General features: G+C 46.5%; 2 protein-coding genes across 6 annotated transcripts; one reads left to right on the top strand and one right to left on the bottom strand.

The window, feature by feature from the left end:
* Positions 1-17,791: 17,791 nt before the first annotated feature.
* LOC142908432 (NACHT, LRR and PYD domains-containing protein 3-like) lies at positions 17,792-50,803 on the bottom strand. Of its 5 annotated transcripts, XM_076059134.1 has the most exons (9): positions 50,716-50,803; positions 49,743-49,838; positions 37,917-38,302; positions 34,405-34,469; positions 32,513-34,187; positions 21,775-21,858; positions 21,121-21,207; positions 19,213-19,296; positions 17,792-18,426 (listed from the first exon to the last, which is right to left on the bottom strand). In XM_076059134.1, exons 5-9 carry the CDS (start codon positions 34,081-34,083, stop codon positions 18,345-18,347), a joined length of 1,908 nt encoding a protein of 635 aa, XP_075915249.1. In that variant the 5' UTR covers positions 34,084-34,187; positions 34,405-34,469; positions 37,917-38,302; positions 49,743-49,838; positions 50,716-50,803; the 3' UTR covers positions 17,792-18,344. The 5 variants fall into 5 exon arrangements, 3 of the variants coding, with proteins under 3 accessions (XP_075915249.1, XP_075915247.1, XP_075915248.1); XM_076059132.1 differs by lacking the exon at positions 34,405-34,469; XR_012931755.1 differs by lacking the exons at positions 32,513-34,187; positions 34,405-34,469; positions 37,917-38,302.
* A 2,857-nt stretch (positions 50,804-53,660) lies between these two features.
* LOC142908431 (uncharacterized) lies at positions 53,661-59,645 on the top strand. Its single transcript, XM_076059131.1, has 2 exons — positions 53,661-53,913; positions 57,098-59,645. The coding sequence occupies exons 1-2, from the start codon at positions 53,727-53,729 to the stop codon at positions 57,751-57,753; spliced, it is 843 nt and encodes a 280-aa protein (XP_075915246.1). The 5' UTR covers positions 53,661-53,726; the 3' UTR covers positions 57,754-59,645.
* The last annotated feature ends 12,444 nt before the right edge of the window (positions 59,646-72,089 follow it).

Here is a 72,089-nt window from a genome sequence, read left to right as displayed (position 1 = left end):
ATATGCAGTACATCCTCGTCTTTTATGTAATGTGTTTCGCTTAGCGCACACCACACCCACTATAACTCGAGTAGCACATGACGGACTGCTCTTATGAGTGGTGTGGGTGTTGGCAGCGTTGTTCTGTATTGCTGGGAGCTGATGCTGTACCGGTGCGCACTGTGTTACGTGGCGTGTCATCCTCTTTCTCAGCCTTTGTTCCAGCATCTGTGTGTAGTGTCATCTCACTCACTCCCTTATAGTTTTCACTCATCATATCTCCATTTCATGTCCTTTGTATGTATATTGATGAATGTAACACATTTTTTTATTATTATTTGGCTGCTATAAATTTCCACGTCATAAGCTACTTCATTCATCTATCATTTGTGGCCAGTTCGCTTCTGAAATAGAAGCTAATAGCTTAGAGGGCTTTACTAGGTAAGATAAAAATAGTTTATTTTTATTTTTTGTGATTTGCTAACCTTTCCTATACTTTTCACTTCGATTGTGTTTTTGCATCGTTTGTTCTTGTAACTTTCTGTATCACCCCAACTGGAAATCTGTGAAAAAGGGCTTTTTAGATTCCTCCAGTATAAATAAAGATTATAAGATAGATCTTCTACATGTACACAACACATTTAAAATAAACATAGAAAACAGTGTACTGTACTCTCAATTAAAAATAATAATAAAAGTTACATTGTGCTAAAACGGAGCCTCCCCCTTTACCGTTTTTCCTTTTAGAAAAGTTTTCTGCTTGACGTAAAATAGCTTTAAGCAGCAATTTTCGACAACGCAACCCCCACGTTAAGCAAGGATATGTTGTACTCACTTACACAGAGAGACATAGACTCAAACTTGATTTGGCACTTTCGTGACTGCAGGAATTACTCTTTGGTCATTTCGGTAAAGTCACGCAGACATAGACTCGCACAGAAAGCCATAAACTCACTCGAACAGAGAGACTTGGAGTCAATCACACAGAGCCATCGACTCATTCAAACACAGATGATGATAACAGATACCCATGAACTCACATTGAGACCCATGGACTCACACAGAGACCAGTAAACTTACCAGAACCGTAGACTCACAGAGACGCATAGACTTACAGAGAGGTATAGACTTACACAGAGACCCATAGACTTACAGAGAGGTAAAAACTTACACAGAGACCCAAAGACTGGTGAGCGAGATTTGAACTCGGATCACCAGATTTGTAGCACAGCACATTCGCCGATACACTACCGTTCACCTTACACACTCACACGCACTCACATGCTCACTCATTCACGCAACCAGACGCTCACTTACACATTCAATAAATCACTCAATCACTCACACACTCGCGTTTTATTGCATGTAGCAATATCTTCAGGAGCTAAATGTCAATTATTGAGGTCTGTTAAGATAAGCGAGTGTGTGTGGATGACATAGCAATAGTGGGTGAGTAGGTGAGTGAAGAGGTGAGCTCAGTAGCATGTTGCAGGTCTTCCCCAGGACAAGGCGGGTCATATTTAGGGTGTGTAACATGTTGATTGACTGGGTTGAGTGTTGTGTGTTTGTGAGCGAGTAGGTGAGCTCACTCGAATGTCGCAGGTCTCGCCCAGCGTTTTCCAATCAAAGATTAAACAGATGAATGAGTGTTGGGATTTTTGTTATTGTTCTCAGGTGAGCAGCACCACCTTAACACAAATATCTGTATTACACCTTCATCCATGTAATAGCTGTGTCCGTCTTACACCTCCATTTTCTTAGAAGCCTCTGGATTTGACATAGGGCATCTTTTTCTGTGTGTGTGTCTGTGTGACCCAGTCCTCGACCTTCCCTCGGTCGACTCACCCTCTAAAGAGTACCTGGTGCAGTGTCTATAATAAACATCAGCAATTGGGAGAGACAAAGGTGGCCGCGTGCATGGTGTTGGCCACATCACATCCCCACAGCAGATTTTGGCGAACCATCGAACAAAGACGGTCGCTGCATCGCACTTTTAGAAGCGCTTCTGCGGCCGTCTCGAACGCTCTTCCTTCTGATATTAGAAGCCACTGGAGCTGTGCACTTTTACATCTAGATTGAAAACTAATTTCTTTAGAACTACTTTTTGTGCTTTCTTTGTTGCCCTTCCCCTGCACCTCCGATTAGCACGGTTGGCTACGTACCGTGCAAAAGAAGTTCAACATACAAAATACATACCACCCCCTCGTGTGTTCCACAGCACAAGGCTCCACAACTTGCCCTAACATGTCTATTGAGGCTACTTTGGTGACCTGTGTGTGTGCATAATTAATTGTCATTATTTTATTAAATGGCCTTCATCAACAAAGGACACGAGTCCATTGAGGGACGGGGACAGCGTGGGACCCTTCGTGGAGCCGATTCTCGCAATGGCGGAGGAAGAGTTGGAGGGATGCAGCAGAGGAGGGGGTGGCACCACACGATGTTCGTGCTGAGAGTGAACGTGGCACTGGGGGAGGCTCCGGAGTTGGGCCTCTTCAGGGCGACTGGCGATAGAGTGGAGAAGTCGAGGTGAGAGTGACTCGGGGAATGGGGGTGAGGTGAGTGGAGGGGTGACTCGGGGAGTGAGATTAGTGGAGGGGTGACTAGGGAAGTGGACGTGCACCTGATTATGCACGAATGTGAGTGGACTGCCCATGCATTCATCATCATTATGGGCATCATCGCCAGTGGTAAATCCACTGTTTGATGAAGGCCTCCCCAAACCAACGTCACTTCTCGTGACGCCTGCGCTGTGACAATCGGCCCCAGCGCCTCCTGTGCATGAGCTTCCCACCTCCTCCCCTCCAAGTTACTCTTGATCATCAGCCATCGTCACTTCCAGAAACGTTTTCATCTGCGTGTTGCTCTTTCCTTCTCATCATGGTCAACATGAGGAGGGATCTTACCTCTGTGTATGTTCTCTCATCTGCGCGTTCCTCTGTCTTGGTGTGATTTCGAGCACGCGTCTCTGCATGCTTCTCTGCGCAGGGTTTGTTCTGTACGTGTTTTTTGAGCTGGTGGCCGCGTCTGAACCGTGTCGTGCCCGTCAGGATGCCACTCAATACAAAACAAATGGAAGGAGTGAAATTATCTTGGGACCACAGCCTTGTCTCAATTCTTCACCCCTGGTGTACAAGTCAGCAGCTGGGACCATCACTGCTATCCATTAATATGTACGGGCTGCTAGGGATTCTCTTCATCTCTGGGTCTCTACGTCTAAATGATGACTGAGTATTGACCGCAGTGCATTTCTCAGCTCTATCGAGTACCCGGTAAGATCGAGAAACTCTCAGCTCACACGGTGGCTTCGGGTGATCAGCCAATGAATACATCAGGATGTGCACCCTCATGAATAACAAACGTGCATTGCGGAAGGTGCCGACTGACTGCCATGCTGCATACTGCTGTATAAATAACCCACCCACACATGCATACGCCTGTGTGGGTATGCGTATTATCCGGTAATTGTATAGTGTTTCGCGTATTGCGCGATGAACTTGGCAACACCAGTACCGATGAACTAAAGTGGTTTTGGGCTAACCCGAGATCGACTCAGCCTCCAATGAGTACCTGGTGCGGTGTGTAAACATCACTACTCGGGAGATAAAGGCGGCCAGGCATGGTGCTGGCCACCTTCCCCATTGTGTACCATGCTAGCTTTCATAGTTGCTCGATAAAAGCACTTGCCTCAAGAGTCCGTTGAGATTATACAGACAACCTTTGTGTTTGTGTTTAATGTTTTAATTAGTGGCGGTGTAATTTTAAATGTAAATTTTTTTCATGGCCGACTTGCACTTTGGCCACTTCCAGACCCAACAAATAAATCTGTTCCTTTTCTTGGTGGCGGTGGTGACGGTGGTGGCGGTGGTGGCTTTGGTGTATATTTATAGAGTGCCTTCTCTCTTGACATAACAAGCACAAGACGGTGACAGAATGGAATGATTTAGATGGCAGGGGTGTACAAAGTTTGAGGAATAAGTGACAGCGATAGACAGTAATGGGATCGGAGAAGAGTAGGGACGAGAAGGAGTGGAGGCTTAAGGGGAGAGAAGAGGTAGAGAATGGGCAATGGAGAAGAGGTGGGGATTTATGGGAGGAATGGAAGAAGGTTAAGTAGATGGACCATAAATGAGGTTTGGCACAAAGAGGAGGGACAGAGACAGAAGATTGGGAACAAAGAGGACGAGAGAGGACATGGAAGGAGATGAAAGAGGCAAAATTATGTAGGGCAAGTCCATGGAGAGGTTTAAAGACCAGCGACAGGTATTTTAAAAGACAGCGGTAGTGAACGAGAAGCCATTGGAGTTGGAGGAGAGGCAAAGTGTGAGAATTAAAGGGGAGATTGAAAATAACTCGTGCAGAATAATTTTTTATTTGGTGGAGGGGAATGAGGGCAGATGCAGGGAAATCAAGAAGAAAATTACATTTGTAATTAGAGGTAGCTCTGTTATATCCACTTCTGTGGGTGACTGTCTAATACATATGTGGTTCATAAAGCAGTGCGCCAACCATAAATAACTCGGTCCGCGTGTGATTTTTTCTCACAATTTAAAGGATTTCAACTGCACGGCAGTGCGTACAGCTGTAGACCCCTAAGTCGTATGCGCTGTGCAACTTTTAGGCCTTGTAAATATTCCCACACACAGATCTTCTTAATGCGATGTTTTTTTCAATTGTAGAGGATTATCATCGTTAAAATGTTTACTCAGGCACGTGTATATGCATAAACACGATTTGATCAAGACTTGTCACACTAGACTTTCGCGACTACAAAGTAGAGAAGTAATGCATGGTGCTGTTTTTGTTTTATTTTAATTACTTAGATTCGCTCGGGGAGGGTACATGCGGAGTGTTTTTGTATCTGAACGTGTAAACGTGACTTTACCGTAAAAAAAACAAGTATACTATTTTCACTGATACAATTGTGAAATCTATTGTTTCCAGCCTGCATAATTTATATTTGTTGTGATTGGTTTTATCATCATTTACAGATTTGATTACTGTTACCTTTAGACAACTGTGTATGGGGTCACCATAGTGTAAAGGTCATCTCCATATATGGGGCTGCCAGAGGCATATGACAAGAGAAATTATCGATTACCGTCCTGCACTAATGAGTCCTAATTAGATGAAACCGGTCCACAGTTGTCTTTGTCTCACTGCTGCCTGTTGCTGGGACGGCCACGTGTTCTCAACGCTTTGAGTCTGTGGTCTAAACCAGGGGTCCCCAACCCCCGGGCCGCGGACCGGTACCGGTCCGTGGCCTGTTAGGAACCGGGCCGCACAGCAGGAGGCGAGCGGTGGGCGAGCGAGCGAAGCTTCATCTGTATTTACAGCCGCTCCCCATCGCTTGCATTACCGTCTGAGATCCGCCTCCTGTCAGATCAGCGGCGGCATTAGATTCTCATAGGAGCGCGAACCCTACTGTCAACTGCGCATGCCAGGGATCTAGGTTGCACGCTCCTTATGAGAAGTCGGAATCCGTAACTTATTATAGTCTGCGCGTGGCCTGCCTATTATTGTATTTACCACTTCCGTCCGCGCCTCTCTCCCGCACTGTGCACTTGTCTCAGTCACAGTTTTGGTGTAAAGCCCACAAGCTAACCCTCGCCAAAATGAGCAAAAAAGAAACGTCGTTGGAGAGCTTCTTTGAAAAGGGGGAAAGGCCCAATGATGACCCCCCCCCCCCCCCCCAGTCCGTGAAAAAAATTTCTTCCACGAAACTGGTCCCTGGTGCCAAAAAGGTTGGGGACCGCCGGTCTAAACGACAACTTGGTCACAAATTCAGTTTTTCTGAGCTGTTGGTCTAGATAAGTTGGAGAGGGTGGGTGCATGCATGCTGCACACCTATGTATGGTTTTTCATCTAAGATGACTCCCTGTCCCTTTAAATGCCGTGAATCCTACACCTGGAGGGTGATGGTGGTAACGATGGTGTGGGTGGTGACGTTGGTGACGGTGGTAACGATGCTGAAAGTGGTGACGGTGGTAACAATGGTGTGGGTGGTGATGATAGTGACGGTGGTGACGATGGTGATGGTGGTGACGGTGGTGACAGCGCTGACACTGGGACGCCTGCATGGCGCGACTGCCTCTCAAGGGCAAAGCTGGGCCACGTGGTTTGCGAGGAATGCAATCCCCTTTGCACTTCTAAAGGGCACCCCCAGTGGCAACTTTTTTTTTTGCACAATAAGAAGGCGACTCAGCATTTCACCTGCAAGCGGCTTTGCTCTGCACGTAGGGGTGCTGATTGCTCGATGTAAAATACAATTGAGTAATGTCCGATTATCACGGTTGGCTAAGCACGGTGCAACAGAAGGTCGACATACATACAAGGATCTTATTGCAGCCTCGTAATTTAATAACACACTGATCCACATTCTCGCATTTAGCCACAAACACGCGCAGTTGAGCACACCCACAGCTAGACGATAACGCGTGCTTCTCTCGAGTTATCTGCTGTCTCTCGTGATCGCCGGCCTTGCCTCGCCACAGCTGCTCGTGATCGCCGGCCTTGCCTCGCCACAGCTGCTGTGGAGTCGCCTTTGTGCAGAATATAAATTACAACGTAGAAACGCATACAGCCCCTGTCTACTGATCTATTTTATCATCTGTAAAACAAGTAATCCTGATTTGTTTACAGATGTTTTACTAACTAAAAGTCTATCCTCCCAAGAGCGGGTGAGTGAGCGGGTGAATGTGTATGGATGGGTGGGTGAGCAGGTGGGTGGTGAGTGGGTGGGTGGTGAGTGGTTGGGTGGGTGTGTGAGTGAGTGGGTGAGCGAATGGGTGGTTGAGCGGGTGGCAGGTGTGTGAGTGGGTGGGTGAGTGAGCAGGTGGGTGGTTGAGCACTTGGGTTGGTAAGCGGGTATGGTTGGTGGGCGGGTGGGCAGGCGGGTGGGTGAGAGTGTGAGTGAGTGGGTGAGCGGGTGGGTAAGCAGATGGTGAGTGTGTGAGTAGGTGGGTGAGTGAGCGAGTGAGCGGGTGGGTGAGCAGGTGGGTGGATAAGCAGATGGCAGGTGTGTGAGAGGGTGGGTGAGTGAGCGGGTGAGTGGGCGAGTGAGCGGGTGGGTGGGTGAGCGGGTGGGTGGGTGAGCAGTTGGGTAGGTGAGCGGATGGGTTGGTGAGTGGGTGGGTGGTGAGTGTGTGACTGAATGAAGGAATGGGTGGATGGTGAGTGGGTGAGTGGTTGAGAGCGTGGGTGAGCGAGTGAATGGGTGGACGAGTGAGTGGTGAGCAAATCGGCGAGCGAGTTGGTGAGCCAGTGGTGAGTGGGTGAGCGGGTAGGTGGATGAGTGGTGGGTGGGTTAGGGGGTGAGCGGTTAGGTAGTGAGTGGCTGGGTGAGCGAGTGGATGAGCGGCTGGGTGAGCGAGTGGGTGAGCGGGCGGTTGAGTGGGTGGGTGGTGAAGGGGTAGGTGAATGGCTGGGTGGTGAATGGGTAACTGGCTGGTGGGTGAGTGTGAGGGTGAGTGGGTGAGCGGGTGGGCGAGTTGTGAGCGAATGGCAGCGCTGCTCGTGAAGCTGAGTCTCTGTGAGTCTCTGTGTAAGCCTCCGTGTGTCTCCGTGTCTCTGTGCGAGTCTGTGAATCATGAGGTGAGTTTATTTGCGAGTCTTTGCGTGCGTCTCTGTGCGAGTCCCCGAGTCTCCGTGTCTCTCTCAGGACCCCCTGGATGCGTTGAGGCAGCTCTGATCGCGTAACTGTGAATCTCTCAAGGCGGAGTTCTCCAGCGGAGAGTCTCGCATCTTGTCCTGGACTCGCACCCAGGAGTCTTTCGCCCAAGAGCTCCTGGATCTGCCCCACTGCCAGGACCACTGCGTGCATCTCCACGGCAACCGCCGTAGCAATCGCGGCAACCAACATCACCGCGATGGTCACCATAGAGACCGCCATGATTATAGCAACTTCCATCGCCATAGCAGCAACCACCATCACCACAGTAATCACCGTAGTTACCACCATCACTGTCAGCAACCATAGCGTAGCAACCACAATCAGTCTAGCAACAACCACCATCACCACAGCCACCAATATGGCAACTACAATACAGCAATCACCATCAACATAGTTGCAATCACAGCATAGAAACCACATTCACTCTAGCAGCAAACCACCATCACCACAGCAATCATCGTAGTAACCACCGTCACCAAAGCAACCCCCATAACTGGAATCCAATAGGAATGAGTCATTATGTTGACGATGATGTTTTTGTTGCTGCAAGTTGCAAATCAACTTTTTTCTAAACTCAAATGAAGAAACACCATCTCTACCCCCCCCCCTTTCCTCGCGCTCGGTTGCCTAGCGACGCCGTGTGTGTTGTAAGTACCAATAATAAGTTCATAGTTCATTTATTTGGTATAGCCCTGTGAGCCATTCGGCTCTTGAATCGGGTGCAACCGCAACAAACAAAAAACATGAACAAGAAAACGTCTTAAAGTGATTATGTGACTGTGCAAACAAAAAATACAGGAAAAAAATATCAAAATATTCCTGAAATAGCACCGTACACCAACGCTGTGCGCAAAAATCCCAGTGGGATGCAAGTCAAAATAACAACAACCACAAGACAACTAAGATTAAGGCCATCAGTCAACTCCGTACTACAATAAACAAAAACATGGCCAAAACAAAAAAAAACCTTTTCGAAATCACCAAAATAAAACCCATAAATCCAATGTAACAGTGATCATAGGGACTGTGACCGAATTTTTTACAATAAACTACATAAATTAATTATAACACCAAAATCTAGAGCCATATTTTAGGCCACTGAATAGCAGTGGCAGCTAGGGTTGTACAACTCCTCTAGAGCAGTTTTGAGTGAAGATCTCATAGGTAGTGATTCAAGTTGCAGTTTATTGGCAATAGCATTCCAGACCCTACGGGCATCAATAGCAAAGGCCCTTCAGTTTTAGTATGGCAATAGGGAATGTGAAGCTGGTAAATAAACACCGAGTTGTCTCCAAAGTCCGTGTCTCCGCGATCTCTCTCCCTGCTATACTAAGGTTTTTAAATTTTTCCCCCCTGATTCTGCTGAAGATTTCCTCTTCATACTTCCTCGTCTCCTTGTTCTCGAGTGCCTCTTCTCATTGCGTTCTGGATGTCCATTTTAGTCGTAGGTTGCATAGTACCAACCACTGAGGCATGGACAGTCCTAAACATGGGATTGGAAACTGCAAAACAGGGAGTGGCTCTTCTTTTGAATAAAACAATGAATGCGGTGTGGGAAGCTGCGAGTCTCAAGTAACGGTGGGCTCACCTCCCATTATCGGGAGTCAGGTAATGGTGGCTTGGTCACAGGAAGATGCGCTTGAGAGTCTTCCACTCTGGTGGTGGGTGTCCATCTCGGACCCCATTAAAACCGACAGTGGCCTGGTTTCAGCCAGCTGATGAAAGTTGTAATAAATAATTTCATCATCGCTTGCAGTTGGGGTTGGCATCGTCCCCCTCTCCTACTTATGCCCATCCATCCTGGGTTTAACCAGGCTGGATTGTGAGCTCACATCACGTGAGCTCTTCCAACGGGCAATACTTGAGTTGACTGGGTCATCTAGCCAACATACCCAGCCTCCACATGCTCAAGTAGCTTATGTTGGGGCAGATAGAGGGTTATAAACGGACATCACACAGGCTGGAAAAGAGATGGATTGATGCAGTAAAGGAGAATGTGGAGCCGAGTGTATTTGCTAAAGACGGCGCTCAAGGGAGAGCTGCATTTTGGGGACATGGGTGTTACGAGATAAGAAATAGGCTGAGCCATTTTCCCAAAGAGCACTTGACTCTAGAGCCTGTATGGCTATTAGGGGTTCTTTGTCTCAGCTTTTTGTGTGGAGGAGAGGGAAAGAGTGCTCTTAGCAGAGAGAGAGAATTTCAAATATGATAACAATGTTGTCCATCTATCTGCGATAACATCACTGGCATCCCAAGACTAATTTTTTTAAGCCTGCCCTGGGACGGCTGACTATTTCCATGAAACAGGTGTTTGGCTTTGTGTGGGAGGGAACCGGAGTACCGGGAGAAACTCCACCTTGCACATGAGAGAATAACACTCACAGTTCTGCAACCAGATGGAATTCACAGACCCACTTGCTGTACTGCTAGATAAAGGCCTTCCTATGTATTATCTGTAGTAATGCTTTTTTTCTAGATTTGAAGCTTTCGTGACTGCAAGGATCCATACTCTTTGGTTCAATTCGGTAAAGTCACGTAGGTAAAAAAGAAAATAACAAAAATCACGACGTTTCGACCACAACACAAGTTGCCTTCAGGTGAAGGGACCGAGCTGTCATTAGGACAGCGTTGGAGTGAAAACAGCCAAGCCCAGGTCGCGTCATTTAAGCTGTGTGGAAGCAAAACGCTTGGCCAAGGAATTAGCATAAAAATGAGCATGATGTACGTAGGAGGTGCATGGGCCATGATGGACCAGCAGCGGGGGGGGGGGGGGGAGTAGAGTGAGTGAGTGGAGTGAGTGAGTGGAGTGGAGTGAGTGAGTGGAGTGAGTGAGTGGAGTGAGTGGATGGAGTGAGTGAGTGGATGGAGTGAGTGAGTGGAGTGAGTGAGTGGAGTGAGTGAGTGGAGTGAGTGAGTGGAGTGAGTGAGTGGAGTGAGTGTTTTAGAACATCTTTCCAATGATTGCTTAATTTGAAACCATCCTCTTGGTTGAAATTGTGTCTGTGTTTGTAAATCTGAATTGCCTCGTGGACAAATCTCTGATAAAAACCCGTGGGTTTGCAGAGAACCTTGGTATCGGAGAAAACTACATCGTGATCACCCACAGCATTGTAACAGTGGTCAGCTACGGCAGAATAATTCGTTCTGCCGTGTTTCAAATCTGATTTGTGCTCGCGAATTCTGTCAGACATGTCGCTTCGTCTCCCCGATATAGCAATCACCACAAGTGCAGCTCAATTTGTAAACCGCGGGGTACTGTAAGTCAGGAACGACATCCTTCACGGATGGGATCAGGTCACGGATTTTGTGCACTGTATTGAACCGGACCAGGATCTTGTGTTTGTTTGGAATTTTGGAGATCTTTTTAGTAACGCCTGCTATATATGGTAGAGTGATGGTTTTGACCGGAGTATCAAGTGGTTGTTTCTGTATGGAGGGAGAAACAGCTTGGCGGATGGTATGGTCAGAGTATCCGTTTCTCTTGAGGGCCAGGTGTACATGTTTTAATTCACTGGTCAGGTGGTGTTGGTCCGAAATGCAATGTGCCCTGTGGTATAACGTTTTGATGAGATAATTATTTTGAGCTGGGTGGTGGTGGGAATCAGGTTTCAAGTAGGAATCTGTGTGGGTGGGTTTCCTGTAGACCGAATGCCCCAGTGAGCCATCAGGTCTCCTCTCAAACAGAACATCCAAGAATGGTAGCTTGCCATCTTTCTCCACTTCCATGGTGAATTTGATGGCGGGATGTCTAGAATTGATGTGGTGTAGGAAAAGGTTCAAAGCTGGGAGGCCATGTGGCCAAATGACGAAAGTGTCATCCACATATCTCTTCCACAGGGAAGGTCTGAGGGTGGAAGTCTGGATGGCGTCTGATTCAAATTTCTCCATGAAAACATTGGCTATCACTGGTGATAATGGAGAACCCATGGGGATACCCTCATTTTGTTTGTAGAAGCTGCCATTCCAAGTAAAGTAGGTAGGTATTGGTGAGGCAGTGTCTAATCAGCGCAGGTGTATCGGGGTCTAGTCCATGTTGGACCAAATTTTCAATTATTTCAATGGTATCAGGTACCGGGACCTTGGTGAACAGGGAGACCACATCGAAGCTTGACAAGGATATCGTCAGGGGACAGTACGTCTTTGACCATAGAGACCAAATGAGCTGAGTTAAGTACTGCTGAGGTCTTGCCAGTGAAAGGTAGCAAGGTATCTGACAGAAAACATGCTAGCTTATAGGTAGGGGAGTTGATCGTGGATACGATGGGTTGTAGTGGAGTGCCTTCTTTATGAATCTTGGGGAGACCATAGAATCTAGGGGGTCTTGCAGCAGAAGGTTTTAAGGAGGGACGTTTAGTTGGTTCGATTAGGGAGGTCGAACTTGTGATGATCTTGTTGGTTTTTATAGTTAGGCTATTAGTAGGGTCATTTTTAATGTTTGAGTAACTTCCATCGTTGAGTAGGTTCTGGATTTTGTTGTTGTACGAATCTTTATCCATAATTACAGTAGCGTTGCCTTTGTCGGCTGAGAGGATGACTATATCACTTCTGGTTTTTAAATTCGCGAGTTCAGAGCGTTCATTTTTGCTTGTGTTGCTAATGGGTTTCTTAGCATTATTCTTAGCTCTTTCGGTAAAGTCACGTTGAAGGGAAACAATAAAGTAATAAAATATATATAAAACAATAAAAAAAATTCTCACGTTTCGACCATAACACAAACGGTCGTCATCAGGGTGTGTCGGTTTGCATAAATTTATTTATTTTTAAACGGTGCATTTATATATTTATAAAAAACGTCAGCGCCACGTGCAGCGATTTGGCAGTTTATTTAGAAGGACTAGTCCATCTATGTTCTGAAAAGAGGAGGGGGGAGACGAAAAATTAATGTATGCTGTCTGAAAGCCACTGTAAGCGTGAACAATCAATTAAGACCTGAAATGGTTTATCAAATCTTTCCAATGATTGCTAAGCCAGAATCCATTTTCTCGGTTGAAATTGTCTCTGTGCTTGTATATGTGGATAGCCTCATGAACGAATCTCTCATGGTAGCCAGATGGCTTACAAAGAACACCGTTTAAAATACACCGTTTAAAAATAAATAAATGTATGCAAACCGACACACCTGATGACGATGGTTTGTGTTATGGTCGAAACGTCGTGAGAATTTTTTTCTTGTTTTATATATATTTTATTATTTTATTGTTTCCCTTCAATGTGACTTTACCGAAAGAGCTAAGAATATGAATTACTGCAGTCACGAAAGCTTTAAATCAACATTTCTTAGCATTCTTAGGAATAGTGGATATTTCAGCTCTCGCAACGTCTGCTTGGATGTGTCCTATGCCTTTAAGGGCCGCATCGACCTGAAAGATGATATCTACAGGAATGTTTCGGGGTGACAGCAAAATTTAGCCCTCTAGCCAGTACTGTTTTCAGATTGTCCGAAATCGGGGTGCTACTCTGATTAATGACGATTTTGTTAACGTCTAGTTTTGTTATATGTGGGACTGGGTTCTTCTTCGATAGGTGGTTGAATTTAGAAATCAAGTTAGCTTTGTATTTGACTGAAAGTGAATCGGCAGAAGAAGCAGTCATGTTGTCTACGTGGTTCCAATCAGCAGGTGACATTTTTGTGTTAGCGTTAAATGAGCTTGTAGGAGAGTCTTGTCTAAAGTATCGAGTCAAAACGGAGTAGTCTTATCCTCTCTGAGATAAAAGATAGGCTGGCCTTAAACAGAATCTGTTTAGAATTCGGTGAGGATACAGCAGCAGATGTTAGTGTGAAAGCGATGGGTATTACCTTGTTGTCGCGGCATCTTTTGAGGAAGGTCAGCGTCTCGATGAGCTTTGACTTATTGTCCCGTTGTCTGTTGAAAGCGCTAACAGATAGGTGAAAGCCCTCCCCGTAGAGGTTATCAATTCTAGATTTGAAGCTTTCGTGACTGCAAGGATCCATACTCTTTGGTTCTATTCGGTAAAGTCACGTAGGTAAAAAAGAAAATAACAAAAATCGCGACGTTTCGGCCACAACACAAGTGGCCTTCATCAGGTGAAGGGACCGTGCTGTCATGAGGACAGCGTTGGAGTGAAAACAGCCAAGCCCAGGTCGTGTCCTTTAAGCTATGTGGGAGGAAGCAAAACGCTTGACAAAGGAATTAGCATAAAAATTAGCATGATGTACGTAGGAGGTGCATGGGCCATGATGGACCAGGAGCGGGTGGGGACCATGACAGACCAGCAGCGGGGGGGGGGGGGGGGGGAGTAGAGTGAGTGAGTGGAGTTAGTGAGTGGAGTGAGTGAGTGAGTGGAGTGAGTGAGTGGAGTGAGTGGAGTGAGTGGAGTGAGTGGAGTGAGTGAGTGGAGTGAGTGGAGTGAGTGAGTGGAGTGAGTGAGTGGAGTGAGTGAGTGGAGTGAGTGAGCGGAGTGAGTGAGTGAGTGGAGTGAGTGTGTGGAGTGAAATATGCAGCTGTGAAAGTTTGGAATACCACTACTTGAAGAAAAAATTACTGTACCATTGAAAATTTGTTTAATGTGTGGTTTGATTTAGAACATCTTTCCAATGATTGCTTAATTTGAAATCATCCTCTCGGTTGAAATTGTGTCTGTTTGTAAATCTGAATTGCCTCGTGGACAAATCTCTGATAAAAACCCGTGGGTTTGCAGAGAACCTTGGTATCGGAGAAAACTATATCGTGATCACCCACAGCGTTGTAACAGTGGTCAGCTACGGCAGAATTCGTTCTGCCGTGTTTCAAATCTGATTTGTGCTCGCGAATTCGGTCGCTGCTGGTCCGTCATGGTCCCCACCCGCTCCTGGTCCATCATGGCCCATGCACCTCCTACGTACATCATGCTCATTTTTATGCGAATTCCTTTGTCAAGCGTTTTGCTTCCTCCCACATAGCTTAAAGGACGCGACCTGGGCTTGGCTGTCTTCACTCCAACGCTGTCCTCATGACAGCACGGTCCCTTCACCTGAAAGGCCACTTGTGTTGTGGCCGAAACGTCGTGATTTTTGTTATTTTCTTTTTTACCTACGTGACTTTACCGAATAGAACCAACGAGTAAATGCTTTTTTTCTATATTTCACCATTATGCCCTGTATGGGTTGGTGAAGCGAGGGGGGGCAGGACTGATTCTTCTTCACTCGACTGCTTTCAGGCCATGGGTTTGTCGTGTGGTGCATCTAAGCACTGCAACTGCTCCACCTGATATTCCTTTGCACCGTTGCACGTAAGATATTCTATCGCAATGGATTTTCCAGATTAAATATTTTCTAAAATAAAAAATGCAATGCAGGAAAAACAGAAAAACTGCCACGACACGGTGGGCAGGTGTGAGATAGAATGGATTAAAATGATCACGACTGAACACCCATCCCGAGCACACCGTAGTGGTGTTCACTTCATCTGGTGGCGAGATGTTAACGAACACCTTGTGAAAGGCCCAAGGCAGATCCCTGGGTTTGATCTTCCAAGAAGCTCATGGTCCACCCTAAACCGCATCCACTGCACAAACCATGGCAGATGCAGATAGCTGATGCACAAATGGAAAATTAAAAACTCTCCAGTGTTCAACTGTGGTCATCCAGAACAGACCAATCAACATACAATGAAGCAATGTCCGATCCACATGACAATGACACACTGCGCTACTCTTGACGTGGTTATCTGGCTTGACCACCTGAATGTGAAATTTTAGTTGTTACTCTGCATCTACATCAGCCATCTGAAAACAGAAGACAAAATGATAGGGGAGGGAGGGGTAGAGAATGGGAAATGGAGAAGCGGTGAGGCTTTAAGAGAGGAACAGAATGAGGTTAAGGAGGGGGACTGCTTAATGTGCTGGGGAAAGTTATTCCAGTGGAGGTGTCCAGAGAGAAGGATTGGGCGTAGGGAGATGGAGGGACAGGGAAGATTGGGAACGGAGACGACGAGAGGGCACATGGAAGGAGATGAGGGGCAAGATGAGGTAGGGCAAGGCCCTAGAAAGATTTGAAGATGAGCATCAGGCATTTTAAAAGGCAGCGGTAGTGAACGGGAAGCCAGTGAAGTTGAAGTAGGAGAGGTAAAATGTAAAAAATAAATGGTAGATTGAAAATAACTTGTGTGGAAGAATTTTGTATTTGTGGAGGAGAGTGAGGGTTGATTCAGGGAGACCAAGACGACGAGAATAACAGTGGTCCAGACGGTTAAAGATCAGAAAATTAACTAGGAGTGGGATAATAGTGGGAGGGATTAGTGGTATAGTGGGCGTGGCAAGCTGTGAAATTGGCAGATCTTAATGGTAGTGGGCTGGGTTAGTGATGAAGTGGGTTGGGCTAAGTGAGGGAGTAGGCGGGCCTCGTTGGGGAGTGTGCGGGTCTCATGATGGAATGGGCATCCCTAGTGGTATAGTGGGCGGTGCTAGTTGGGGGGGGCTCTCTGTATGATTCTCTGGACGTTTTCGTGAGTCTGTAGCTTTGAGTTGATATGAGTCTCTTTGTGAGTGTGTTTGTCGAAGCGAGACTGTGTGCCTTGTGTGAGTCTATGCATCCCTGTAAGTCTCTAGCTCAGTGTGAGTACATTTCTCTGTTTGTCTTTTTGTGTCTATATGAGTCTTTATATCTAAATGTGAGTCTGCGGATATCTCAGTTTATGGGTCTGTCTGAAACCGAGTGTTAGTGGAATGCATTTGACTGGTAGCTCTGTGATATCCACTTTTGTGGGCCGCTATCGAACACAAATGCTTGCACTGCACCGTGAGATATCCAAACATTATGTTATTAGTCTCGTGACACCATTAGTATGGTCGATGATAGCATTGCGCACAATATCAAAACTATTCAATAACATTGAAATATTTAAATGGCAACGCCGCATGAGTAACCAGGAGAGTCCTCTTGTGAGTTACACCGAGTTTGTATTCTCCAGCACGTAGTCCATGCGAGAAGTTAGAATGCTTGACAAGCAAGAGAAGCAAGTGGAGTCAGACAAATGGACATTTCCTAAACCTCCTGCATCAAAAGCTCAACGCGCTGACACTGGGAGCGGAGGAGTGGAGTCGCTGGGAGTCTCTTCTCTGTTCCCGTGTTTCATCATCACCATCTAAACCACTGCTACCCCCACACACAAGTACAACACAGATCCCCCATATACAGTACACACACACACACGAGGAAACATACACAGATTCCCCATGTAGCCTCCACAAGCTGTATGGGAAAGTCCAGTTAGTTAGCAACTATTCAGGCTGACATGGCACACGAGGGTGTGGTGTGGCCAGTGCCACGCTCGGCCACCTTTGTCTCCCCAGTGCTGATGTTTACACACTGCGATGGATACTCAGTTAAGGCTGAGTATATAAATATAAATCTACACTTAATAGCAGAATCTGAACATTTATACTGGAGTAATGCAATGAGTGCAGTAGAGACAGGACAAAAGTTACAACAACCAATACAATACAACACGATAAGAGTGCACAGTAAAGTAAAGGTGAACAAATCACTTAAAATATACAAATGAAACTAAACTCTTTTTTTTATCTTACCAGGAAAGGCCCAGAGCTATTATCTAATTTTTCAGAAGCAAGCCACTAATAATAGCTCGAGGAAGTGGATTATCACGTGAAAATTTATAGCAGCAAATACATGTAAACGGATGTTTCTAAATATGGAGAGAAAAACTGGAGAACCCAGAGGAAAAAAAAAACAAGTGACCACGGAGAGAACATGCAGACTCCAACTATACAGCAGGTGTCAGGGTCGAAATCCAACCCCTGAACTCTTGCATACCAGGCGAGGAAGATGACATCACACCACCATGGCGTTACTTAAACAAATACCTAAAAGTATGCAAGTTCAAATTGCATCAGTTCCCAAGCTTGGGAAAGGCAGTAAAACAACAGCAATAAACATTCCCAGACCACATCCAGACAATGACAGTCTGCCAATAAATGTATACATTAAAATTGAATTATTGATACGTTGTTAAGCATTTCGAGGCTGAAGTGCTGTTATTTGGTATACAGATGTGTATAATCAAAGATAAGAAATATCAAGTGTATTTGTTTAGCCAGGTTTTTAACCTGGATAGTTTCAATTGCAAGTGTGATCCGAGGCACCAAAATCGAAAACTAATCAATTAGAGCAATGAAAGAGAATTCAGAGTAAAACAACTTTATAACAATCGTTAGTACATTTCTTATATCTGAAGTCGGCTTGGAAGATTATTTTTAGACCGATCATAGCGCAACTGAAAGTTAAAATGCATGAATATAAAAAAGATAGAGGGTGAATATTGAAGTCATACATAAATAGACGAGGATATCTGCATGAGTGTGATACACACCCCTATGTACGCACATTCATGACAAACATTCCTACTCAGTGAAACAATGGTGAGCTGCCAGACCATTTAAAAGCCACCGACACCCCTTCCACATGCCACCAACATCGCTTCCCTATACCACATATTCATAAATACACTTACACATTATTACACATTATTGGAATCACCACACTCATCAGCATCTTGGAGTCGCGTTCACCCTTGGCTCCATGTGGAGCTCACAGAGAAAGCTCCCAGCTCATTGTCGTCTCAGAGTCAGGGTCGACGATCGGAGCGGTGGAGGTAAAATGAGCCGGGCTGCTGTTCAAGTCGTGCGTGGACCAGCTCCATCTGCTGCAGGGCCAGCACGGCCTCTCAGCTTATATCTAAATATCCAGGCCTCCTCGGTGAGTCCATCTGCTCCTCAACTCCTGCTTCCCTTCCTCACTGAAGCGAGTGCCATCCACCCTGCAGCAAGAGAGAGGTTCACGCTGACGCGGGTTCACACAAAGACCCACGCAGCCCCCACAACAACCATGCTGGATGAAGGTCTCCCCATGCCATGAGAGCTGTTTCACCATACTTCACCACGCGGGTCAGTGCAGGCCTGTGATGGCAAGGACTGCAGATCTAGGATCGTAGTGAAGTACAACGGTGGATTGTGCTGCACACTGCAGTCTGTTGTCTGCAACTTAGCTCTGCTGCCTATAACTCCTGTGGTTATGTGCGGTGGTCACCCATCTCAGCACTCCAGGCTAAAGCCTGCTTATCTTGCAGATTTAAGATCAGGCGCATTTCCAGTCGTTTGGTCATGTTCATTGGTCTGATAATGAATATTGTCATTATTTCGAGGAGCGGGGTCAACCAGGTGGGGTGTTGGCTGTTGTGCTGTTCGGTTCTGTGTTGTGTTGCATTGTGTTTCTAAGTTTGCCATTTTTTTCATTCTTACCTGATGATGGTTGCTTGTGTTGCAATCGGAACGTCTATTCTATTATTATTATTTGATTTGATTTTCTACGTGACTTTACCGAAAGAACCAAAGAGAATATTAAATGCACTGGAATACACTCCACTACTCACTCCACTTCTGGCAATGGCTCTCTTAGCACACAAACATGGTGTGAAGGTCAATTTCCAAAACGTTGCCTTTTCCATATTTTCTCCTGCTAAGGCCACAGTGTTACTGACGAATCTCAGTTGTTTTGTTTGTAGCAACAATCAGAGCGCGTATGAGACACAAGCTGCATAACTTACCCGAGCTTCCTCAATGCTTTGTTGGTGATCATGATGTCATGGAGAGCTGGGATCGATTTGTCCGTCAGTGAGCACTCTATCAGACTACAGGGAGAGAAGAGGCACTGAGTGGGGTGAAACTGGAAAATAAAAGTGTACACACTCACAAGAAATGGAGAGCAACTCAACACCTTTTAGTACAATAAGGGTGGAAATCTCGTAGAATCAGCTAAACAGAGGGAGTAATCATTTCGGACCCAGGAACGCAATCCTATTTGTCTATTAATTGTTTAATGTGGCTTTGTCCAACACGGCATTTTACAGGAACGTAACCCACCGCATTTGGCGAGGTCTGCAATATTTTGTATTAAAAATCGCGTTTGTCCATGCAAGGCCACTAGATACAGGCAGAGGAGCCAGAATATAAATCTGAATATTTATTTATATTAGAGAATCTGAAAAGCTAAAAAGCTCTTTTTCACAGATGTCCACGTAACCCATCACAAGGCAAAGGCTAGTTTAAACTGTATATTGGGTAAGGATCAAATAATGTTCAAATGTATCGGGTTGGCGAATAAGAGCCATTGGTGATTTATGGCTTTAATAAGAGTCAGGTTGTGGTGTTATTAATGTAAACGTATGGGTGGGCAATTAATGTCAAGATTGCAGCCGTTCATTATATAAAATTCTTAATTGTAATCTATGACATTAAATACAGATGATCATTGATTATATCCAGAGCGTGCCTATCTGGGTTCCAACATCCGATGAAACCGGTAAAACCGCTCCAAAGGCTGAACCAGTCCGGCGATCGGCACAAAGTGCGTGACAAAACAAGCAGCTATGCTTTATTTCAGTGTCAAATAATATATACAGTTCATTACACACTACATACAACAACTTAAACAATGAAAATACTCCACGTATATACATGTTTCATGACTAATAACTAGTCATAGAAACAGAAAATATAAAGTGCGATCTGGCGAAAATTGAGTGGAATTCGGCATTCACCAGAGCACCGGTCTGAAGGCTGCATCAGTCCAACTATTGACAAACACAAGTTGTTGTTGTCAAGCACAAGTTGTTTAACAAGAGCATAGTACACAAATCACCCCATGCAGAGTCTTTGATATTGGAGTGGTGAGTGCGGTTAGTAAATGTTGTGGCCGAAACGTCGTGATAATTTTGTAATGTTTTATTTTTATTATTTTATTATTTCCATCCTACGTGACTTTACCGAAAGAACCAATAAGAGTAAATAGTCACTTTTTACAGCAGAATATTCATTTTGTCTTTGTATATTTACTTTTAGCGATTTTTAGATCGCAAACTATTTAATAACACTAAATATATATACAGAACACCTAAAAATATAATCGTATTTTTAGCTCTTTCGGTAAAGTCACGTTGAAGGGAAACAATAAATGATAAAATATATAAAACAATAAAAAATACATTATATATTTTATTATTTTATTGTTTCCCTTCAACGTGACTTTACTGAAAGAGCTAAAAATATGAATTACTGCAGTCACGAAAGCTTTAAATCAAAATGTAATCGTATTTAAGAATATGCAAAAATAAGATATTTTAAATAATTATGCGATTATCTGGTTGTGTTTGAAAATCTGGCTGCCGGATAATCGATGATCTAATATATTAACATAATATAATTTAAAACAATATCATTGGTTAGAGTTGGTTATGTGACAATTGTAATTGTATTGTTATTTAATAGTGGTTAACAGTGCTGTAATAAGTGTGGCAAATAACTTAATTGATAAGTGCATAAAAATTATGTTAAAATCGACGTTAAAATACAACATTATTATGCTACTGAATATCTTTGTGTTTTGTGTCTGTATATGTGTATATATTTGTTTAGGCGTACTTATATAAGTGTGTGTGCATCAGGACATTACTCACACTAACGTCTCCAACCTCCCTTCTCTCTCCAACATCCCGTCTGCTAAAAGTCGGAGGCCGCTGTCTCCGATCTCGTTGCGACGCAGCCTAAACCCGGGTGGACGGGAGAAGAGACAGCGCTGACTCACTGAGCCCACGGGAACCGCGGAGTGAAACACGCGGTGAGTGAGGGACACTCACAATGGCGGTGCACGTGATCACAGCACACACCGTCATGAGCAAAGCTGCTCATTGTTTAATGCTTCTGTTAGACATTTTATATATAATAGGTGGCATTCACAAATATCAGTTTACTCACGATCATCCATTCAATTATACTGCACTGTACCTTTATAATATGAAGTGTTTGTGTTTATATAAACACAAAGTTACAAGAGAGGATCACACACAAGTGAAGTACATTTTCATCGAGAACACAGGGAGATGTTTTCAATTAATGTATCTGCTAACAATGTTGTGAATATTGCTTTAACCTATGTGTTAAACTAAACAAATGTGTTAAGATTACAGTAAAACATTTTTAAAGTGGACTCGATTAAGCAGGACAGCAAGATTAAATGTGTTCACATTCAAATGTTTACTTGACAACGCGTTGCACCAATAATTAGCAGTTAGTGCACAGAGCACAAGTGAGAAACGAACAGCAGAGCTTACCTGAGAATCTTCAAACCTGTGTTGGCCTTGAGGATGACACTGAGAGAGGAACCCGACTTGTCCGTCAGTGAACAAAGATACAGACTGCAGGAAGAGAAGAGGTGGTTAGTCGGGGCAGAGGGGATGGGTGGAGGGTCTGGGCACAGAGTGGGGGATGGTGAGGGGTGGTGGTGGTTGATGGGACAGTGGTTGAGGGTCGTGTTTGTGGCTACTGTGCACAAATGAACCTCGTGTCAACTTTAATAGGAGCTTGCAAATAGCAACTGCTGTTTAGATTTTTGGGTTGAATGTGATGTGTGTGTGAATGTCTACTATGTGTGCATTTGTGTAAGTCCATCTCTATACGTGTTTGGTACATGTGTATCTTAGTGCATGCATATTTGTGTGCATGCACGTGGGAAGTAGTGGTGCAGTGGTTAGCACAGTGAGCCACAAACCTGGTTCGATTGCCGCTCACGGCGAACTTCATTGATGAATATCTAAAACGGCCATGGACCTCACCTAGGTCGACTCAGCCTTAAATTACTACCTGGTGTAGTAAGTAAACATCAGTTGGCTGAGTGTGGTGCTGGCCTCCCAACCCCTCATGTGCCGTTCTGGTCTTCATTAGGTGTTCCCGAACAGTACATGACCCAAAAGTCTGCTAAAAGTTATCTGTAGAATCTCTGTGTATGTATATATAGATCAAATAATCATGATTTATCTTCGATATTGCATCATTCTGTAAGCGGTCACATCTGAAAGCGTTTCATGTAACATCTCATCACAATGTAATTAAAGGAAACCCCCAGTGACAACTGTCTGGCACAAGGTAACTTAGCACCTGGCCTGCATATCGGCATTTCCACAACAACTCTTCCAGTAGCCTCTCATTCCTAATTTCCTCAGAACATCCTCCCATTTCCGCATCAAAAAATATATACAGTATATTATACACTACATACAACTTAAACAATGAAAATACTGCACTTATATACATTTTCATGACTAACAACTACAGTAATAGAAAGAGTAAATATACAGCTTGATCCGGCGAAAATTGCGTGCAGTTCGGCGTTCGCCAGAGCACCGGTCTGAAGGCTGCATCAGTCCGGCGATTGTCAAACACAAGTTGTTGTTGTCAACCACAAGTTGTTGTTGTCAAAAACATGTTGTTGTCAAACACATGTTGTTGTTGTTGTTGTCAAACACAAGTTGTCAAACACAAGTTGTCAAACACAAGTCGATGTCTAACACAAGTTGTTGAACAAGAGCGTTGTACGCACATCACCCCATGCAGAGTCTTCGATATTGGAGTGCTGAGTGTGGTACAGTAAATAGTCACTATTTACAGCAAGATATTTATTTTGTCTTTGTATATTTAGTTAAGCGATTTTTATATCGTAAACTATTTGAAACAGTCAATATATATGCAGAACACCTAAAAACATAATCTTATTCAAGAATGTGCAAAAACAAGCTATTTTAAATAATGTGATCATCTGGTGTTTTTTGAAAATCCAGTACCCCTCCCCTCCGATGCTGCTGGATAATCGATGATCTACTGTATTAACACAATATAGTTGAAACAATATCATTGGTTATAGTAGGTAATGTGACAATGGTAATTGCATTGTTATTCTTTGGGTCTTTCGGTAAAGTCACGTAGATAGAAAAATAATCAAATATTATTTTCTATCTACATGACTTTACCGAAAAACCTAAAGAGTATGAATTCCTGCAGTCACGAAAGCTTTAAGTCAATATGTAATTGTATTGTTATTTAAGTGGTTAACAGTGCTGTAATAAGTGTGGCTAATAACTTAATTGATGAGTGCATATAAATTAAGTTATAATCGACGTTTAAATACATTATTATGGTATAGTGAGTATATTTGTGTTTTGTGTCCGTATATGTGTATATATTTGTTTAGGTGTACCTATATTAGTGTGTGTGCATCAGGAAATTACTCAACACTAACGTCTCCAAACTCCCTTCTCTCTCCAACATCCCGTCGGCTAAAAGTTGGAGTCCCCTGTCTCTGATCTCGTTCTCACTCAGCCTAAACCCGGGTGGACAGGGGAAGGGACAGCGCTGACTCACTGAGCCCACGGGAACCGCGGAGTCAAACACGCGGTGAGTGAGGGACACTCACAATGGCGGTGCACGTGACCAGAGCACACACGTTCATGAGCAAAGCTGCTCATTGTTCAATGCTTCTGTGTTAGACATTTTATATATCATAGGTGGCATTCACAAAAAGGAGTTTACTCACAATCATCCATTCATTTCTACTGCACTGTACCTTTATAATCTGAAACGTGTTTGTGTTCATAAGGGTGTTGTTTTGCAAGACCTCATCTTACAAAAAAGACAAAGATCCCCCGTGTAGCCTTAACAGACTGTAGGGGCAAGTGCTGTTAGCGAGCACCTATGAAGGCCGGAACGGCACACGAGGGGGTGGGTGGTGTTGTATATGGCCCTTTTTCCACAATTAAAATCAATAATAATATTTGCCGATATTTTTAAAATAGTAACCGAAATAAATAAATAAATAAACACCGCTACGACAAGGACCAGCAAACAGCAACGGGAGATCGTAAAAAGGTCGTTTAAATAAATAAATAATAACCTCCGGGGCAAAGAGAGGTTAGCGACTATCTGCAAAATCTCCAGATTGCCAAAGGACAATTCACAAACAAACCTGTTTGATGTAACACAGCCGCCCGGGGTCACCAAGAGGGGAGGGGGGCAATCACGCGCGCGACCGCGGTGAGACAGCGGACGGGGAGGGCATCTGTTTTTTCTCTCTCTCGCAAGAGACGCGGAGAGAGGAGAGGGAATTTCACATTTAAGCTCCGCAAAGGACAGCGAGACAGCGTTCGGAAGAAGACATCAAGCCAGCTCCGAGGCATGGCCTCGAGACATTAGCAATGGGTGCTGTGTCCCGCAGAGAAGAGGGGCGAGGGGATGTTAGGTGCTGAGTTCGGCATGGGCAGACAGAGTATCGCTAAAAGTTATTATACATTCATCCTGATGTTTTGAGTCGCTTGCAGAATCGAGGATTGCGATAAGCTGTATCATACTAAGCTATCAGAGTTGTGTAAGAGGTGTGCAAATACAATTTTCAAGTTTTGAGAGTGAGCGACAATAGCACACTCGACAGTTCAACAAGACAACAGCTCAGCAAGCGCCAGAAGAGGGTGGCGAGCGGCAGGCTCCAAGGGGGCCCCGCGATCAACCGAGGATGCGAGGCTGGCAGAGTAGCGATGTGCCACCGAGTGTGAGTTCAGAGCTGAAAGAAATATCGCTAAAAGACTTTTATTCTACATTGAGTGCCAGCTGCCAGCAGCCAAGCGTGTGCTGACTTGGCTCATCCAGCAATGGAAGCAAAAGAGTCAGCGAACCAGCAAAGAGCGCGTTCGAGCATCTCCACAGAGAGCACGTGCGGCGCAGCTACTACATCAGTGGAAAGAGACCGTATCTGCCAGCACGAGCAGCCAAGCCGACGCCCCGAGCAAGAGAACAAAGCAGTTCGTATAACCCTCCCCCCACACTCTCACCCTCACGACGCATCACCCTGCGTCTGTTTCACGAAGACACACAACACGCATATCGGGACAATCAAGAAGAGTGACATTCCAAGGTGCTGATCGTGAAGAACATTGCTGCCTATTGAGTTACGTGGATACGGTCATTTAGAAGTATCTCAGTCGTTCGTTTTCTTTTAATGGCATAATCTTGCCGATGAATCCATTGACGTATACTTTTGCCTTTGAGAATAATAATTGTTTTGACTGCCTTTTCGCATGAATATCGTCGGATGAACTACTAAGGACTTTTTATTCGTATTTTCCATATGCTCGTGGTACCCAGAGGAAGCAATCAATTGTTCCGTTACCCAATTAACAACGTGATTATTGAGGGTTGAAGAGATGGATCAATGAAATGAACATTGCCTGTAGTACTATGCTGACAATTTCAAGTACAAAAATTTCCATATTAGAGTGTTAAGGTTTTTGTGTAGAATAGCGTGCCTGCATGTTTTAACGACTCTCCCTATCACCAATTAAGCTCGCGTTACGCAGTGGAATTAATGATATGTGCAGTTGTCAAAGTGAAACAACGCAATCGTTGATGTTTACTGTGTTGATGCTGTGTTGAAAATTCCGAGCTTGAGAGTTCGCATATCCTTATGTTAAAGTTTTGTTTAGAATAAAATTGATTAACGCAGAAGTGGTTGCGTGTGTCCTTCCTGATTTCGTGCGTAATAATCTTATTTATAAGAACTGTATTCTGCGTTGAGATCTCAATTTGGAGACCTGACATAAACACACTAATACACTCAGTAAATGTTAAAACGAGAATAATTGTATTATACCGATCGATAATACGAAGTTAAACAAGGAAGCCGAGCTGACTCTGGCATGCTCACAGCACCTGTATAACTTCATACGAAGAATTGTATTATTCCGATTGATAATCCGACCCTCGTCAGCGAGGCGGGGCCTAATCATAATAACGGATTGCAATAGCATAATCACACACACGAGCATTAATGAATATGATTATATCTCGAATTAGCATAATTTATGCGCATAATTGCATCACCTAACATAATTGCGGATAATTACGCAAATTCCAAATTTCATTTAATTTGTATTATTTTCATCAAAATTTTCACAACCAACATATACAACAGTGACCTACACCACCCCGACCGCCTTTGTATCCTTAGTGGCAATGTTTACACACCGCACCAGGTCCTCATTTGAGGCTGAGTCGACCTAGAGGGAGGCCCAGGTCCGGTTCAGATAATCGTCACCGGTGTTGGTCGTGAGCGGGAATCGAACCCGGGACGCCGGGTTCATAGCGTAGCGTAGCGCTAATCACGACACTACTACTCCTCGTCTACACACCTACATACACACACAGTAACGAAAGTAAATAACGCACATACATGCGTATATTCACTAATTTGTCCATGGCGCACTCATATCACTGGATGAATTGCGCCTCATGAATGTGAATCCTTATTATATGAAGATTCCTTGCATTCATTTTCATGTAAAAAAATACTGTCACATTAAAACTGCAGACTCAAACAGGGGTGTGTAAAGTGTGTACATGTGAGTGAGTGTGTGTATATTCATATATGAGAGTGTGTATATTAGTGTACATGTGTAGTGGAGTAGGAAGGTGCATAGTGGAAACAGCGTGATTACATAACACAGACAGTACGGGTTATGTTGGGTCAGCCTGTAGCGAAGGCAAATACAGTGCAGGTTATATTAGGGCAATTAAGCTGGGTGAGCCAAGGACGGCTGTGATTGGCTGGAGCTGTTGCCAAGTCTAGAGTCGCGCCTAAAGGTCTGGAGGAGAAGCAGGTGCGAACGACGAGGAGCGTGGTTGGGACGCGGACTAATTAATTGGGGAGTAATGAGAGCGGGGATAAATTGGGGGGTCGGCAATTGGAGCGAGGTTGTTGAAGTTGGAGAGCTTGGAGTGAACAGCGGGGAATTGAAGTTGGAGTCAACAGCAGGGAATTGAAGTGTGGAGAGCTTGGAGACAGAGAGTGGAGAGACAGAGTTTGAGAGACAGAGTTGGAGATGGAGCATGGAAACAGCATAGCGATAGCAGAGCTGAAGAAGAGAAGCAGCCAGCAGTGGAGAGAGCGTAGCGATGGCGGAGCTGAAGAAGAGAAGCAGCCAGCAGTGGAGAGAGCATAGCGATAGCGAAGCTGAACAGAGACGAAGCAGTTAGCAGTGGAGAGAGCATAGTGATGGTGATAGCGGTGAACAGAGACAAAGCAATTAGCAGTGGAGTGAGCATAGCGACGGTGATAGCGGAGAGCGGAGACAAAGAAGTTAGCGACGGAGTAAGCGAAGTAATCATGGGGAGTGGAGAGACAAAGGTGGCGAGCGAGTCGAGTGAAGCACGGTGAGCGAGCCGTGACGACATGGATACTGTAAAATATTGAGGACATGCTGAAAGTTGTAAATAAAGCGGTGTTCGAAGAAAGACAAAAGTTGTCCGAGTGAAATCGAACACTACATTTCGTGTCAGAGTGACTACGAACCATGCCGAGATGTCAAGGAAGGCGGCCAAGAAGAAGAACGTGCCGGTGGACTCATCCGACGACAGCAACGACGAGGACGTACTTGCCCGTGTCCTGCCAAGTGGCCGATACTCCTCCGGAGGGCCTGGTTGAACGAGAGTCTAGAGAATGAGACAGCGGTTCGAGCGAGGCCGAGACCCCCGCACCGTCGAGTGATTGGAGAGTCCTCATGGCCCAGTGGGAGGCCAGGATGGCGACATTGACGGAGGCGTTTAACCGCTTTGTGACATCGGACCAGATGCAACCGACGGTGTCAAGTCGACCAGCAGATGTTGCCGCGGGGTCGGAGCGATTGGAGAAATCCGACGACGATGAAGCACCACCATCGGGAACAGCACGGCGACTTCATGTGCAGCGGTTCGAGGCCAAAGTTGGGGATTGGACGGCATTTACAAGACGGTTCCGAGCAGCTTATCAATCTCTGGAGTGGACTGAGGGTGCCGCTCTGCGGGCACTGCCGACGGCCCTCGATGATGATACCTTGGCGACATTTAATGGATTCCCTGCCACCGTCAGGTCAACACTGGATGGGGCATTCGCGGCAATGAGCAAGGTGTACGAGCCGCGGTCGGTCGCCAAACGTAGATTCCAGCAAAGGAAGCGGGAGGACACGGAATCCCCTCTTGCATTCCGCAGCGCGCTGTTGGCCCTCGCTCAAGTAGCATACCTGGCGATGGACCAGGAGGCCCTGGATTCCTTGCTGCAGGAGAAGCTTTTGCAGTTGGCCAAGGAGCTACGAGTCGTCCTTTCGCTTCCTGACAGCAACAACGACGATGACATGTCTCTACAGATCGCCAGGAACATCAAAGTCAACCTGGACCTCCGCGATGAGCCAGCGGTGGTGGGTGCGCAGCTGCTGTTGCTGAGCGCTGCCGCGTCCGAGAGCGCGGTGGCGGTGGGCGAGGCACCGCCGATTGCAGCGGCGGCCGGGGTGCCACCCGCGGGCATGCTGCGTCGCCCCGCGGTGTATGGATGTACTACGAGTGCGGACGGAGAGGACATGTTGCCCGCGACTGCTGGTGGCGCAGGGGCGGCCTTCCAAGGGCGCCGACCAGCTACAACCGAGGATTCTCCCAGGACCGAGGATTCCGGGTGAGTCGCGATACATTCAATACACGGCCGCTCTTTCCACATCACCAATCTGCGTCATCTCACCCATTCACATCTCATTCGTATGTTGCGCACGGTCAGGACGTGTGGGGCGCGTTGGTGCATCGTGTTTTGGGAGCTGCGCCGGGGTCGTCGGATGTGATGGCACTTATTCAAGGGGTGATGGTCAGAGTTATTGTTGACACGGGGGCTTCTGCGACCCTTATCTCGTTACAAACTTTTTGCTTATTGCCAACTTTGCCCCAGGCCCTAGAACCGGTTGATGGGCCGTGCATAGTAGCAAATGGTGGCAGTCTCGGTATTATGGGTTGTATGGTCGCGACGAATCAAATTGGCGAAGTGAGCGTTACGGGGAATATTTTGGTTTCCAAGGCCTTGGCGGTACCGTGTTTGTTGGGAACGGATTATTTGCAAAGGATGCCACTTAGAATTTCTATAGAGAAAGGGGTGTTTGGAATTGCCATCGGAAAAATGTCTAAAATTTTTGGGAACGTCTTTTAAGCTTGCGGTTGCGAATGCCGTGGTGCAGGCCGTGGTGAGCCGCACCGTTCGCGTTCCGCCTGGCACGCAGATGCTTGTGCCGCTGCGCTTTAAAAAACAGTTGCCTTTCGGCGAGCAACAGGAGGGTATATTGCTGACGCCCTCAAATGCTGTATCACGGATGCCCACTTTGGTAGGGGCTTTGACTATTGTACCGGCAAATTGCGACCCTTTAATACAAATTGTAAACGTGGGACACGAATCGGTCGTCATTCTGGAGGGTACAACGTTGGCGCATGCAACGGCAGCGCCGGGTCCGGAAGGGGAGGCGTGTTTGGCAACAGGACAGAGTGAGATGTTGCCGGGTGATGGAGATGATCCGGACTGGTTGCGAGATCTATATATGCAAAACCCTGAACTAACGCCTGTGCAGCGGTCGCGTCTCCATGGGTTTCCCTTTGAATTCAAAGATGTGTTCAGCGTGATTACATGATAACACAGACACTACGGGTTATGTTGGGTCAGCCTGTAGCGAAGGCAAATACAGTGCAGGTTATATTAGGGCAATTAAGCTGGGTGAACCAAGGACGGCTGTGATTGGCTGGAGCTGTTGCCAAGGCTAGAGTGGCACCTAAAGGTCTGGAGGAGAAACAGGTTCGAACGATGCGGAGCGTCGTTGGGACACGGACTAATTAATTGGGGAGTAATGAGAGCGGGGATAAATTGGGGGGTCGGCAATTGGAGCAAGGTTGTTGAAGTTGGAGAGCTTGGAGTGAACAGCGGGGAATTGAAGTGTGGAGAGCTTGGAGACAGAGAGTTGGAGAGACAGAGTTTGGGAGACAGAGTTGGAGACGGAGCTTGGAAACAGCGTAGCGATAGCGGAGCTGAAGAAGAGAAGCAGCCAGCAGTGGAGAGAGCGTAGCGATAGCGGAGCTGAAGAAGAGAAGCAGCCAGCAGTGGAGAGAGCGTAGCGATAGCGAAGCTGAACAGAGACGAAGCAGTTAGCAGTGGAGAGAGCATAGTGACGGTGATATAGGAGAGCAGAGATGAAGAAGTTAGCGGCTGAGTAAGCGAAGTAATCGTGGGGGAGTGGAGAGACCAAGGTGGCGAGCGAGTCGAGTGAAGCACAACGAGCGAGCCGTGGCGACATGGATACTGTAAAATATTGAGGACATGCTGAGAGTTGTAAATAAAACGGTGTTCAAAGAAAGACAAAAGTTGTCCGAGTGAAATCGAACACTACACATGTAAGGTCTAATAAATCTGAAAATCTAAATAGGCTCGAGGCTGGATGGTGCTTCTACCCAAGACTAACATGTATAACAACAGTTGTTGTAGCCTGCGGAGCTGCGTTATGGCAATGGAACAACATTCATCTCTATGCTCTACACCAACCCACACTGACAAGATTGGTGATGTCTGGTCAAATAACCCCCAAGACCTGCATGGTGTGGGAGTGCCTTATCCAGCAGTAGACTGACCAAAGGCTGTACTTGTACATGTGTAGGAGTGTGTGAGTTTATATGTACACTATGTGTACGTTTGTGTGTGTACATGTCTGTGTGTATATACGAGTGTCTTTGATTGTGTATTTATATGCGTTTAGGGGAATGGTGGGAAAGTCGTTGGCACATTACATTACAAACGAAGTGACCTGGGTTCAATATCCGTAAACAGCATCAGTGGTGAGTGATGAAAAAAATTCTGGTCCTGGAACTCCCGTAGGGTGACTCTGCCTTAAATGAGTACCTGGTGGTGTGTCAACATCAGCAATGGGGAGAGAAAGACAGCCAAGGACGGTGCTGGTCAGGGAAGTGCGATCAGCACTTGCCTCAAAAGTGTATGCAGGCTCCACGGGGAGATTGTCTTTGTGCTCTAAAGTGCAGTGTAATAGTGTGTGCTTGTTCCCTGTCACTGGCTTCACTTTCCCCACCAGTTTATATGGGCTACTTGGGGGATCATTGTCTCTTTAATGCTTTACAACTAAGATTAACACCCATTACCAATTAGCTGTCTCTGTAGTGGTGAGCACAATCACTGACCATGATCCACTGTGAACCAGGGGCTTGAATCGGACACGTGGATCAAACCGTTACCCTCACTCTCCACCGCAGTCGCAATCAGGGCTACATTTTCTCAGTATGGCCTAAGGTCACCTCACTCCCTGCATATAGTGTGAGGGCTATCATTATCGCTAATTAAATGTTGCTGAAGATGATGGAAAACTTTACAGCATCCATGAATATGCATAACTTTTTTTTCCTTTTGTACTTTAACGTACAGTGAGTGCAGCATTCACTGTGGACCCACCTACTCACTGTACATTTACTTACCCACTCACACTAATTCACTCATTCACCAACCCACTCACACACTAATTCACTCATTCACCAACCCACTTACACGCCACTCACATCCTCACTTAACTCCACATATTCACTCATCGATCCACCCACCAAGTCACCCACCAACTCAAGCAGGCACGCACTCACTCACCGAACCTCATCCCTCAGTGGATGAGTGGGAGTGGGTATGCGGCTGGAGAGTGAAGGTATGGGCAAGGGTGGGGGATGGGTTATGGAAAAAGTGAAGGCAGGAGCAGATTGGGGGTTAATGGGAGGTATCAAGGGAGGGGTGAGCGTGGCGTGCGGGGAGAGGAGTGAAGTGAGTGAGGACAATGATGGCAGTGGCAAGGGGAAGAATTTGTCAAAATTTGTGTTCATGCTTGGGCTACGCAAGACCGAGTGTTTACGTGAGAATGGAGTTACATTGTACTGTATGCACAGTTAATAAGTGAGGATTCTTATAGACAAAGATCTGCCGTATAGCCTTAACAGACTGCTGGGGAAAGTGCCGTTAGGGAGCACCTATGAAAGCCGGCATGGCATATGATGGAGTGGGTGGCCAGTATCACGCCCGGCTGCTTTTGTCTCCCGAGTAGCGATGTTTTACACACTGCACCTGGTGCTCAATTGAAACTGAGTTGATATCACGCACAATTATGCACACACAATTTGTGAAGTAGTGAATGCAAGGTGTGCCAGTCTTACACTAGATGTTTACATCTGTGCAGTCCACGCTGAAGCCTCTTCATTTCCTCGGTGCCGATGCCACAGCCGAACAGGTTGAGTGTCTCCACAGGTTCTTCTCGCTGCAGCAGGATCCAGGAGATGGCAGCGCAGTCTGGCAGGGACAGCCTTGTGAATGACAGGTCTATCTCAGTCATGGACCGAGTGACATCACTCAGGGACTTGCGGTCGTGCAGCTCGTGCACGCAGTGCAGGAGACTGTTGAGCCTGTGTTTGTCAACCATCCGATTCTTCATGCTGCGATTGAGCCACTCGATTATTTCCTTTTGATAATCTGCAGATGGAGGATCCAAGATACCCTCAAAGAACTTCCATGGAGTGCTTGATGCCAGTCCACAAAAAAACCTCTGAAACACATCAAACCTCCCATCTTTGCTGTCCTTAATAGCCTTGATGACGTCATTCACTGGCCATGTTGAATGTGACAGATGCAGAGCTATCGCTGCAAAGAATTCCTGCATTGTCAAGTGTGAAAATGAATAACAACTCCCTTGTTTAATGCCCTCACATGTGAACACTTTGTTGATTAATGTACTTCCTAGTTCAGAAGAACTAACAACAAACTCTTCTAGATCTTTTTGGCTGAACATCTGGATGTTTTGCTGAACCCCCTTCAGAGCCATATTGCCAAGAGACGATACAATTTCCTTGGCACAGCAGCTGCCACGTCCATGGTGTACTATGAGCCCAAACACGTATTGTGTGAAGAGGTCGGTCATTGATTTGAGGATAATCTCAGAATGTTCAGACTTTTGTAAATGTTCCTTCAGTGTAATGGCTGCTATATGGCAGAATGAAGGGTTCTGGGACAATGTATTCACTGTTTCATTTTCCTGCAGGAGCTTGAGTGCCCTTTCTGCTAGACTTCTATCTTGGTAAAATTTGTAAAAAAATGCTATTTTATCTTTGTTGGAAAACCCAGTGATTTCAACAGCTCGATCAACATTCACTTGACTCAGTTGTTCCATGGCAATGGGTCTGGTCGTTATCAAGACCGAGGCCTTGGGCAAGAGATTTCCATTCACTAGGGCAGCAATGATGGCTTCTACTGTTGCCGTCTTACGTGGATCGGTGCACGCATTGGCATAGTCAAGGCGCTTTCCAAACTCGTCCAACCCGTCCATAACAAAATGGGTTCTCTCTTGGTTTGCGAAAACCTCATCCGCTTTGTTTCCCAAACATGAGTGCAGCTTAGAAAACAGCTCTGCCAGTGACACCTCTCCAATATCATTTATCTCCCTGAACCTTATGAGCACGATGTGCTCAAAGCGTCGTGCAAATACTTTCTCACCTGACAGCAAGCTGTGCATAATGAATTTGCTCAACATGGTTTTACCGCTGCCTGGAGTCCCCACTACAATAACCAGTCGGGGGTGTGTTTTTTTTCCAATGTGATCAAAGAGCTTCTTGTAAGTAATCCCTTCTCTCTGTGCTCTCTTCATCAGCTCCTCGTGCTGCTTGCCTCTCGCTAGTAACTCGTGCTCCTTGGTTTCTTGATGGCGGTAGTAGGGAACCAGAATTGGCTTCACCATCCTCTCCAGCAAAAACACTGCAGGTTCTCCAGGTCGTGCGTCGTAGTTTCGTGTTAATGATGTCAGCTTCAGCAATAATTCTCTGAAATCATCACCAGGCTTATCTAAATGACACAAATAATTTAACGAGCAGATCAGTTTCACTTACAATAAAAAACATATTCCTATAGCAGACAAATATGTTTAAAATAAACTATGTAAAAAAAGCGTAGCGAATTCATTCACCATGGATAATGCAGCAACATCATGTACATCATGAATTATTGTGTGGAAGTTTTCACGATGTGTATTCTCCAAATGCAATTTTTATAAACACTGTACCTTTTGTAAAAAAATATGTTTTATCATAACAAAAATGCTACCACCATGTGTCTTGTTTGTTTTGCCTGTGAAAAAGATAGTACCACATTTAGCATTACCGTGTACATCAGCATCATCACAACCTAATTCTATCAATCTGTGTGTAAAATGCACTGCTTGCCTTATCCTACAATTATCGATTTTTTTTTGTCTAGGATGTTGATTTTTTTTTTTATATTTCACTGGTATTGGGGCTGTGTTTCCTCTCCCATCTCAAGCTGGCCTACATCACGTAGCACGGGGGCTACACTGGTGGAGTGCAGTACACCAGCCACGGTCCTAGCAGCAGAGAAGATGAAGTGCTGTCACTTCCACAAGAACAGACACATGAATCACAACACACTCGTAGCATCCCACGTGATACATCGTAGGTTCACTTGAACTTCAACTTATCTGGCTACTGCATCATCAGCAAACACTGTGGCAGCCACTACATTGTGGAGAGTGTCGATTTCCAATGACAAATTTGCTCAACAACTTCCATCAGCTTTCCAAGGAAACATTGAACCCAGTCTCTCACCACTTGGGCAATGGTGACCATGAGTAGCCTGATCCCTCTGTATCTGATCTTATTTTAATTTCTCGGGAATCATATATTCGGAGTCATTATCTCCCGTGGACTTTTTTACAAATGACGAGGTCTACAAATTTGACGTTGAATCTGGAGTGAAGTATAACCAATCCAGTTTCAGTTTCATTTATTTTGTATAGCCCTGTGAGCCATTCGGCTCTTGAATCGGGTGCAACTGCAACAAACAAAACCAGGAACAAGAAACATCTTAAAGTGACTACGCGCAAACAGAAAAATCCAGGAAAAAACAGCAAAGTCTTCCGGAAAAAGCACCGTATATCAATGCTGTGTGCAAACATCCCAGTGGGATGCAAGCCAAACAATTACAACCATAAGACAATTTAGATTAAAGTTATCAGTCTAACTCTGTACTACAACAAATAAATATGGCTAAACCAAAACGTTTTAGAAATCACTAAAATAAAGCTATAAAAGCAATGTAACAGTGATCATAGGAACTAATTTAAATTTTACAATAAAAGATACACATAACATGTACTACCAAACTTTGCAGCCATAGCTTGCTGCATGAGTCACTCCATAACAGCAGGAGTATCAGTAGGAGTATCAACATTTTTCAAGAGTTAAGAGGAGAGAGTAGGTTCCGTTTCATGAGTCAATGGCATTAAAAGGCGGGGTGTCATTAGAAATAGCAGTCATTTCTAGATTTAAAGCTTTCGTGACTGCAAGGATCCATATTCTGGTTCTATTCGGTAAAGTCACGTTAGTAAAAAATAAAACAACAAAAATCACGACGTTTCGGCCACAACACAAGCGGCCTTCATCAGGTGAAGGGACCAGGCTGTCTCGAGGACAGCGCTGGAGTGAAACACAGCCACGCTCAGACCGCGACCTTTAAGCTGTGTGCAAGGGAACAAGGTGCCTTGACAAAGGAATTAGCATAAAAATTAGCATTTGATTGGCCGACTTAGCATGATGAACGGTGTAGAGGTGGTTTACATGCGGGTGCACATTCCGGTTGGCGTGGGGGGGGAGGGGGAGTTTACCTATTGATGGTGTGAAAAAGGAATTTTTAAGAGCTGCGAAAGTTTGGGGTACCACTACTTGAAAAATATACTGTACCATTGAAAATTAGTTTAATGTTTGGTTCGATTTACAACATCTTTCCAATGGTTGCTTAATTTGAAACCATCTTCTCGGTTGAAATTGTGTCTGTGTTTGTAGATCTGAATTGCCTTGTAAACAAATTTCTGATAAAAACCCGTGGGTTTGCAAAGAACCTTGGTATCGGAGAAAATTATATCGTGATCACCCACAGCGTTGTAACAGTGATCAGCTACGGCAGAATAATTCGTTCTGCCGTGTTTCAAATCTGATTTGTGCTCGCGAATTCGGTCAGAGACATGTCGCTTTGTCTCCCCGATATAGCAAGCACCGCAGGTAAAACTCAATTTGTAAACCCCGGGGTACTGTAAGTCAGGAATGCCATCCTTCACGGATGGGATCAGATCACGAATTTTGTGTACTGTATTGAACCGGACCTGGATCTTGTGTTTGTTTAGAATTTTGGAAATCTTTTTAGTAACGCCTGCTATATATGGTAGTGTGATGGTTTTCACCGGAGTATCAAGTGGTTGTTTCTGTATGGAGGGAGAAACAGCTTGGCGGATGGTACGGTCAGAGTATCCATTCCTTTTGAGGGCCAGGTGTACATGTTTTAATTCACGGGTCAGGTGGTGTTGGTCCGAAATGCAATGAGCTCTTAAAAATTCCCTTTTCACACCATCAATAGGTAAACTCCCCCTCCGCGCCAACCGGCATGTGCACCCGCATGTACACCACCTCTACGCCGTTCATCATGCTAAGTCGGCCAATCAAATGCTAATTTTTATGCTAATTCCTTTGTCAAGGCACCTTGTTTCCTCGCACACAGCTTAAAGGTCGCGGTCTGAGCGTGGCTGTGTTTCACTCCAGCGCTGTCCTCGAGACAGCCTGGTCCCTTCACCTGATGAAGGCCACTTGTGTTGTGGCCGAAACGTCGTGATTTTTGTTGTTTTATTTTTTACCTACGTGACTTTACTGAATAGAACCAAAGAGAATAGCAGTCATAGCTAGTCAATGTAAAAAAATTAGGAGTAAAAAATGTCCACAAAGGAGGAGACATTATACTGAGAAGAGCAGATAGCCAAGGACTGAGCCACGTGGAACACCATATAATTGGGACTTCTGAACAGAAGGCAGTCCTTGCTTGCAAAAATAGGGCTCACTTTTAGAGGGGAAGCAGAAGCAATGGGGAAGTGTGAGAGATGCCTGCGTAGCCATGCCGATTCAATAGGATGGAGTGGTGTGTGGTATCCAAAGCAGCCCAAAAGTCAAGAACTAGAAGCAGCTTCCATAATTTAAGAGAGGTGGTCATTCACTCTCAATAGGGAAACAGTTTCAACGAAATGGCCTTGGTGGAATCCAGATTGTACCAAGTCATGGAGACCAAGGCAGCTGATGGGTTTGCTGCCATGGCCAAACATATTGGGCTTGACACTTGAAAGAGAGCTTCATAGCTCATTATATTCTTCCAGCTCAAATAAAATGCCTGTGTCTGAAGAGGTGAGAGAAAATCACCATGTTTAAGTCATTTGCAAGGAAAGGGAGGTGTAGGATAGTACAGAAATTCAGGAATGTTGGGGTACAGTGTGGATGCAATGTTTTGATACTGACACACATTTCCATTATCCATCCATCCTTTCCTCCAAATCTCTGATCCCTTGTACATACCCTGCTATGGAATGGAATATGAATGTCCTCCTCCTGAGAGGGATGTTGTTATGCAAGAGTGGTGCAGTTTGCGAATATCAAATGACAGTTCATATCAGTTCAAAGCAATTCCTTCGCTTAAACTTGCCAGAGACATGCGAGTGGTTACGTGAAGTTTAGCATCACTCACGAGAAGCTGCTCCAGGGATGGCTTTACCCGCAGTTGTGCTCAGATCGACACCCATCACGTTGAGCTGCTGCTCATGCTGTGATATCCACTGACCCAAGAGAGGGATCTCGGATCTCAGTGGCACCAGCACATCTTTAAGGAATCTCATGCACACTTCTTCTCCATTGTTGAGCACCAGGTCAACCAGGTCCCGTGTTCGTGCCATGGGGTTATTCTCGCTTTTGAGGGACGCATATACACTGTCCAGGACTATCCCTGTTTGATAGGAATAGTCAAGCACTTCTGAAGACTTCGCCTGGAGGTATTTCTGCAGATTCACTTTGTTGGTTTTAATGCTCTCACATGCAGAAACTTTTGATGCCATCACGACAAATGCATCGAGTCACCTGAAGAAAATGAAAACAAACCATGTGTCACCTGTAAGCATAGTCGTGTAATTTTAGACAGGTACGGGAAAGAATAATAATTATAAAAATAAAATGTTGCTACTAAAATCTGAGAGGTCTCGGTTAGGTACAATTGTGACTTTAGGTATTTGATTGTGAATACATTGAGTTATTTAAATTGTAATGAAAGCTTAAAAATTGTCATTGGAATATATAGAAATACATACAATTGCATCGAAACACTTTAGGCATCTCAAAACACTCTTCAGTGCAAGCATTTGAACATTCACATGAACACAACACTACGATAAAGAAAAGTAAAATGTAAACCTAATTCAAAACACCACACAGGTTTAGCAGATTAAGCAGCTGCGTGACACCACGTGCTCACTGCCTCGACCATCGTGATGCCACGCAGACGGCAAATTGCGTTGTAATGTGCAATGATCGGGATAGCGTCACCTCTAGTTGAGTGACGATTAGAGGGTGGGAGCCAGGTTTGATCTTGGGTAGTCCCTATGTAGTGGGCACTCCCATGCTCTCAATGTATGGGTAGAGGGTGCTCTGAGGTTGTCTAGCAGTGGTATGACGTCACATACCGCGCTCCCAGCAGCGGCTGGCGGGGCCATTTGTGAGGGGGCCGGGGGAGCCGACGGAGGGAGCCGATGGAGCCAGGAGGCCGACGGGGCGGGGGAGCCGGGGGGGGGGGCGACGGAGCCGGGGGGAGGGGGGGGCGACAGCGCGGGCAGAGGGAGCCGACACTGACTTTCTCATACATCATACACTGACTCATTCACACCATGCACTGACTCACTCACACATCATGCAGTGACTCACTCACACATCATGCACTGACTCGCTCACACATCATGCACTGACTCGCTCATCATGCGCTTACTCACTCACACATCATACACTCGAACAACCACTGACCCATTCACTCATCATACACAGGTTCACTCATCGTGTGCTGGCTCACTCGCACATCATACACTCACTCTGCCGCTGACTCGCTCACACATCATACACTGACTCACTCATCATGCGCTGGCTCACACATCATGTACTCACTCAACCTAATACTGACTCGATCATCATACGCTGACTCGCACATCATACGTTGACTCGCACATCATACACTCACTCACGCTGCTGCTGACTCACTCACACATCATACACTGGGAGTGTCGTGCTGCCAGCTATGGCTGCAGGTTTTGTCGTACATGTTATGTTTATCGTTTGTTAATTTTAAAATCACAGTTCCTATGATTACTGCTGTTACATTGTTTTTGTAGCTTTATTTTGGTCTGGTTGTGGTTCAATAGTTTTCTGCAATGTAGATTCATATTTTGTTTGTTGCGTTTGCACCCGACTTAAGAGCCGCATGGCTCACAGGGCTATACCTAATAAATTAAACTTGAATACGCTTCACAGAAATGAGTAAACATGACCTTTTGTGGAGGTAGTGTGTTTGTGTGGGGAAGCCAAAACTTAAAGTACACACATGAGGCAACGTCAATGTTACTGTAATGTTCATTATGTTAAATAAATCACTTATACAGGACAGCAGTGGTCCAGGTGTCTGTGCAACCACCTTCCTATGCCTTTGAATCTCCACTTGCACTGTCTCTTAGGAATTCTTCAAAATTAGCGGCACGTTACATCATCATCAGCAGCCATTGTCTCTCTACCGCTGGATGAACGCCTCCCTATATTTGTTTAACGTGAGAAATTGATGAAGAAAATTCTTAATTTAACATTTTTTATTAGTATCAATAATAACGAAGCATCTGGTCAGTGAGTATGCACCACGTGCATTTACAACAGCATGCAGAGCATGAGACTATAACGAGTTTTGTACATCATGTTTGTAAACCCAAGTAATCCATTCTTTAGTATGAGATATTTATACATTTAACTCTTTGTGTATTGAGCTGTGTGTATTGCATTGCTGCAAACTAAATATCTATACTGTACATATACAGGCCGGTCTGACTTAACCAGCGTTCTTTCTACAAGAAGGTGCTATAACAAGCAATATTAATTTATCCCTGGGGTGTCACTATATACGTATGATTTTATGAGTAATCAAATAGTACGAGGAGATAATGCAATAGGGAGAAGGGGGTGAGGGCGTGGGCTTAGTCGCTTTTTCTCTCATACAGCACACATCTCCACAGGAAATGAAAAAAATAACACCTGGCAAATGGACATACATTGATGTTTACGCCCAAGGCGCAACAACTCTATTGGTTTCACTATCGTGCAGCTCCACGCTACACACAGCAGACGCGTGCTCCCTACAGAGGATAAACTGTCGAGCGTCTTCTACGCCGACAGAACGAGCTTCAACACAAACATCCCCCATGTAGCTCCACAGACTGGTGGGTCAAGTGCTGTTAGTGAGCCCCTTTGAAGACCTGCACGCAAAGTGGGGTAGAAATGGCCAGCACCACACCTGGCCACGTTTGTCTCATAGGTTATACTGATTACCCATTGTACCAGGCACTCATTTAATGCAGACACAACCTAGAGGACCCAAAACCAGTGTAGATATCACGTGCTATTGATAACTGTGGCTGAGTTTGTTGTGCAGCATGGCTCGCCACAAACACACATAGGCGATGTACACAAACATACAAGATACAAATGAGAAAAATCTCCCATATCGTTTTTTACATTATTGGGATTAGTTCTGCTAGCGAGCACCTAAGAAGGCCAGTACGACACATGAAGGGGTGGATACATAAACACAATAACAATAAAAGCCATTCGCCACTCAAAATTGGTGACGTCAAAAAAGTGTTTGTGCCAGGCTAAGTGCACATTGAGGTCATGTGGACTGTCGAAGGCTCATGGGCAGTAGGTTACAGGATAGATAAAGGTGTCATGGGTTGAGTGACAGGGATGACTGGCAGATCTACTACCTGTGCTCCCTACTGTTCCACCTTGCTGCATTTTACTCATTCTGCACTCCGCTCGTTGTTGTGAGCATCACTCCTCCGCCCTCCGTTATTGCTGGAGGCGGACATCCTTCACAAAACTCCTCCAGAGACGCTGATCTTGAAACCACTGGTCGAGCTGTTGGCAAGCCCAAACAGCTCCACCATCCTTCTGTTACACTGCAGTCAAACTCTTGCCTATAGCGATAAGCCCCTTATATCTGGACAAACAGAAGATGTTTGGGTACACAGTGACTGGGCATTTGGGCTACATGACCCAGCCAATGCTGCCTCACCTGCCTTAGTATCTCACTGATGGGCATTTGTCCAGATCATTCAAGGATCTAAGCTGCTCACATAATCTAGTTTGTTAAGTCCACGGTGGATCGTAGACAACTTGAATATGCAAAACCAGTGTGGATGTCCCTTTAAAAGGGATCCAAATTTCTCAAATGTAGAGAAGGGAGGGGATATCTGGCTGAGAAGACCCAGAGCTTTACATGGAGCGACAGGCAATGTAGCATTCACAGTGTGTTACGCAGCTGAGATAATTATGTTCAACCGATTCGGAGCATGACCTCTGCTGCCAAACTGGAGCTAGTCACATGCACCCTTTCCAGGTATGGAAAATTGTTCTGCTCTGTCCAAAACTGCCCCACTGCTCATGGGGAGTGGAGGGATGGGAGAATACGATGACAGAATACCCAGGCAGGTGCTTTGTTTTATGTGGGGATGAACGTAAACCCCATTTCTTAGTAGTACTCTCGAAGTTCAACAAAAGCTTCTCCAGCTCATACTGGATATAATTCTTATGGTGGGGATGGTTGTAATGTGGAGGTGGGCAGTGGTAATGCACGCTCCTGTCTAATGAGGAACCAACAGTTTGGGACAATTTCAAGATTATGTAAACAACGCCGCCAAGACCAGCCCAACAACCTGTTGCAATATTGGAAATGAATGGATTAGTGATTAAACGTGGTGTTTAATTGAAAAACGAACGTAAAAACTGCTACAAGGGCCTAAGAAGGCAATGCAAAACTCAGATCTGGCATGAACAGAGGGGGCCTGATGGAAAAGCTGCAGCAGTTGAATAATAACTCTCAGTCAAATAAAGGATGACTTTGCAAACTTCAGTCAGCTCAGGGGAGCCTACTTTAATATTTCCTGCGCAATTACAAATGCCAGTGGCAAGCTCCTCAGCAGTTGAAGGCGGAAACTAGCATGCTAGAAGTAATTATGCTCCCAAATGCAGAATCGCTCTTCGTCATATCCCTTTGAAGAGCTCATGCAAGCCACAGCAACCAAAGACCCTACACCTTCTGCATTGAGCCATTTGAGTATAAAGTGAGAGGTACCCTAAGAAAAATGAAAGAAATCACTAGTATCCAACACTTGCAATATCAGAGCAGAAATGCTGACACCCAGAGACTCAACTATCATCACATGGGTGAGTAAGATCTTTTAACACACGTGGAGGGCAGGCTTGAAACCAGCTTTCAATGATGCAGCCTTTTTGGTTGGACTGCAGGCAGTCTTACTCGTGCCGTGTTAGTCATAGAAGTTGTTGGACCATACTTATATTTGCCTCAAGCAAGTCTTGACGAACAAAGTGGGGTATAATCTGCTGAGTAGTGTAGTGGAGGCTGTGAAATGAGAAATAATCAATTAGAGTGCCTTTAAAAAGAGCCTCTGTCAAGGTGATGTGCACATCAGTGAGATACAATCATCATTGGGAACAAGGAGGTGTACATTCAGCCTACATTTCTAAAGAGAGAACATAAAGTGATGATCACAGGAGAAATCTGTGGATGGTAAGTGACAGGCCCAAATAATTGCATCAAAAGAAAAGGGAATGAGTGACCTCCGAATGAGTAAAGGTTGATTAGAAGTTCCAACAGGAAGCCTTGGTTGCTGGGTGGAGAATGAGTGAAGGGGAGTAAAGCGAGATGGTAGGGACGATATAGGAGAACATTGGGAGGGGAATAAGATGATGGGAGAGGCAAGCAGGAGCGTGTCCATGGTGGAACTTGAAGACAGTAAAGGGGATATTGTGCTTGATGCAGAAATTAATCGGATACCAGTGGAGGGATCAAACACGATCACAGCTTTACCAATTAAAAACCAGGCAACAGAAACAAACATGAGTACAGTATTACCAAAGACAAGACTGTCACACTATATAAAGTCCCACTAATTTCATGGATCGTTATTAAACAAAGGTGTCGCTTTAATCGACATTGTGAACTCTGGATGTTACGGGACAATGAGTCCCATAGGCAACGCCACGGGCTGAAGGGCACAGTGAGGGCTATCACTCCCTCGACTGACTGTGCGCGAGTAACAGACTTCAGCCTCTATTGACGATCTCTGTGAACAGGGAGGTGGAAGCCAATAGAGTTCATGTCAACAACAAAAACCGTGACCTTTAAAGAGACAATGCTCCTGTTAAAGTACGATTGACAGTACATTACCATTTTTACATGCTTCAGAGTACTATACCCATTTTAGAAGCAGCGTTGCTTTGTAGATTGATTTTGTTACTGATTGAGATAGTAAAAAAAGCATGTGGCAAGATGAGACGTTCATTCGAATCCGTGTTCTCAATGTCCTAGCCCCTTGGCATAGCCCCTAGGCTCAAGCACAAGACACTGATACTATTTTACTCAACACCCACCTCTATAACCCCCCTAATCGCTCCCCCTCAATCCCGCTATCTCCCCCTCCCCCCATCGCGATGTTATTTATCTTCCAAAAAAACTTCTTCGATAACACCGCTTTGAAATGAAATGTTTATAGTAAGAGACGATTCAGGCAATGGCCCTTTTGTCACAGCACTTCAGTCTCCTCGACTTGTGACATCGGCACCACCCATGAGGAGGCCGCATTTGTTGCACTCCAAGATGGCTTGGTGAACGCCCCTCCCCTCCACTACCCCGACTTTTCCTTGCCGTTTGTCCTTGATACAGATGCTAGTAACACTGGCATTGGAGCTGTTCTGTCTCTAGTTGTCAATGGCATCGAGAGTGTTATCGCATAAGGAAGCAGAGTGCTGTCTCCGGCTGAACAGCGGTACTGTGTCACACGCTGATAACTGTTAGCTATCGTGTTTTTCTTGCAACAGTATCTTCCATATTTGTATGGGAGAGACTTTGAGGTGCGCTCGGACCACGCGGCGCTGCAGTACGCGCTGCAGGTTGACCAGCCATCTGGCGAACTTTCACGCTGGTTGGAGGTCCTCCGTGACTACTCTTTTCAGGTTACCTATCGCAAAGGCTCCCATCACACGAACGCGGACGCCCTCTCGCGATTACCCACGAACGAGAGTTGCGCAAGTTTTTCGGGCTCCGGTCGCTGTAAGCCGCGCAACGAACACTCGCCCCCTACCCTTACGGCATCGGCCGAGGTTGTAACATCTGAGGGAGCTGGGGATCCAGTGGCGCGTGATGCTGTCATTGGATTGGACCACGAAGAATGGGGGCGCCTCCAGGTTGAGGACGCTTCCCTGCTTAAATTGCGATGCGGAGTCAGAGAGACTGATGGGGGCGAGGATCGATGGGGTGTCGCCTCTTTCATTCTCAGAGGTGGATTGCTCATGCATTGGGACGGAGAGATGCGATGTTCCAACATTGTTGTGCCCACCGCCCTGCGGGGTAAGGTCATTTGGGCGGTGCACGAGCGTCTGTTGCACTTGGGTGTGCATAAACTAGCATTGGCCACACGTAAGTCGGATTTCTTCTGGCCTGGCATGGCTGAGGATGCTGCTAATTTGTTGAAGGGGTGTGTGCAGTACACGCGGTAGAAGCCGCTCGTGGGAATAAATATTTTCTGGTGGGAGTCGAGTATTTCTCATGATGGCCTGTGGCCTGGCCGCTTCCCAAACAGTTGGCGGCAAAGATCACTGAGGCATTCCTCAATGGCTATGTAATTGTAGTGGCATGGTTGAACATGATCGCCACTAATCATAGCCGGCAGTACTAGCTTGTGTCAGTAGGGAGCAGAGGGGAGGCTGAACCTGCTGGATTAATGATGACGGGCCGTTGGCCAAGGCAATCCCTGGGGGAGCATCGTGACCAACGGTCGGGACCCCAGATCCCGGGAAGGGGGCTGGGGAGATGATGTCATTCTCCAGACCCTCGGAGACGGTCCTAGAAGGAAGGCGTGGCCAGGGGCGGAGTGAGCCAGGAGCCTATATATAAGTCAGGTCCCTGAGCGGCCCCAGCAGTTGTTGTCCGGCCGAAGACTGAAGAGCATCCTGGAGCCCTGAAGAGTAGAGCCCAATGGGCAGAGCCGAACCCCTGGCTAGGGTCGGCTCGAGCTTGTACCAGTGAAAGCTCCAGCTGATAACCAGTGAAGACTCAAGCGAAGACTCAAGCCCCAGCAGTATAGATGTCGTGATAGCCAGTGAGAGGCAAGCTAGTCTGGAGGGACTACCTCCATAGAGTATCGGGTGAAAGGGGCCATTACCCCATTGTGTAATAACCTGTTAATGTTATAATAAATGTGTTGCCTCAGAGTAAGCTTCCTCCAGTTTATTACCCACTACATAATGGACAAGAGTGCTCCCGAACGTCTTCTGAACAATCAGGGCAAAACATTTTCTTCAAAATTATTGCAAGAGGTGTGCGTTAGTTGTGAACCAAGAAAGTACGCATGTCACCGCACAATCCGCAGATGGATGGTATGGTTGAGGTGGCTGCACAGAACTCTGACCTCCATGTTGAGTCATCAGGTCAGCGAGAACACGACCCCCTGATTCATGTTCAGTTACAAGCCGCACCCAACAAGGCTAAATCTTAAATCTCTGACTCCGTGTGCTGTACCCTTCAAAAGCTTTCAGAAGTGCGGGAGACTTCCAGGGTAAATTCTGATTCGTGCCGATTGGCCAATGAATGGCTGAGGGGCTTCCGTACTTCAAAAACATGAATGGGCACCTGGGGACAGAGCTTGGTTGCACTGTCCACAGGTACCGGTGGGTACATCGCCCAAATTGCTCAAACCCTGGAGAGGGCTGGTTGATGTGATTCGGGTCATTCGACCGCAGTGTGTCCAGATCCGCTTGGGGCGGCGGAGTTGATTTGTACACTCCTCTTGCCCTAAGCCCTTTATTGCTCCCTGTGAGTTTGTTCCATCTCCACACTGTGGGCGCCGAGGGACAGATGTGTCCGGCGAGCTGGCATGTGTGCACGTTGAGGTTGGTCCTCAGCGGAGTCGTGTGCTTCCTCCCTCAGGTGCCGCGCGCCTGATGTCCCCCGAGCCGCCGCCTGCGCTGTCTTCACTTGATTCGAGAGAGGAGAACCCGTCGACCCGGCCTACTGCTCTTCGTGAGGAGCCGGATTCGACTGGACAGTTGCATATTCCCCCTGGGACCTCCAGGGAGAGTGAGCCCACCTCCACTGGAGGCCCAGCCACGAGGACTCGCTCAAAAACTCTTCGGATTTTGTGACACCCATGCACACACACTCCCACACCATCAGTTGCTTGTCACACTCAGTAGGCCATATCGGTTATTGGCTGAACCTAGCCTTTGTTGTGCTTATGGGTATTGTTACACGGTGAGGATGGGAGTTGTTGGTGATGGAGGGGATTCCGTGCATTCGCGTTTTATATTTTCTCGTGTTGTTCTGTACATTTGCAGCTAGTGTATATATTGTATAGGTGGGCTTGGTTATTTATATGCTATTTGTTATTGTTATTGAGGCACACATAGCGTTTAGTCACTTTTACTCGTTTTTTTCACCTTATTCACTTAAGCAACCATTGGAAAGATGTTCTAAATCATACCAAACATTAAACTAATTTTCAATGGTATTTATCCAAATAGTGATATACCAAACTTTCATAGAAGCTTATTTCACTTCACACCTACATTTGTAAACTCCCCCCCCGCCCCGTGCCGGTCCTCTACGTTCCAATTCACACCCCCTCCCCCCCTCCGTGCCGGTCCTCTTGTGCGTTACGGTCATTTTATGCTAATTCCTTTGTCAAAGCATTTTGTTTCCTCCCACACAGCTTAAAAGGACGCGACCTGGGATGGACTGTCTTCACTCCAACGCTGTCCTCATGACAGTACGGTCCCCTTCACCTGATGAAGGCCACTTGTGTTGTGGAAGAAACGTCATGATTTTTGTTGTTTTATTTTTTACCTACGTGACTTTACCGAATAGAACCAAAGAGTATGGATCCTTGCAGTCACGAAAGCTTCAAATCTAGAACTTATTCACTTGGTTAGTTTTAAGGGGGAGTTGACAGCCAGGACGGCTGAATGCTACGAATGGGGGGGGGGGGTAATGTAGTGACATCGGGAATGCCACTGTGTAGTGCCGGCCTGAGAGGCACGGCGTGCGATGTAATTACATCACCGACACCCCATATATGTGGGTGTAGTACCAGCCCTAGTGGGGCTTGGTGAGCGCTGAGTCATGGCGCTGAGTGGCACCACGTGTGGCGTGCAGTGCTGTTCTCTATAGGAGGGGTGTGAAAGTGTCAACCATGAATGAGGTTAATGTGGGCCATTGCACTCTGGTTGACCCTGGAAGGTACATGACGGGTAAAGTCTACACAGGGGCCCCAAGTTGGGGCTAGTGGGTAGTCACGTATCAGGGCGAGATCTTGCAATAGGAATCGAGAAGGTAGTCGTGGCCAAGGGCAGAGCCGGCCACGACTGGTGAGCATATAAACCGGGTCCCCAGAGGGACCGGGGTTCAGCTTTGCTGTTGTCTTCTGAAAGATCTACATTCAACGTCCGTGAAGAGTCACCAACACATGGGCAGGACTCAAGCTGGAGTCCTGCTCATTGTAGCTATCCCAGAGTGTTAGCGCAGATAGCCTGGTGGTCCACCACCATAGGTTGTTATCTGGTAAAAGGGAAGTTACCCCTTCGTGTTGGTATAAATAAATTTGTTGCCTCCAAAGAGTATGTCTGCGACTCAATTGAACCGACTACACAATGGTGCAAAGGTCAGTAAAGTGACCGAGGCCACCAGGGGCTGTACCAGTATACCACATCAGATTAACAAGGGGCTCAGTGGTGGCAACAAGTTATCCCCTTCGCCTGGAATGCAGGAGGTCGTGGGTTCGATTCCAACCCCGACGCCTGGATATTTGGAGTTTGCATATTCTCCCCGTGGTGGCGTGGGTTTTTCTCTGGATCCTCGAGTTTTTTTCCCTCCACATTTAGAAATATGCGTTTACAGTATTTGGCTGCTACAAATTTCCACGTGATAAGCCACTTCGTTGAGCTACGATTTGTGGCCAGGTTGCTTTTGAAAAACAGCTATATAGCTCAGTGGACCTTACTTGGTACAATAAAATAAAAATCTGCCGATTCCTGGAGTTATACTATAGGAAGGCCTGGGTACCCAAGGGACCAGGTTACAGCATCTGTCAGTTTAATGAAAAATCTAATAGCTTAGTGAACTTTGCCTGGTTCATAAAATATTTTGTTAGTGTTTAACCTCACGTGACAAACAATAAATCCAACAAACACACCCAGTGCTGAAATGCACTGAAAAACAGTAAATGTACCAGAATGAAGCAGTACACATCTTGTCAAGTTGTATTTATGCAACAAAGAAAACTAAAGAAAAATAACCAAATCCACATTAGATGTGGATGTGATCATAAAGTAAAGCACTTCTGGATAATGGGCACCCTATGCCCTGTCGGTCGTGTTGATTTTTTACCATATTTCACCACGCTGACTAGTGCGGGTTGGTGAAGCGAGGGGGGCAGAACTGATTCATTTGTCACTCGCCTCTGGATTTAGTCCATGGGTGTGTAGCGATGTGCGCTAAACACTGTGCAATTGGACGACCCCACATGCCCTGGGCACCCTTTCGCATGAGATATTCAAACTCAATCTATTTTGCAGGTGAAATATTTCTGAAATAAAAATGCAATGAAGGAAAAACAGAGAAACTGCCATGACACGGTGCACAGGTGTGAATTAATATATTATAATAATCAGTCACACGACTGACCATACAAGGCAAGCACACCATGGTGGTGTTTCCCAGCGCCTATCTCGTGACTCAGTATGGGAATCGCTGCGGCGGTGTCCGCTTGTGCAGCTCCATGCGACCCACAGCAGACGCGCGCTCCCTACAGAGGATCCACGGTCGTGCGTCGTCTACACCTACAGCACGAGCTCCAACACAAACATCCCCCATGGAGCTCCACAGACTGGTGGGGCAAGTGCTGTTATTGAGCTCCTATGAAGGCTGGCATAGTACACGAAATGGTAAGTGGTCAGAACCACGCCGGACCGCCTTTGTCTCCCCAATGTGTGATGTTTACACACCGCCCCAGATACTAATTTGCATTACACACACATTTACCTCCCTACCCCCCACCGCACACACACTCACACACTACACCGTTTTCCACACACACACATTTAAGCACCAATCAAAAATCCCCCGTGTATCCTACACAGGTGGTTTATATTCTGGACCACACCACCCACCGTCCCCCATGCACCACGAACTCCCCACACTCACCCACGCTGTGAAGTGTCGAGTCGCCCCGCGTCTCTCGCCCCTGACGCGGCCCAGTTCCCCGTGTAGCCTCCTCTCCCGTGCTCTCAGCCTCTGGCCCTGACGCAGCAGAAAGGAGAGGGGTGGAGGGGTGACGGGAGGAGTGAAAGGAGCGTTGAGGGGAGGGTTGGGGGGAGGATCGGTGGGAGGGGTGGGAGGGGTGGGGTGGGGTGGGTGGGGTGGGGTGGGTGGGGATGGGTGGGGATGGGTGGGGATGGGTGGGTGGGGTGGGTGGGGTGCCCCTTGCTTTCTTCCGCCCCTCCCCCCACCTCTACTACTTATTTTAAGCCTCTGTCTGTTCATCCCTCCGGCCCCTTTTTTCTTGCTTCTCTGTCCGTCTTTCCTCTTCTTACCTCTTGTGTCCCTGTATATGTATTTCTGCTATCTTATACCTCGTATTTGTTCACTCTGTCTATGCTGGTATGTTCAACCCAGAGGATGAACACGAAATTTAGCACTCTTCTGAAATTCGTGGTCTGCCAGGCAGGTGTCTAACTGTGTCGTTGGCCGACTGGTTTTGCATCACGTAAATTTTTCTTAGGTTTTTTGAATTCTCGTCTCTCATCTTCTTGTTGTATTTACCTCCGTGCAGTTTAACGCTCTCTATGTGTTGCGCTGATGTCACCCTATGTGCTATTTGTTTTTACACCTGATGAAGATCGCTTGTGTTGCGGTCGAAACGTCGTGATTGATTTATTTTAATATAATTTTATGGTATTTCTACATACGTGACTTTACCGAAAAAACCAATGAGTTAATCAATGGTTCTCTGTGTGAGTGAGTCTATGTGTCTCCATGTGAGTGAGCCTATGGCTCTGTGTCAGTGAGACTTTGGCTCTCTGTGTGAGTGTACTCTGTGAGTGAGTCTATGGCTCTCTGTGGGAGTAAGTGGGTCTCTAAGGCCACAACCATCTTGCCCCCTGCCCAGTGCGTCCACCTGGTTGAGCTGCAGGAGTCTATTGTCCACCGCTCCAGACCGCACAGATATCCGACGTCCACCTCCAGCACAGACACCAGCAGATTCTTAAACCTGGTTGTGGAAGTAAGGACACGAGAGGGGTAATAGTCAACCACCATTACCACCATCAATACCACCATTACAACCACCAAAATCACCGCTATCGTTAACACCACCATCAATATCACCACCTCCACCACAAAGATCACTATCAAAATCACAATACTCTTTGGTTCTTTAGGTAAAGTCACGTAGGTAGAAAAAAATAATAGATCACGACGTTTCGATCGCAACACAAGCAACCATCATCAGGTGAAAAAATATAGCGAGAAAGCTGCTGAAACACAAAGTTATATTGGCTTGAGATAAGCTCAGCCCAAGGGTAAGTGGGCAGGGCTAGAGGTAGAATTTGCATGTAAATACAACACCACATCGTGGAAAAGGAAAGAGAGACACAGACACCGAGAGATCCACACACAGAGAGAGGCACACACAAAGAGACACACGAGAGACGCATATAGAGAAAAACACACCGGCAGAGAGAGATACCCACACAGACAGATGCAGATAGAGATAGACACAGAGAGAATTACATAATTGCCCATGAATTACTATGGTGTGACAATGCCAATTACCAATGTCAAAGGGAACATCAATGAATGGTAAATGTGGGGTAATATCCCCAGAAGAGCATGTAGACTACATTAAAAATTAAAATAATCAGGCAATATAATATCACATATGGGTTCTGTTTAAAGTTTACTTACGACAAATAATACTGAAATAATTGTGCTCCATAGATTATCTTAATGGTCAAGTTACATAACCATCACGGAATCACTTAAGCTGACCATTTAAAAAGACATTAATTGCAAGATGTTGAGCAAAGGAAATTGTTTGGAAGTTCATCTCACACTAAGTACATGTTACTATAAATCTAAATCTGCATAGTTCTCGATCAGCAAAGTCGCAAACATGTTTTACCACAAGCAAGGAGTTCGGTGTAAAGCTGTTAAGCAAATTAACCACTGCACACGGTTGTAAAGCTCTCTGCCTCAAAGACAGCACTCTACCAAGTGTCGCGACGCAGCTGCGGATGCCGCATGACAATAGGCGGAGTGAGTGAATCTAAGTAGACACTGACCCTGTCAAAGGGGATCCCATGTCTAGAGTATTTGTGGCTGGTGCTACACATTTCTAACGTGATTAGCCATTTAGCTGATCTATCATTTGTGGAAAGGTCGCTTCTGGAAAACAGCCACATAGCTCAGTGGGTCTCACCTGGTAAAATAAAAATAGTTTATAGAGTTCGTTCTGCCTCAACGCGTGTTTTCATAACGCCATTTGGATATGGCACGATGGATGTAATAGGGAACACGTTTTATAACGCAGATGCTAAATGGATATAACGCGATTGAGTCAACAGAACCACGTCGCGCGAGTAGGAATGTGCGGTTGTACGGCTGCCTGGGCACAGCGTCACACGAGGCATTGGAATGCTGCTGGATGCTTCCTGATGCTCCCCACGCGCCTCAGTCTTTGTTCAGCCGACACACGCATCTCACGCTGTTATCACGGACTGTGCTTTACCCTGTATTAGTCATTGTAACGAGGGAGTTTACACAACGCGGTGTTATTCAGCAACGCAACTGCCGCGTTATAGAACACTGCAGTAAATATTGTCGCGGTGTGGAAGGAGCAATGAACGTCATCTTGTGGCATGGAAAGGCATCGCAGCCCTAGCGAGCAGCCAGAGACAAAGCCTGCACGCACGGCAAAGTTGTGATTGACCCGGGGACTATTAGCAAGTGACACGTATGGACTAATGGTTACTCTAAATGACGATGTTGACGATGGTTATAACGTGCTACAAATATGCAAAACGCACATCGCATTAGCTCTGACAAATAGCGGACTTTTTTAAAGTTATCGTTTACAATGGTTAATTTGTATATCATGCCAAGTGAGTAATTTGCGTGTGGACCCTGACAGCGGCACTCAATGTCCAACTCTTGCGAATGCTCTCAGGGGATCTTTACCGTGCGCTGCGTTCACTCACTCAGCCCCAATCTCCCTGTCGTGAACTCACCACTCACCCACTCACTCACCTCACCCTTCAACTCACTCACCCTCCTCACCTATTAATTCTCCTCATTAACTCACTCACCCTGCAATCCCCCCCCTCCATCACCCGGCACTCACCGCCTGTCCGTGACCACCTCTCCCGTGCCTACAACCACAAACACCACCTCTCCCGTGCCTACAACCACAAACACCACCACCACCTCTCCCGTGCCTACAACCACAAACACCACCACCTCTCCCGTGCCTACAACCACAAACACCACCACCACCTCTCCCGTGCCTACAACCACAAACACCACCACCACCTCTCCCGTGCCTACAACCACAAACACCACCACCACCACCTGCTGCTGCTGCTGTCGCGGTCTCCGCGTGGCGCCGCGGGCCCAGGGGGAGGCCTCGCGGCCCAAGAGCGGCGCCACGGCTCCCCCCCTCCCGCTCCTGGCTCCTCCCCCTCATCCCTCCTGGCTCCTCCCCCTCGTCCCTACTGGCCCCTCCCCCTCCTCCCTCCTGGCCCCTCGTCCCTCCTCCTCCCGCTCGCGACGTGGAGTGAACTCAGCCCCGCCCCCCCCGCCCCCCCCGCCCCCCGCGTCCCCCCCCTCCGCCCCCCCCACCGTGCGCAGCCCCGCCGCCCATTGCAAGAATGGCGGGAAGCGGTCGTGGGGCCTACCGCGCGCCGCCTCTCGCGTGATTGGCTCGCTTCGCATCACGTGGGGAAGGCGGAAGAAGAGTATGGGGGAGGAGCTGCGCGGTTAGGGGCGGGGCCGTAGAGTCACGTGGTGGGCAATGATTGCCAATAAGTGGGCAGGGATGGCTGTACGTCACATCCGGTGATATAGGACACGCCCCTTCGTGACGTGACTCACACTTCCTTCCGTCTCGCGTGCCGTCAACACGAGCTGATCATGGCGCTGTTGACCGTTGGCGTTCTGCTCTTGGCCCTGCTTGGGATGGAGATCTTCATTTATCTTCGTTTTAAGCTTTCCATCTCAGACTTTTACCGCGAGACCACGACGCTGCAAACGGAGAGGATGGGCCTGCAGAATGTGGAGCTCTGTCAGAAGAACAAGACCATGGAAGTGGAGAAAGATGGTAAGCTACCATTTTCTTTGGTTCTTTCGGTAAAGTCACGTAGAATGAGAATAAAATAATAAATTGATAAAATAACACAATAATATTCTCACGACGTTTCGGCCACAATACAAGCGGCCTTCATCAGGTGAAGGGGACGAGACTGTCTGGAGGACAGCGCTGGAGTGAGAAAGCCACGCTGAGATCGCGATCTTTAAGCTGTGTGAGAAGAAACAAAGCGCCTTGACAAAGGAATTAACATATAATTTAGCATTGAAATGGCTGAGTGATTAGCTTGTGACTGTTCACAGAAAAGGCTATGTTAAACTTAAAGCATACACATCCGCAAAGGCACCCCTTGACAAAGGAATTAGCATAGAATTTAGCATTGAAATAGCTGAGTGATTAGCTTGTACCTGGTCACAGAAATAGCTATGTTAAAGTCAGAGCATATACATTCACCGAGGCACCTAGTACAAATCAAACAGGAGAATTTAGCATTGAAATAACTAGGCGAATTTAGCATTGATATAACTGAGTGATGAGCTTGTGACTGGTCACAGAAATGGCTATGTTGAAGTTAAGGCCTACACATCTGAGCTATTCACAGTAACTGGGTATACAATACAATATATAATGAATACTATATACTGAACCAATAAAAAATACAAAAATTTAAATTACCTCAATGTTATCAATAAACTCTATATTCTCCAATCAGCTAAGCTACCAACAATAAGTCGTTATATATCACAATGCTATATGGCGAAAAATGGGTGGTTTCTTACCCTCAACTTTAGCACCACGGATAGCTACGGGTCCCGTTCAGACGGACGAGTTCATCGATGGTCGGAACAGAGGAGGGGGAGAGAGACAGCTGCGAGGCGCTGTTATACTCCATGTTGTAAACCATACCATTAACCACGGTTAAGCTATCCGTGTTGCTAAAGTTGAGGGTAAGAATCCACCCATTTTTCGCCATATAGCATTGTGATATATAACGACTTATTATTGGTAGCTTAGCTGATTGGAGAATATAGAGTTTATTGATAACATTGAGGTAATTTATATTTTAGTATTTTTTTTGGTTCATGATATAGTATTCATTATATATTGTATTGTATACCCAGTTACAGTGAATAGCTCAGATGTGTAGGCCTTAACTTCAACAGTCATTTCTGTGACCAGTCACAAGCTAATCACTCAGTTATTTCAATGCTAAATTCGCCTAGTTATTTCAATGCTAAATTCTTCTGTTTGATTTGTACTAGGTGCATCGGTGAATGTATATGCTCTGACTTTAACATAGCTATTTCTGTGACCAGTTACAAGCTAATCATTCAGCTATTTCAATGCTAAAATCTATGCTAATTCCTTTGTCAAGGAGTGCCTCTGCGGATGTGTATACTTTAACTTAGCTATTTCAATGCTAAATTCTATGCTAATTCCTTTGTCAAGGGGTGCCTTTGCGGATGTGTATGCTTTAACTTTAATATAGCCTTTTCTGTGACCAGTCACAAGCTAATCACTCAGCCATTTCAATGCTAAATTAAATGCTAATTCCTTTGTCAGGCGCTTTGTTTCTTCTCACACAGCTTAAAGGTCGTGATCTCAGCGTGGCTTTCTCACTCCAGCGCTGTCCTCCAGACAGTCTCGTCCCCTTCACCTGATGAAGGCCGCTTGTGTTGTGGCCGAAACGTCGTGAGAATATTATTGTGTTATTTTATTTTATCAATTTATTATTTTATTCTCATTCTACGTGACTTTACCGAAAGAACCAAAGAAGATGAATCCTTGCAGTCACGAAAACTTTAAATCGAAATTTAAGCTACCATTCTTAGATGTTCTGTTTGAGAGGAGACCTGATGGCTCATTGGGGCATTCTGTCTACAGGAAACCCACCCACACAGATTCCTACTTGAAACCTGATTCCCACCACCACCCAGCCCAAAAGAATTCTCTCATCAAAACTTCATACCATAGGGCTCATTGCATTTCAGACCAACACCACCTGACCAGTGAATTAAAACATGTACACCTGGCCCTCAAAAGGAATGGTTACTCTGACCGTACCATCTGCCAAGCTGTTTCTCCCTCCATACAGAAACAACCACTTGATACTCCGGCCAAAACCATCACACTACCATATATAGCAGGCGTTACTAAAAAGATTTCCAAAATTCTAAACAAACACAAGATCCAGGTCCGGTTCAATACAGTACACAAAATTCGTGATCTGATCCCATCCGTGAAGGATGGCATTCCTGACTTACAGTACCCCGGGGTTTACAAATTGAGTTGTACCTGCGGTGATTGCTATATCGGGGAGACAAAGCGACATGTCTCTGACCGAATTCGCGAGCACAAATCAGATTTGAAACACAGCAAAACGAATTCTTTGCTGATCACTGTTACAACGCTGTGGGTGATCACGATATAATTTTCTCCGATACCAAGGTTCTTTGCAAACCCACAGGTTTTTATCAGAGATTTGTTCACGAGGCAATTCAGATCTACAAACACAGACACAATTTCAACCGAGAAGTTGGTTTCAAATTAAGCAACCATTGGAAAGATGTTCTAAATCGAACTAAACATAAACTAATTTCTGTGGTACAGTATATTTTTCAAGTAGTGGTACCCCAAACTTTCGCAGCTCTCAGCTCCCCCCCCTCTCCCGCTCCTGGCCCCTCCCCCTCGTCCCTCCTGGCCCCTCCCCCTCGTCTCTCCTGGCCCCTCCCCCTCGTCCCTCCTCCCGACTCGCGACGTGGAGTGAACTCGCCCCCGCGCCCCGCGCCCCACCCTGAGCGGCCCCACCGCCCATTGCAAGAATGGCGGGAAGCGGACGCGGGGCCTACCGCGCGCCGCCTCTCGCGTGATTGGCTCGCTTTGCGTCACGTGGGGAAGGCGGAAGAAGAGTATGGGGGAGGAGCTGTGTGGTTAGGGGCAGGGCCGTGGAGTCACGTGGTGGGCAATGATTGACAATAAGTGGGCAGAGATGGCTGTTACGTCATAGTGTACGTCACATCCGGTAATGACGTCACGATAAATAACACGCCCCTTCGTGACGTGTCTCACACTTGCTTCTGTCCCGCGTGCCGTCAACTCGAACTGAGCATGGTGCTGCTGATCGTTGGCGTTCTGGTCTTGGCCATGCTTGGGATGGGGATCTTCATATATCTTCTTTTTACGCTTTCCATTTCAGACTTTGACCATGAGACCACGACGCTGTCTACGGAGAGGATGGGCCTGCAGAATGTGGAGCTCTGTCAGAAGAGCAAGATGCTCCGTCTGGAGCTACAGCATCAGCTGGAGGAGTTCATGGAGAACCGAGAGACTCTCCAGAGAGAGATCAGGAGCCTGGTTCAACAGCTTAAAGAGCGCCAGTTGGAGCTGGAGCCCACGAGAGTGCCTTGCAGGGAGAGCAAGTCTCTCCATGCGGATTTTCTCCGAGACTGCAATGCAGCACAGCGGCAAATGTCGCTGCGCTGTGAAAACGAAGATCTCCGGAGGTCGCTGCACGCCCACTTGAGGAAGTTGAACTTCCTGAATCTGCAGAGAGGGCAGGAACAGTTTAGGCTGCGCGGGAAGCTGGTGCGTCACGAGGACATGTGGCATGGGGAAAAGAGGCTGCAAGAAGAGAACCTGCATCTCCGTAGCCAGCTGAAAGAGCTAATATGGACCGTGTCTCAAATGTACAATGATGCCACCACCACCGACGCCACTTCCACCGCCGCTGCCACAGCTTCCACCACCGCAACCGTTTCCACCACCACTTCTGCCACCACCACCAAGCCCAAGAAGATGAAGAGATTTAGCCATTGGTTCCGAAAATTGCTGAAGCGCAAGTCGGCCATTTAAAAATATTGGGGAAATTGTGAAAATGACACCACCCTAATTAAAACATTACTCAGAAAGACAAAAATACCCCATAGAACATCAACAAAGTCATATATAAGACAAAATATCGTACATTTGCATGCAACACTCTAATAAATACTGTATTGTGAGCAAAACATAAAGTTACTTAAATGGAAAAAAAATCTGTTATTGTCACTTACCTTTAGTCCGGATGCCGGTCTGCTTGTCGGGAGGGGGCGTAATGAGTCCCTGCACACACGGGGGCGGTGGGAGGGGGGTGAACGTCCATACACACACACAACAGCGACAATCATCCGCTGTATAGCCTTACCAGAATGTTGGGGCAAGCGCCTATGAAGCTCTGAATGGCACACGGGGTGAATGGCCAGCACCCTGCCCGGCTGCCTCTCTTTATCTCTCCATACACGAGACTCACAGGCGTACATGCGTCCGTGCACACACGCACAACAACAACGCAACAACCGTCGTTCACCCCTAAGTGGCGGTGACATCACAGCACTTGTGCCATGCTCGGTGCATTTTGAGGCCACGTGAAGTGTCGAAGGCTGGCTGGCAGGAGGTCATGTAATAGACGCAGGTGCCATGGATTGACTCAGGAAGATGATGGGCAGATGCAACAGCCGTGCTCCCCACTGTGCCAACTTTATTTGTGTCAGTTGTTTGGCGCTCTGCTCGTTGTTTTGAGCCTCGCTCCTCTGCCCTATGCTGTTGCTGGAGGGCAACTGCCTCCACTTCCCCAGCAGCACCTTTCATGAACCTCCTCCACAGAAGCCGATCATGACACTGCTGATACCAGTCATCAATAAGTCCAATCAGCTCCACATCCTTCTGCACCACATCAGTCCATCTCTTCTCTACCCCATACCACGCCCATTTAGCACCATCTATCCAGCGAAATTGAAGCTGCTTGGGGATGCCGTGACTGCATACGGACTGCATGACACAACGCAGCCTCGCTTGCTGGAGGAGCCCACAGATGGGCATTTGTCCAGATATTCTAGGAATCTGTGAGCTTACAAAGTCCAGTCTGGTTAAACCCTGAATAGATCGTGGGCAAGCTAACCTTAATGTTCCTTTCGAGAGAGATAAGGAAGGGTATAACTGTGGCCGAGAAGACATGAAGATTTTTATGGAGTGACATGCCAGGTAGCTTCCACACTGTTGAGCAGTTGATGAAAATATAATGCTGCTCGAATTATTTTAAATGAGACCTCGGCTCCCAAAACGGACTTGATCATCAGCACACTGCCCACTCCACTCTCTCCTCAGGTGCCCCAAATACATGAGGAATTGAGGAAGGGAGCATTTTTATGATGTAAAATACCCAGGGTGGTGATTTGTTTTCGTGGGGCTGATGGTAACGGCCCATATTTTAGTAGCATGCTTCATGTTTAGCTGTAGTGTCTCCAACTTCTCCTTAGAGTGCAGTAATCACCAGATCATCCGCATTCATAATATGGTTTAACAATAGAGAGCCATACCATGACCGGCTCAGGCATCGATCAGCCTCCCATTATATCTATACCAGATAAATTCTACTGGTACATCCATGGAAATCGTCGCAAACGACGTAGTCAAAGAAAATGTTAAGTCGTGTAGGGGGCAGAGGACATCCATGTCGCACATTACTCACACATTCTATCATCCCTTAGCTCCATTACGTCGATTTTTCATGAGACAGCAGTTGTCTTTCTATTGTTTATATATGCTTTATCGAAAGAAGAAAATAGTATGTTTGCTTTAATTACTGTAACTCTGTGTTTTATTTAGCTTTGGTAATTTGGGTGATCCAGGTCTCTCTTGCAAATGAGACTCATCCTGGTCGCTTTAGTTCTCGCCTTGTTCAACTCAATAAACTGGTACTCACTCCATTATGAACTCACCCACTTCCTTAAATCTATGACTCACGTAAATACTCCCTCTCTCTCCTCATGAGTCATATATTTACCTGATCACACAATCACCCGATCATTCACTGTGTCAACCTCACGCACTTTTTCATGCTCTCAAGAATGACCCACCCATTCTATCACTACATTAATCATCCCCTTCCCTCATTGACCCAGTGGTAAAATTAACATACTCGACAGCAACAACACGTGAGATTGTACTCAGGCTTACACTCACATGTGTAAAGAAGCTCCTTTGCAGGTTCCATTTGATAGATGATTTATTTCACGATAACGTATTTACAACGCAAGAGTACGACTCACACGAACTTTCCCCCGTACAGTAACCTGTACCTGTTTCAACCCATCTCCACTGCCCCCACTATAAACTTTGCCATCCAAGAGAAGCGAAGTAGAAGACAATAGAGTCTGCTGAGAGAATCTACCGGGGAAAACTGCTGGAAGTTACCAGGGCGTGGCCGTGCGGGTATATAAGGGGGAGCGTGGCCCGCAAATGGGGTGATGCCTTGGGGACTGAAGAACAACTGCAGGTGGACGACATCGGGGCCGACTGTTGGAAATCAACATGGTGGAAACCATCAAGAAAGACTGTTCGAGATTAATCTACTCTATTAGAAACCACCGGGACTGCAGATAGTCATAGCCTTGTGCAACGTGTGAGTCGTACTCTCACCTTGTAAATATGTTATCGTCGGGAATAAATCATCTAGAAAATGAAACCTGCGAAGGAGCTTCTTTACACATGTAAGAATGCAGGACATGCTTTATCAGCAGGCCGTTGTTTTTGTCTACAACAGACCTATGCACACGATCTTGAAAATGGCATTTGATTGGGATTGTCACCTTCAACCCATTCTGAAATCGTCCAACTACCAAAACCCTTGTCTGCATTATACCTAAAACTTGACCAACGTGGCAATGTTATTTTCTCATTTTATTGACAGTAAACAAAAAACATGGCATAGTTTTAAAATTTCCCTGTTAACTTGTACATACGAGTGGAACGGTGTCACAATGGTTTGTGCATTGCACTATGAATCAGGCCACTTGAGTTTGATTCTCGGTTATAGTTAACATCAAACAAACTGGCCATGAGCCTTTTCGTTATCAACCCACGTTGAGAAGCATGATGGCGTATGGTGAAACAATCTCCATGACTGATCCAGTATGGGAAGACTTCACCCATGACAATGGTTATACATTTATTATTGTTTTTGTTGTATATTACCACCAAAGGAGTAACTTCATACCTGTTAGCCAGCCTATATATACTCATAGATAAACTTTCGCCTAAACACCACCATTGGGATGAAGCTGACTTGGTATCTTCCATACTCTTTGGATCTTTCGGTAAAGTCACGTAGGTATAAAATAAAATAAATCACGACGTTTTGGGTGCAACACAAGCGTCCGTCATGAGATGGCAAAGCATGATCTGCTGTTGAGGCAGAATGTTTAAAAGAGTTTGAAATGGGTGTAGCCCAAGGGCCATAAATAAGTGGGCGGGGCCAGTGATGTTAATGTGAGAAATTAGCATGTAAATGTAAGAACGGAGAGCGGCCTCCTCGTAGAGGGCATCAAAGTGGCCATGTTAATGTGAGAGATTAGCATGTTAAAGTAATATCGAAGAGTGGTGGAATCCAAAGGCATGAGAGTGCAATCCAAAGGACATGTAAGCATGAGAGATCTAAGAGAGAGGCATAGAGAGAGACACAAAGAGTCGGAAATAACAGCTGACATAGGCAGGTAGGATGGAAATATCAGAATCATAAAGAAGGTACACCACTCTGTGCTATCGTCTCCACCAAAGAGTATGAATCCCTGCATTCATGAAAGCTTTAATTTAAGATTATTCCAGCAAACTTTAGCGTCTTCTACCTCGAACCTTCCCTCGTACGGTACCATGCACCTGTTTCCACCCATCTCCACTGACACCACTATAACTTTTGCCATGTACAGTACCCTACATCACCCTCTTCTGCCCATAAAAATATCTGTCCCGGCTAAAACTCTAATTTAACAGGTCCCTGCAGGGTGGGCTGGTAGGAACATTGGAATTTTGCGCAATTTTATTTTTACACCCCAATAGCACGAGATTTCACTTCGTTAAAGTATTGAAAGGGGACGGACGGACGCATTAATCTATTGCAAGCTGGTACACTCATCTATTGCAGGCTGGTACACTCAGTTTACAACTTCGTTCCTACCAGTAATAGGGAACTCTATGTGGGAATCAATGGGATCGCACACGGGATTCAGTGATGTGGGCATGGAGTACAAAACATTTAACCTCTGGGTTAATGCTTAACATAGGCGCTTGAATCAAGGGCGGAAGGCATTACAACCCAACTTGACCATTCAGTATCATCACCAAACTCTTACGTGGGCTGCCCTATTGAAGGTGTACATTCTTAGGCAAACAATACGCAACATCATTAGCCCTACATTTACAACAAGCCATCAATATGTACTGTAGGTGTGGTCGAGCAGCACATTCGACCCGGTGACACTCCTTCTCGGCACCTCTCTAAATTAGTCCGTCAGCCTCCCTCATCGTGGCCATCTTCATTCCGGTCGATCCTGAGAGGAGAGTGCAGGGGCAGTATTTCTGTGAGGAGGATGCTCCCCTCCCTGGCATTCATCACGACGCCCCTGGACACGGCTTTGTGAGCCTGAACGATCCCTTGTGACGTCAGTTCTCTATATGGTTTAGGGCGACTCGGATTAACCACCCATCTCTGGCGTCCCATTTGGATGCGAACACTTTGCGGGCAGAGGATTTTAACAATTCCACTGGGCTTTGCCAAGGATGGTGTAGTTTGGCGGATTTTCTAACCCGGACCTCAGGACAGTGTAACCAGGCCCGATCACCCTGTTCAAAGGGTACAGGCGTCTCCGTTCTTTTCCGCAACCGTTTGTTTGCTATTTGCGATCTGCCTGACTCTGCTATCGCGGCTTCACGAGCTTCACAGAGCTTTTTTAGTGGCAGTCTGAGGGAGGCTGGTGACGACACAACTTTAGCAGGGAAAGCCACCAGTTGGTCCTCAATAGGTGGCTCCGGGTCTCTCCCATACATCAAAAAGAAGGGGAAGAGCCCGGCCGATGCATGTGGCACTCTACAATATGCCCCTAGGACCCCTGGGATGTGCAAGTCCCAGTCCATCTGATCACCATTTACAACATGGCACAACATTGCGGACAGCGTGCGGTTAAGCCTATCTACTTGTCCATCACACTGCAGGTGGTACGGTGGCGTTCGAATTTTTCTTAGTGCCCACGATATTACAAACCTCTCGAAACAGATTACTAGAAAAATTCTGACCCTGGCCTGCTAGACGTTTCTCAGTGGGGCCCTTGTCCAATACATAGCCATGGAGAAAGGCTTCTGCTATTATTGCAGCCGTTTGGTCATGTATCGGCCATGCAACGAGCCAGTGTGTGCAATACTCCATCCTCTCGAGCAAATATTTATTTTATCCTTGCTGTTTTAGGAAATGCACCCAGGATATCCAACGCTACTAGTTCGTTTACCCTCACCACTGCGATCGACTGCAGTGGAGGCTGTATAGGATGGGGAGCAGGTTTCCTTTTTGCACACTCCTGACAATGATTACCCGCTCGCGTACATCTTTTGACATCACTGGCCAAAAATATCGAGCCTGCAGTGTGAGCAATGTGTTTCGGTGGCCCAAGTGGATTTGTTGTTTGGCGTGCACTTCTAGTAGCAACTGTTTTTGCAAGGGTTTTTGCACCACTAGGCAACAACGCTGCATCTTCATGTCCCACCTCATCAGGAGTCCTCGCCATGGGATGAATGGCTCCCCATTTTGACCAGTTTGAGCACATTCAGCTGCCTGTGCAGCCAATGACTGTATAATTTCATCCTGTTTTTGCAATCGGATTCATTCGGTCCTTATCAGCCCAAGATCATGATCTGTGGGTGGTACATCATTTTCTATCGTTGCTGTGTTTATTGACATCACCTGTCTCGGCGAGTCAGGGAGGGTCGGTTTACACCATGCTGCTCCTGTCGCTGCTGCTACGACCGATCTCACTAACTTTTTCCACTTAGCCCGAGATGTTGGCCGAATTTTCCCTGTTGTTTCACTCCAGGTCGATGTGATCGAGTGGTGTGCTAGTGATGTTGGTGATGAGGGTTTTGGAAATGAGGTGCACGTGTGATCTGGCTGGGTGTACAGGCGACACGCCTGGGTGTTTCTTGGTTGTCTCGGGATGACTTCCCCTCGGCAACCTCTCGCGATGTGGCCCGACCTCCCGCAGTGGTAGCAGTACATCACCGCATGGTCCTGAATTCCTCCGTGGTTGTGCCATGGTCGCTGATGCTGTAGTTGACACCTTGAATCGTTGAACCCCTGGATGGCCACAGCCATCTCTTCCAAGGTCGCCTGCAGATCACCCTCCATGCTGGGCATTGCGGCGGTCCCTGTTGTTGCTGTCCCTGTTGGCTCCATTGGTCCTCCTGCTCCTCCATTCTCCATCACCCTTGTCACATGGGCTGCTACTTCACATGGTGCCCTGGGATCTGTGTGTGCCCAGAGGCATTTAGCAAACTACATTGAAGTTTGCTCACTCTCTGGCAAAATCGGCAATGTAATGCCACTTTGATAGAGGAGAGTTTGTAGCCGCTCCGCCACTAGCACGTCTCAGGTTGTCATGTCCATCCTTGGAAATGCCACATGTGCAACCGCATGCAAGGTACTTCTATAAGCCATCAGTGGCTCGCTATCTCCTCTTCTCCAGGATGAAAATTGCTGCCTTGCGCTGGACGCAGGACAGAAAACATCGGCCATCCCTTGACAGCCTTGTTGGGTTGTGGCAGGTTGATTTTCCGGGATCATAAAGAAGGCCAATAGTGCTCTGTCATCCAACACCGTAGGCAGCAGTCGTAGCACTTCATCGTCAATCAATCGGCTGACTCTGACAGCTGCTTCAAATCTTTTGATGAATGCAATACAATCGCCTCCCGTATTTTTCTGCATGGTGGTCAAGGTCTGTTGAACAGCTTCTAGTTGTGGTTGAGTCATTTGATTGGTTCCCGCCTGCTGCTCGACGGGGGGAAGCGATGGCTGCTGCCCTATGGCGCTTTCTCCTCGCCATTGCGGTCCATGGTGGAGATGGATCTGGCTTCAGCCGCGCACTACTTGTTCCTTCCTCTTCTCTTTTCTTCATCATCGAAATTATCAGTCGATCCACCACTGAGGTAAGGTGGTCCAACCTGTCCAACAGCTGCCGCCAATTTTCTTTGTTCGGCGATGCTGGTTCTTGGGTCTTTGGCGGAGCATCCACTTCCATCGGGAACTTGGCTGCCAACGGGGTCCTGCTCTCACTCCCGCCATTTGCCGAGTCTGAAAAACCTGGAGCGCTTAGGGTTGATAACTCGTTCTCTGCAGGAGCTCTTCGGCGGGTCTTCCTTCTTGAACTTGTAGACTGTATCCCACCACTGCCACCAGAAGCTTCTTTGCAGGTTCCATTTTTGAGAAGAGAGTGCAACTCACACGCTTCACAAGGGTATGACTATCTGCAGCTCCAGTGTTTTCCACTACATTCATCTCGAACAATCTTTCTTAATGGTTTCCACCATGTACAACAGTCGGCCCCGATGTCATCCACCTGCAGTCGTCCTTCAGTCTCCGAGCTAGCGCCCCAATTGCGGGCCTCGCCTCTCCCTTTTCTACCCACTCATCCTCGCCCTGGCAGCTTCCAGCAGTTTCCTTGGTACATTCTTCCAGCAGACTCAACCGTCTTCTACTTCCTTTCTCTTAGATGGCAAAGGATATAGTGGTGTCAGTGTTGATGGGTGGAAACAGATGCAGGGTACTGTACGAGGGAAGGTTCATGTGAGTCGTACTTTTGCGTTGTAAATACGTTATCGTGAAATAAATCATCTAGACAATCTAACCTGCGAAGGAGCTTCTTTAAACACGTGAGTGTTAGACTGCGTATTTCCATTTTACCAGTGGGTCAATGAGGGAAGCGGATGGTGAGTAAGGTAGTGAGTGATGGGATGAGTAGGTCATTGGTGAGATTGTGAAATAGTGCGTGAGTGATGTTGGCACAGTGAATGATTAGGTGGTTGCCTGGGTTATCAGGTCAATATATGACTCATGAGGAAGGAGAGGACGTATTTATGTGAGTCATAAAGTAAGGGAAGTGGGTGAGTTCATAATGGAGTAAGTAGTAATTTATTTAGTTAAAACAGGCGAGAACTAAAGAGACTAGGATGATTCTCATTTGCAAGAGAGTCCTGGATCACCAAAATAACAAAAGCTAAATAAAAACACAGAGTTACAGTAATGAAAAGCATATATAAACAATAGAAAAACAACTGCTGTGTCTCATGGGAAATCGATATAATGGAGTTAAGGGATGATAGAATATGTGAGTAATGTGCGACATGGATGTCCTCTGGCCCCTACACGACTTAACATTTTCTTTGACTACTTAGTAATGAGACGATTTCCATGGATGTACCAGTAGAATTTATATCTGGTATAGATATAATGGGAGGCTGATCGATGCACGAGTCCGGTCATGGTATGGCTCTCTATAGTTAAACCATATTATGAATGCGGATGATCTGGTGATTACTGCCCACTCTAAGGAGTTGGAGACACTCCATCTAAACATGGAACATGCTACTAAAATATGGGCCGTTACCATCAGCCCCACAAAATCAAATCACCTCCCTGGGTATTTTACATCATCAAAATGCTCCCCTCCCTCAATTCCCCATGTATTTTGGGGCAGTTGTGGAGAGAGTGGAGATATTTTCGTACTTGGGCAGTGTGCTCATGACCAACTCTGTTTTGGGAGCCGAGGTCTCACTTCGATTCATTCGAGCGGCATTATATTTTCATCAGCTGCGTAACATTGTATGGAAGCTACCTGATCTGTTACTCCATACAAACCTTCATGTCTTCTGGACCACAGTTATGCCTTCCCTTATTTCTCTCTATAGGATTATCTGCAATGGTTTGAAACATTTGGTTTAGCCTGCCTACGATCTATCCAGGGTTTAACCAGACTGGACTTTGTGAGGAGGCCAAAATTTCCTGAAATATCTGGACAAAGGCTCATCAGTGGGCTGCTCTATTGGCTGGGTCATGAAGTCTATATGCACTGTCACCGCATCCCCCAGCAGCTTCAATTTGGGCGGATAGATCATGCTAAACAGGCGCGGCATGGGCTACAGAAGAGATGGACTGATGTGGTACAGAAGGATGTGGAGCTGATTGAACTTGCTGATGACTGGTAGCAGCAGTGTCGCGATAGGCCTATGTGGAGGAGGTTCATGAAAGACTCTACTGGGGAGGTGGAGGCAGTTGCCCTCCAGCAATAGCGTAGGGCAGCGGAGCGACACTCATAACAATGAGCAGAGCGCTATACGACTGAAACACTGAAATTTGGCACAGTGGGGAGCACGGCTTTTGCATCTGCCCGTTATCACCTTAAGTCAACCCATGGTACCTGTGTCTATTCATGACTTCCTGCCAGCCATCCTTCGACACTTCAAGTGACCTCAAAATGCACCAAGCACCGCACAAAAGCGCTGTGGTGATGTCACTGCCACTTAGGGGCAAACGGCGATTATTGTCTTCTTGTTGTGCGTGTGTGCACGGACGCATATACCCCTGTGAGTGTGTGTGTGGGGAGAGATAGTGCAATGGTGAACACTGTCTACCATCCCACCGATCCCAGTTCGATTCCCACTCACGACCAACACCTTTAACGATTATATTAATGGTTGCTGGGCTTTCCGTCGATTGACTCAGCCTCAAATAAGTGCCTGGTGTGGTGTGTAAATATCACCACTGGCGAGACAAAGGCAGCCGGGCGTGGTGCTGTCCACGCACCCCCTCGTGTGACATTCCAGCCTTCATAGGCGCTGCTGGCTAACAGCACTTGCCCCAACACTCTGGTTAGGTTATTCGGGGGATGACTGTCGCTGTTGTGTGTGTGTGCTTGCGGGCGTTCACCCCCAACCCCCCCGTCTGCAGTTATGGGGACTCATGCCCCCTCCCGACAAACGGTCCCACATCCAGACTCAAGGTAAGTGACATTAAAAACATTTTTTGTCCTATTTACGTAACTTTATTTTTTGTTTACCATACAGTATTTATTACAGTATTATTTGCAAATGTATAATATTCCGTGTTATGACTTTAACAATGCTTCAAAATTTTTGTTAAACCGTAATACATTTTACAACACTTCCAGTATGTGAATTTAAATACAGTACACTATTTTATTCAGACTTATGAACTGTTTGACTCACTAACGATTCTTTGTAATGGAATCCAAAAGTTGTACTATTCATTAACAACATCTCCCATTGGTATGGTTGACTACATGTGATGCAAAATAAGTTAAACATAGATAAATATATATTGTACAACACTTTCCCCAACAGTGTGTTGAGGCTACATGGGGGACCTTTGTGTTTGTGCTTGTATTGTGGAGGCCTTCTTAGGTGCTGCTCCTTGCTAATAGCACTTGCCCCAATAGTCTCTTGAATCTATACGGGGAACGTTTGTCTTTGTGAATAATGTTTTAATTGGAGCGGTGTCATTTTCTAAATTGCCCCAATATTTTTAAATGGTCGACTTGCGTTTCAGCCATTTTCGGACCCAATTAATACATCTCATTTCTTGGGCTTGGTGGCGGTGGTGGCAGCTGTGGCAGCGGCGGTGGCAGTGGCGTTGGTGGTGGTGGCATCTTTGTAAATTTGAGAAATGGCACATTTCAGCTCTTTCAGCTGTCTACTGAGATGCCGGCACTCTTTGCGCATCTGCACGTCGCCGTGCCACTTTTCCTCGTGACGCGCCAGCTTCCCGCGCAGCCTAAACTGCTCCTGCCCTCTCTGTGGATTCAGGAAGTTCAACTCCCTCAGGTGGATGCGCAGCGACCTACGGAGACCTTCCTTTTTACAGCGCAGCGACATTTGCCGCTGTGCTGCATTGCAGTCTCGGAGAAAATCCGCACGGAGAGACGCACGCTCGCAGCCAGGCACTCTCGTGGACTCCAGCTCTAACTGGCGCTCTTTAAGCTGTTGAACCAGGCCCCTGTTCTCTCTCTGGAGAGTCTCTCGGTTATCCATCAACTCCTCCTGCTGATACTGTAGCTTCAGATGGGGCGTCTTGTTCCTCTGACAGAGCTCCACATTCTGCTGGCCCATCCTCTCCGTTTGCAGCGTCGTGGTCTCGCGGTGAAAGTCTGAGATGGAAAGCGTAAAACGAAGATAAATGAAGATCTCCATCCCAAGCAGGGCCAAGAGCAGAACGCCAACGATCAGCAGCGCCATGCTCAGCTCGTGTTGACGGCACGCGGGACAGAAGCAAGTGTGAGGCACGTCACGAAGGGGCGTTATTTAGATAACTTCATTACCGGATGTGACGTACGCTTTGACGTAACAGCCATCCCTGCCCACTTATTGTCAATCATTGCCAACCACGTGACTCCACGGCCCCGCCCCTAACCGCGCAGCTCCTCCCCCATACTCCTCTTCCGCCTTCCCCACGTGACGCGAAGCGAGCCAATCACGCGAGAGGCGGCGCGCGGTCGGCCCCGCGACCGCTTCCCGCCATTCTTGCAATGGGCGGTGGGGGGGCGAGATCACTCCACGTCGCGAGCGGGAGGAGGAGGGACGAGGGGGAGGGGCCAGCAGGGACGAGGGGGAGGGGCCAGGTGGAACGAGGGGGAGGGGCCAGGAGGGACGAGGGGGAGGGGCCAGGAGGAACGAGGGGGAGGGGCCAGGAGCGGGAGGGGGGGTGCCGTGGCGCCGCTCTTGGGCCGCGAGGCCTCCCCCTGGGCCCGCGGCGCCACGCGGAGACCGCGACAGCAGCAGCAGGAGGTGGTGGTGGTGGTGTTTGTGGTTGTAGGCACGGGAGAGGTGGTGGTGGTGTTTGTGGTTGTAGGCACGGGAGAGGTGGTCACGGACAGGCGGTGAGTGCCGGGTGATGGAGGGGGGGTGAGGGAGTGGATTGCAGGGTGAGTGAGTTAATGAGGAGAATTAATAGGTGAGGAGGGTGAGTGAGTTGAAGGGTGAGGTGAGTGAGTGGGTGAGTGGTGAGTTCACGACAGGGAGATTGGGGCTGAGTGAGTGAACGCAGCGCACGGTAAAGATCCCCTGAGAGCATTCGCAAGAGTTGGACATTGAGTGCCGCTGTCAGGGTCCACACGCAAATTACTCACTTGGCATGATATACAAATTAACCATTGTAAACGATAACTTTAAAAAGTCCGCTATTTGTCAGAGCTAATGCGATGTGCGTTCAGCATATTTGTAGCACGTTAACCAACGTCAACATCGTAATTTAGAGTAACCATTAGTCCATACGTGTCACTTGCTAATAGTCCCCGGGTCAATCACAACTTTGCCGTGCGTGCAGGCTTTGTCTCTGGCTGTTCGCTAGGGCTGCGATGCCTTTCCATGCCACAAGATGACGTTCATTGCTCCTTCCACACCGCGACAATATTTACTGCAGTGTTCTATAACGCGGTGGTTGCGTTGCTGAATAACACCGCGTTATGTAAACTCCCTCGTTACAATGACTAATACAGGGTAAAGCACAGTCCGTGATAACAGCGTGAGATGCGTGTGTCGGCTGAACAAAGACTGAGGCGCGTGGGGAGCATCAGGAAGCATCCAGCAGCATCCCAATGCCTCGTGTGACGCTGTGCCCAGGCAGCCGTACAACCGCACATTCCTACTCGCGCGACGTGGTTCTGTTGACTCAATCGCGTTATATCCACTTAGCATCCGTGTTATAAAACGTGTTCCCTATTACATCCATCGTGCTATATCCAAATGGCGTTATGAAAACACGCGTTAAGGTAGAACGAACTCTATAAACTATTTTTATTTTACCAGGTGAGACCCACTGAGCTATGTGGCTGTTTTTCAGAAGCGACCTGTTCACAAATGATAGATCAGCTAAATGGCTAATCACGTTAGAAATGTGTAGCACCAGCCACAAATACTCTAGACATGGGATCCCCTTTGACAGGGTCAGTGTCTACTTAGATTCACTCACTCCGCCTATTGTCATGTGGCGTGTGCAGCTGCGTCGTGATACTTGGTAGAGTGCTGTCTTTGAGGCAGAGAGCTTTACAACCGTGTGCAGTGGTTAATTTGCTTAACAGCTTTACACCGAACTCCTTCCTTGTGGTAAAACATGTTGGCGACTTTGCTGATTGAGAACTATGCAGATTTAGATTTATAGTAACATGTACTTAGTGTGAGATGAACTTCCAAACAATTTCCTTTGCTCAACATCTTGCAATTAATGTCTTTTTAAATGGTCAGCTTAAGTGATTCCGTGATGGTTATGTAACTTGACCATTAAGATAATCTATGGAGCACAATTATTTCAGTATTATTTGTCATAAGTAAACTTTAAACTGAACCCATATGTGATATTATATTGCCTGATTATTTTATTTTTTTAATGTAGTCTACATGCGCTTCTGGGGATATTACCCCACATTTACCATTCATTGATGTTCCCTTTGACATTGGTAATTGGCATTGTCACACCATAGTAATTCATGGGCAATTATGTAATTCTCTCTGTGTCTATCTCTCTCTGCATCTGTCTGTGTAGGTGTCTCTCTCTGCCGGTGTGTTTTTCTCTATATGTGTCTCTCGTGTGTCTCTTTGTGTGTGCCTCTCTCTGTGTGTGTATGTCTCTCGGTGTCTGTGTCTCTCTTTCCTTTTCCACGATGTGGTGTTGTATTTACATGCAAATTCTACCTCTAGCCCCGCCCACTTACCCTTGGGCTGAGCTTATCTCAAGCCAATATAACTTCGTGTTTCAGCAGCTTTCTCGCTATATTTTTTCATCTGATGATGGTTGCTTGTGTTGCGATCGAAACGTCGTGATCTATTATTTTTTCTAACTACGTGACTTTACAGAAAGAACCAAAGAGTATTGTGATTGTAATTTTGATTGTGATCGTTGTGGTGGAGGTGGTGATATTGATGGTGGTGTTAACTATAGCGGTGATTTTGGTGGTTGTAATGGTGGTATTGATGGTGGTAATGGTGGTTGACTATTACCCCTTTCGTGTCCTTACTTCCACCACCAGGTTTAAGAATCTGCTGGTGTCTGTGCTGGAGGTGGACGTCTGGATATTTGTGCGGCTCCGCCCCCCGCGTCCCCCCCACCGCCCCCCCCCACCCATTGCAAGAATGGCGGGAAGCGGACGCGGGGCCTACCGAGCTCCGCCTCTCGTGTGATTGGCTCGCTTCGCATCACGTGGGGAAGGCGGAAGAAGAGTATGGGGGAGGAGCTGCGCGGTTAGGGGCGGGGCTGTGGAGTCACGTGACGGGCAATGATTGCCAATAAGTGGGCAGGGATGGCTGTTACGTCATAGCGTACGTCA

This window comes from Petromyzon marinus, assembly GCF_048934315.1.
Source record: "Petromyzon marinus isolate PM22_M1 ecotype Great Lakes invasive population chromosome 84 unlocalized genomic scaffold, UKy_Petmar_22M1.pri1.0 chr84_unloc.3, whole genome shotgun sequence".
In the NCBI taxonomy this organism is placed as follows: Eukaryota; Metazoa; Chordata; class Hyperoartia; order Petromyzontiformes; family Petromyzontidae; genus Petromyzon; species Petromyzon marinus.
The sequence above is the reverse complement of the archived record's forward strand: the minus strand, read 5'-3'. Positions and strand labels throughout refer to the sequence as shown.

Bases quoted from the DNA above. Each gene is read 5' to 3' on its own strand.
- LOC142908432 (XM_076059132.1), bottom strand. From the start codon at position 38,280: ATGGCATCAAAAGTTTCTGCATGTGAGAGCATTAAAACCAACAAAGTG. The intron at 21,859-32,512 runs GTAAGACTGGCA...CTCTTCCTGCAG, and splicing joins CACAGATGTAAACATCTAGT to TCTGTATCTTTGTTCACTGA. The intron at 21,208-21,774 runs GTAAGCTCTGCT...ACCCGGGTTTAG, and splicing joins ACAGGTTTGAAGATTCTCAG to GCTGCGTCGCAACGAGATCG.
- LOC142908431 (XM_076059131.1), top strand. From the start codon at position 53,727: ATGGCGCTGTTGACCGTTGGCGTTCTGCTCTTGGCCCTGCTTGGGATG. The intron at 53,914-57,097 runs GTAAGCTACCAT...TTTCCATTTCAG, and splicing joins CATGGAAGTGGAGAAAGATG to ACTTTGACCATGAGACCACG.